The 72089-nt window shown below is 34.4% G+C and overlaps 3 protein-coding genes and 1 non-coding gene across 5 annotated transcripts; 2 read left to right on the top strand and 2 right to left on the bottom strand.

Annotated features, from left to right (window-relative positions):
* Positions 1-2972: 2972 nt before the first annotated feature.
* On the bottom strand, positions 2973-3079 carry LOC145080769 (small nucleolar RNA R71). The gene has a single exon (XR_013695355.1). It is a non-coding gene; the product is annotated as a small nucleolar RNA R71 (small nucleolar RNA).
* Positions 3080-4015: 936 nt separating this feature from the next.
* Positions 4016-4705, top strand: LOC145101860 (uncharacterized). The gene is made up of 2 exons (XM_079039150.1): positions 4016-4261; positions 4415-4705. Exons 1-2 carry the CDS (start codon positions 4016-4018, stop codon positions 4703-4705), a joined length of 537 nt encoding a protein of 178 aa, XP_078895276.1.
* A 21079-nt stretch (positions 4706-25784) lies between these two features.
* On the top strand, positions 25785-29361 carry LOC145096803 (inositol-tetrakisphosphate 1-kinase 3-like). Of its 2 annotated transcripts, none has more exons than XM_079035193.1 (10): positions 25785-26260; positions 26884-26965; positions 27168-27200; positions 27800-27923; positions 28019-28111; positions 28194-28301; positions 28373-28561; positions 28640-28695; positions 28810-28894; positions 28970-29361. In XM_079035193.1, the coding sequence occupies exons 1-10, from the start codon at positions 26067-26069 to the stop codon at positions 29071-29073; spliced, it is 1068 nt and encodes a 355-aa protein (XP_078891319.1). In that variant the 5' UTR covers positions 25785-26066; the 3' UTR covers positions 29074-29361. The 2 variants fall into 2 exon arrangements, with proteins under 2 accessions (XP_078891319.1, XP_078890640.1); XM_079034514.1 differs by having other exon boundaries at positions 28004-28111.
* Positions 29362-30773: 1412 nt separating this feature from the next.
* On the bottom strand, positions 30774-33931 carry LOC145095921 (alpha/beta-Hydrolases superfamily protein). The gene is made up of 9 exons (XM_079033887.1): positions 33557-33931; positions 32889-32956; positions 32614-32684; positions 32161-32510; positions 32024-32079; positions 31771-31823; positions 31538-31679; positions 31355-31452; positions 30774-31260 (listed from the first exon to the last, which is right to left on the bottom strand). Exons 1-9 carry the CDS (start codon positions 33805-33807, stop codon positions 31189-31191), a joined length of 1161 nt encoding a protein of 386 aa, XP_078890013.1. The 5' UTR covers positions 33808-33931; the 3' UTR covers positions 30774-31188.
* Positions 33932-72089: the final 38158 nt, after the last annotated feature.

Below are 72089 nucleotides of genomic sequence, written 5' to 3'. Positions count from 1 at the left end.
CGTTCTTTCTTAGATCTGAACAGATCTGATGTGTTTCCACCTAAGGTTTGTTCAGATTTGTTCATTTCTACATTCCTTAGTTCAAATCTATTTGGCTTTTGCCAAGACCTGTTCAGACCCATTTTGGTTCTTACTAAGATATTTTCAGATCTGTTTTTCCATATTTTAGATCCCAAGATCTACTTTGTTTTCAGATCAGATCTTTAGATATATTTTCGTTTTTCAGCACAGATCTCCAAATTTGTTTTCGTTTTTAAGATTTGATCTCAAGATTTGTTTAAGTTTTTAGCTCATCTGAGCATACATGAAGCTTCAAAAGATATCTTGGATCTACTTTAGTTTACACTTTGGTCATTTTTCAGCAATTTGAGGAGAAAAAGAATTTTTACAAGTTTTTATCCTTTTATCAAGTTCATATTAACAGAAAATCGTTTTTCTTTTTAGTTAAGATGTTCTATGTATAATCTCACTTCCTGAGACATTTGTTTGTAAACAAAGTTGTAACACTTGTACATTTTCAAAAAAAAATCGAGTTCTTAACTCACCTTTATTCACATTTTTAGTGCTCTTTTTAGAAGTTTAAAGAAGAAAAACGAAGATTTTCCAGATCTATTTCTTGTTCATATTTGATGGTTTGTGGAACAAGCTGAAAAGAAATAAAAGTATTATGAAAAAAAGGAGACAATTTGGGCTTGCAGCTCCATAAACCCTAACGGGCTGCTGATATTGCCAAATTTATACACATTTCTAGACAATATTTAAGTACATTTTACATATATTTTGGTTATTTGAATAGAATAATGGTACTTATAAGAATAAATTGTTATTTGCCGCCAAAATAGAAGCATTCTCGAAGATAGGGACTGAAACTGACAATACTTAGAACTTTGGAGGCTTGAAGGGAAGAAGGATGAAAAACTTAGCAAAAAAAACGTACTCACGACGTGAATAGTTCATGATTCACGACGTGAGCAGAAGATATGCATCCGGGTGAAAGAGTCATTGTCGAATACAGAAAACTCGCATTCACGACGTGAATCCTTATAGTTCACGACGTGAACTTGGTAAAATAAGAGATTATAAATTCTCTTGCTCATTACGACTTAGGAGACTTTTAGCTGGAGAAAAGTGTTTCGGAAGACAAATTTCAGCAGAAGAAAAGTCTTGGAAGAAGGTTTTCAACACCAAAAGAGTAGAGGTTCATAATTAGTTTAATTGTTGATACTTGAACATGTTTTATACTTTGATGTGTGCTTGCTTATTTGCTAGTATGTCTAGCTAAATCTAGTTGCTTCTGTTAGCTAGATGAAGCTGGAACTCATGGTTTTGATGCATTAGATTTGACTTTACTTGTTGGTAATATGCTTGTGTTGATTGATTTTACCTAGCATGTTTAATTTAATATTTGATTGCTTTAAATTCTTGTTCTGTGTAGTTAGTGAATACAAATCTGCATGAATTTGAATACCTAATAATTCAGTGAACACTAGTTTATTAGAGATAAGATCAAACCAATCTTAGATAAGCAATTGAATCATTGAATTAAGTTGTGCTAGAGAACTCATACTATGACTGTAATTGTGTTTTGATTAATCAATCTTACATGGCTCCAATCTTATTTAATAAATTGATTATGTGTTAACTATTGTGTGACCATACATAGACTTACATGAATTAATTAAAGTTAGTAGATTTAGAACTAAATTGCTAATACTATCTTAATTGGTACCAACAGTAATTGTCATAGCTAAATTATAAACCATTGAGGGAAAGTGGATTCGAACTAACAGAAGTATTTTTAGTAATTGATTGAATTTGAGTTAAGTTCATCTGGTCTTGCAAAATCAGATAAAACCCTTTTGAGCTGTTAATAATTAGGTTAATTTAGTAGTAAGTAGATTAATTAGTTAACACTGTTCCCTATGATCGACACCCGACTTACCCAACTATTCTATAATTCGACTAGGTACACTGCCTAGGTGCATTTTAGTTAGTCAAGTTAGTTAAGTTATAAATCATAAAATTAGTGGGTACTTTTGTGCACATCAAGTTTTTTGGCGCCGTTACCAGGGAACGGCTTAGTTAATTACTAATTTAATTGCTTTAAATTAATCGATCCTTTTTGTGGGGTAAAACCTGCAAAGAGTTATTTTTTCAGTTTCATCTTTTTTTGGCATTATAGAACTCACGACGTGAGCATTACAGGCTCACGACGTGAATCCTGTGAGTTCTTGTTTTCTTAGTTTAGTTTTACGTTTTTATTTTTTTTTATTTTGCAGGAGTTCATGACCAGGGGCTCTAACACACCTTTGGTGCCACCTCTTGAAGATCCAGAGTCTGCCCTTCACAAAAAGAAAGATAAGAACGTGAAAGAAGATCAAACACCAAAGAAGACACCCTTACAAGAACTCAAGTCGGTGTTCTCAAAGAAGTTGGGAAAGAAAGCGGAAGGATCGAGTTCATCTTCAAAGGAAAAGAACAAGGTTGAAGATTTAGATCAAATACCTATCCCGAACGAATCTGAATACGAATCCGAAGCCGAGTTTGGACTTTATACAAGTAAACCCGAGAACGAGACAAGAAACGAGATGGCGAATATTGAAGAAATGTCCATGGGAGCATACAGAAAGAGAATTAGAGATGATGTTGGTCCGGGTTTAGTACAACCTGCCATTCCTGCCACTGCCACATTTGAGCTGAAAGGACATATCCTTTCTGCACTGAAGGATATCCTATTCTATGGAAAAGATCATGAGGATGCGTTTAAGCACTTAGATGAAATCAACGACATTGCTGATTATTTTAATCTCCCGAATGTGAATAGATATACCGTCTTGCTAAGGATGTTACTGGTCACTTTCAAGGGAGCAGCAAAAGATTGGTTAAAAGCACTACCACCCGGTACAATCACTACTTGGGCTCAAATGCATGAGCATTTTCTAGACCAATTATGTCCACCATCCAAGATAGCTAAACTCAAGAAGGCAATAGCAAATTTTGAGCAAAACCCAGGGGAGCCACTTTACAAGGCCTGAGAGCGCTACAAGGGGTTGTTAAGGAATTGTTCTCAACATGACCTTAACATTCAACAAGAAGTGTCCATATTCTATGACGGGGTCAATGTAATGACTAGGCAACTCCTTGATTCTCAAGGATCACTTACAAAGAAAAATTTGGGTGAAGTCAAGGAATTAGTTGAAGAATTTGCAAAGCATTCTCGTGAATACCACAATCCAAGGAATGAAGGAGTAAAGGGAGTTGGGAGTGCACATTTTGAAGAGATGGTTGCTATGATGGCAATGCTAAATAATATGGACCGAAGGATGACCCAAATGGACCAATCAATTCATGCAATTAGATTTGGTTGTGAAAGATGCAGTGGTCCACACTTGACTAAAGATTGCAACTTGGATGAATATGGGAACAAGAAGGCTCAAGTTTGCTACTCAAGTGGGGACAAGTATGATGAAGACTGGAGGAAACCAAAGAAAGAGTGACTGCCATATGATGAGTACAAGAGGCAAAAAGAAGAAAATTTTAAGCAGACAGGCCGAGGCTTCTACCAAAAAGAGCAACCACCGGCCGAGAAGAAAGTAGACTTGGAAAACATGTTGACCCGATTTATGGAAGCATCCGAGAGAAGACATGATGATACCGATGCAGTGTTAAAGGAACACATGAATATGATGAAAGAACATCACAAAATGATGATTGACCAGCAAGCTTCATTAAGAAATCATCAAGAATCGATTCATAGTTTAGAAGTCCAAGTTGGTCAACTCACTACTTTGGTGAATAACAAATTATCTTCACGACTTCCTGAAAAGAAAGCTCAACCTCATGTTATGGCTATTGGTACTGAAGAAGAGGCAATCTATGAGTTTTTGGAGGCACTAGAAGTGGACCCAAAGTAGCCCAATCCAAAGCCAAAGAAGCCGAAGCTAGAAAATGAAGACATTGCTGAAACATCAGACTCACGTCGTGAGCCCTCTAAGCTCACGTCGTTGAACAGAAAATGTCAGAATCCATTCCAGCTTATAAACCGCCTTTGCCATTCTCGTCTCGAGCACATCTTAGTCCACTAGAAAGGGAACATCTAGAGTTTATTCAACAAATAAAGGGTATTCCTATTAATACTCCTTTTATTGATTCACTTTCAAAACTTCCAGAATATGCGAAGTTCCTACAAGATCTAATAGACACTCGACCTGAATTGAAGAAGAATTCTAAAGTGATTCTTAGTGAGCAGAACTCAAAAGCTGTATCAGGGGAGTTACCTAAGAAGATGGGAGATCCTAGACGCCTCACTCTTCCATGTGAGTTTGGAAATAATTTAAAGACTTATGCTTTAGCCGATTCTGGGGCTAGCATAAATTTGATGCATTTTTCATTCTACCAAAAGTTAAATATCCAGAAGATGAAGGCAACAAAAATGACCATCCACATGGCTAATCGTTCGGTGACTCACCCGAGGGGAATAGTTAAAGACATCCTTGTTAAAATTGGGAAATTTGTTTTCCCAGTTGACTTTGTCATTATGGATATGAAGGATGATGCAAATATTCCAATCATTCTTGGTCGCCCTTTGCTAAATAGTGTTGGCGTTTTAGTTGATGTTCGTGAATCTAAGCTTACATTGAGGGTTGGTGATGATAAGGAAGATTTTGGAATACAAGATGCACTCTTCTCACTTAGGGTTAGCTAGAGGGATGTTTTCTCAGGTGGAGGCTAATGAGGGAATGAGAAATGAGGAGTTAATGATGATTATATATGGGCCAAACCCTAAAAATTAGGGTTTGGAGATCCTTCACATACACCCGACGTACTTTGTGTATGCTTAGCATATTAATGCTCGCGCATGTACGCCCAACGTACTAAGCCTTGCCCTGGATTTACGAAATTGCCACTAAGGGACCAATTTGCAAACAAAACTCAATCCAAGGGATAAAGTCATAGACCTTCATACTTAAGAGTTAATTTTGGAAATATCTCATTGTCGGGATGTTACATTTCTGATCCCTCCTTAATTGTCGATTGATCCAAAGCTTTGTAACCCACCACACGAAACAGGAAACATGATGGTTCACTGTTATGGTTTAGTTTTTCTGCTCATATTCTCCACATGAACTCTTTTTCATATTTCAAATAGGAGAACTTCCTCTTCTCCCAATGTTACTTTCTAACACAAGCTTTTGTTTGTTCACCACACGATTCGAGTTACTTTGACAGAAAAAACACATGGAAGGTCTTTGAGAAAAGAAAGAATAGGTTCCCACATGTTTTTCTGAGAAAAAGAAAAAAGGTTTTCTATTCTTTCTTTTTTTTGCACACGATCTGTTGCAGGTTTTGATAATTGAAACACAAAAAAAAAAAAAAAAAGTTGCAAGTCTTTTGTCTCCACACAGCAGAATGACATAGTGAAGGTCTTCACAGAGTTAGGAAACAGAGAAAGATGTTGCGGTGAAAAACCAAAAAAGAATATGGGAGTTGCTGTCACCCAACTCCTTCTGTTTTTTCTCTAATTTTGCTTGTTGCAGACTATGATAACAACACCTATTCCACCTATGTCCACGACGGGACTTGAACCCTCGACCTCAAAGAGAGAAGGCACCACCTGATACCGCTGGGCTACAAGCCCTTTGTAATTTTTTTTTGTAAATTCCGGTACATTTTACCTTAATAATTGTTATAGATAGAAAAAAAAAGATCGTACTTTGAGGTATATCTAAGATAACTTTCACACGAATTATTATAAATAAAATAGTAGGGCATATTTTGCAAATAAAATAATATAATAATTTTGGGTGCAATTTTTATGTCCTTCTCACGATACGTGTACCCCATCCATTTCACAAATAAATTAAGCTTTCAATTATTATAAACGATTTTACTTTATTTACAAAGTGACATTTAGTGATTTACATGTCATAAATATATTAAATTTTCTTTTAAAAATAAATTATGCAAAAAAAAAAAAAAATACAACAAGTAACTGGTTTCGTAGTCATTGAATTGGACGAATTAGAAACTGAGGTTACATTGGATTATAAAACAAATATGGTTGGACTATCAATTATCATATTACATTGTTAAATCTATTGTTTAATGTTCTGTTAGATTTAAAATCTTGGTCAATCATACATATTAATTATTAAAATTGTTGGATAAGCATTCGCTGAGGTAGTCCACAAGAATATCATTTCCAACAATCATGCTTACATCAAAGTAAGTTTTGTTTTGAGCCTTAATGCATTTTCATCAAGTAGTCGAATAAAGTCAATGATGTTTGTCTTAAAGCATATGAGCCATGATTCGGTTAGTTATGTTAGTTATATGCAGATAAATAAAACATGATAATTGAAAATGAATTATCATGTATGTAATCTATCTTAATATAACTTTTAAACCAAAAATTGATTTTGTTCAACTATCTTAAAATATATACATGACATAATTGTATTGGTAACACATGGCAAAAAAGTGAATACTAGCCTTTCATGGCCGCAAGAGAAGTGAATATGGATTCAAAATCAATTAACGATGATTATTGCACATCAAGTATTATCGTCAAGAGTTTTAATTTTGACTGTTTTTCCTTTTTTATAGAAATGAGGAAAATCAATTTTATTATTCATTTATAATGTCAGTGATTTGTTTGATATTCTGGCGTAGACTATCAAACAAATCACTGACATTATAAATGAATAATAAAATTGATTTTCCTCATTTCTATAAAAAAGGAAAAACAGTCAAAATTAAAACTCCTGACGATAATACTGAAAAGAAAGAATACGTTTTCTCTACTTCTGGGAAAGCTGGTGTTCAAACAATCGTAAATCATTGCAATAATCTCAACCAAATCATTGCAAGTTGTCTCTTAAAAACTTCAAAAATAAGCCATTTTGCCTTTCATCTTAATAATGATATGGTAATTATAAAAAAGGTTACAGAGGCCTATAGCAAAGGAAAACCAGGTTTTCTTGAAACTCAAGAAAAAGGTTCTAAAGAAAAACAAATTCCAGGTACTAATATAACTCATGAAGAGATTAATAAAGAAATGATTATTTCTATTCAAACCACCAGGTTCAAACAGATCGAGGATCTTCTTGAAAAAGTTTGTTCTGAAAATCCTATTGATCCAAATAAAACCAAAGGATGGATGAAAGCTTCAATCAAGCTTATTAATCCCAAAACGGTTATTAGAGAAAAACCTATGGTTTACTCTCTACAAGATAGAGAAGAATTTTCCAAACAAATCAAGGAATTACTTGATATGAGACTAATTATAGAATCAAAATCCCCTCATATGTCTCCTGCCTTTCTTGTCAATAAAGAAGCAGAGAAAAGAAGAGGAAAGAAGCGCATGGTTGTCAACTACAAAGCAATCAATGATGCAACTAATCCATTTTGTTGGTAAATAGTGGGAACATTGAAATGTTCTCCTGAAAGTTCGAGATTAATATTTCTACAAACTGTATTAATTTTTATGGTTTCACCATTTGCAATCATGGCACTAATTTCTTTGGGAGCGTTTTCCCAGAGTTCATCCGGAATGATGAATTTGCTTGCAAGACATAAAGATGCACCTGTGTCTACAAAACAATGTACTCTAAATTTTTTATATCCTTTAAAGTTAAGGAAGGCAGAAACATAAATAGAGTTTGGATTAGTAAGATTCATGATAAGGGAATCATCAATCTTCTGGAGGTTTACACAAAAATGGTTAATCTCCTCCTCCCTGAAAAGCGAGGTATGTATGGGACTAGTCTGAGTCATCCGTTGTTGATTCGTATTCTTCAGTGTCTGATGAAGATTCTGTCTCAACATGATATATAAAAACATGCTGCGTACCATCATATTCTTCTTCAAGAGCTTCATAGCCTCCATTGTTAGCGGTTTGTAAAACCTTGACTTTGTCAGGGTATTTTTTTCTATTTGGACATTCGTTGGCGTAGTGTCCTTCTTCATTACAGATCCAACACCTACATTTTTTCTTTCCTTGCGGACAGGAAGTAGTTTTCTTAGGTGTTTCTTTTGATGGTTTCTTGAAGTATTTTCCTGGTGAAAATTTTCTTCTTTTCTTTTTCCAAAAAGATTTGTATTTCTTTTTGTTTTTATACTTTTTCTAAGTCAGGGTTAAATTGATTAAAAATATTGTAAGAGTACTGAAAATATGTCATGAAACCTTTTTTATAATTACCATATCATTATTAAGATGAAAGGCAATTCTATCTATCCATTGTATGAATGGTCCATAGACTTGACAGAAGTTGTTACCAATTATGATATCAATTCCTGAATTTTGTTGGTAAATAGTGGGAACATTGAAATGTTGGTACTCATTGTCCTCAAAAGCATATTCTTGAACATTTACATGACTTTCCAAATGTTTTAGAAGACAAAAAGCAACTACAAAGATTTCTTGGTGTTTTAACTTATGCTGAAACATATATTGAAAAACTTGTATGAACAAGTAACAACGGTCACCAATGTACCGGAAAGCGAAAGCTCAAAAACTTACAAGTTTTTGTCTTCTAAAACATTTGGAAAGTCATGTAAATGTTCAAGAATATGCTTTTGAGGACAATGAGTACCCTCATTTATTTCTAAAAAGGGAAATAAACTGGGTAATGGTTTCTGATGTCTTTACAGCTCCGATATGGACCATTCTAATTTTTGATCTAATCTCAACTCCAGAAGATTGATGATTCCCTTATCATGAATCTTACTAATGTAATCCAAACTCTAATGAGTCCAGGTGATAAACCTTTCACCATAACATATCTCATAGGATATGCCCTGAGAAATTTCAATCTTGATGAAGATTCTGTCTCAACATGATATATAAAAACATGTTGCGTACCATCATATTTTTCATCAAGTAGAACTTGCCAGATTATTAACAGTACCATAGGCACCATGCCAACAGTGTTTTTATATATCATGTTGAGACAGAATCTTCATCAAGATTGAAATCACTCCACCCAAAATGGATTCACTCGCTCCCATACAAGTGTTTTATTATAATGTAATGCCATATTTATCAAGGCTCTGATACCAGTTTGGGTGTGTGGATGTGTACGGAATTTGTGTTTTAACAAAGAAGGGAATAAATATAAAAATTGTGAAAAGAAGACTCTTGTATCAATAAATGAGTAATTGTGATGTAGTGAGTGTTATACTTACATAGATAGAAACTATTCAAGCCAGCCTGTGTCGTTCTTTGGTCTGTGTGGTTGCTTTCCCTGTTGGCATGGTGCCTGTGGTACTGTTAATCATCGTCGACCTGACACTCTGTCACTTACAGGTTTCATCACTCTAAATTGTATGAACACTCAAAAAATAACAAAACAAAGATTTATTGATAACAGAGTTCCCAAAAAGGGAAAACTCTTACAATATTTTACATTTTTCCCCTTCTAAGGGAGGAATTACTCACTAGACATTGAACTGAAAATTTACTAGATAGAGAGTGTTTTTTCTTGCACTCGTTATTGCGATGTCCCTAAAACAAAACATAACTCTCAATTTATAGATACATTGAGAGGGTCTGATCCTTGCCTATTATGTCAGGCATGACGTTTTTATCCACTAAAGATTACATTATTGTGGACAGCTAGAAAGCTTCTAATAATGAAGAAGGGCATTATTATTTTGAGTGGCTGGGGCCATTTGACACGTGAAGCATCTTTCTTTAAGATGATGATGATTTGTCATCTTCAGAGGAGGGTCCCTCCTTTGTCTCCGAATCTTTGCTTTCGCAAAAGTGACAAAGATGTTCTTCGAAAAGTTGTTCTGCATGTCGGCAGAAGTGTTGGCGTGTAGCATTGGATACTTCCATGCTATTGTTCATGAATTTTTCGCCAAACTTGGAGGCTTGACGAAGATCTTCTTGGCTGGTGTTGTTGTAACTCCAGCTTGTAATTATACAATGCGAGTCGGTATAATTAATCTTCTTTTTTGAACCAGAGATAATCTCGATGATTTTTTCTGATATTCTTCTTAAACCATTGATGCGATTGGGATGAAGAATCTCTGTAAAAGGTAGATCTTTATCTTCCATTGGTTGAGATTGTTCAATTTCTCTATTGGCTTTAGAAAGACCAATTTCCAGAAAGTGGTATGGAGAAAGAGTTGATTCTTGAATCCATTCTGGGAGTGAAGAGATGCATCTGATGTAGATCGGATTATCTTTTGCTTTAAGTACTTTCTTTCGAAAGTTTTTAATGGATTCTACCATGCTGCTTGGGAAGAATTTGAGTTCTTGAAGGTTGCAACTTGGGTAGATATTGTCGATTAGTCCAACTTGAAAGGCTTGGTAGACTAATTTTGCATCTGCTCCTTCGAGGAAGTTGAACAGACTTTTTGTTTTCTTGTCCGTAGTGAAAAACTTTTCATGAACAAGGTCTTCTGGGCATGCGGCTCTTGCTTTCTTCCAGATTGTTCTGAAATCTTCGAAAGAGATTTCAGGATAGTTAACCATTTGTTGAATGTCATTTGGAACGTCAAACCTTTGGTCTCTGTGAGCTTCTTTGAGTTTTTGAATTTTTGGTCGAAGAAGTGGTTGGTTAGTCTTGCTTGTATCGTCTTGATAAGTGGCAAGGCTTAATCTTGCAGATGCTTCATTTCTGAATTTTTTGCAAGTAACTTTATCAACTTTACAGAAGGTTTCTGTAATTCCCCAGTCAGTATGAACACCGGCATGAGGTCCTTTGTAGATTACATAAAATCTTTCAGCTTCTTTGTTAAGAGCTTTTTTGTAATCTGGTGTAAACTCCTGCACAGATTTGTTAATGGGTGACAAGGTTGTCATTTTACTGATTCCTTCAGTACAAGGATTGGTATCAACCAATAAGCTAGTTTTTCCATTAGGAAGAGGAGTAGCTGTCTCCTTTATTATGCTTTTTAGCAAAGCATCAGCTTTCAACGGATTTGTTGATTCTTTACCAGGTGCCGTTTGCACTGGAATAGCCTTTGTTTTTGAGCTTTCGCTTTCCGGTACATTGGTGACCGTTGTTACTTGTTCATACAAGTTGATTTTCTGCTCAATTGCAGATAGCTCTATGAGGAGCATTTGTTTCTTCATCCTCAAAGTGTTGAGGTCTTCCATTTTTGTAAACTTAAATTTTGTTTACTTTTTTCTCTAATCTCCCCCTCTCTTTTTTGTAGGTGAAGTTTTTGTGAGGAAATATGTCATGAGGATCATATCCTTTTATAGGGCTCGAGAGGAGCGAGTGAGATCATGGATGATGTAAGGCATACCTGAAGTCACGGGTGAGGCAGTCTGCCAGTACGTTTTTGTTTCCTGCGAGATGTTCAACAGTGAAAGTATATCGTGAAAACCACTCTTGCCAACGTATTAGCCGGCCTAATTTGTTATCTCCTGCAATCTTAGTTCGGAGGAAATAAGTAAAATTTTTATTATCTGTACGAACCAGGAAATTTACTGGTGTTAAATATACAGAGAATTTTGTAATAACTCTTTTTACAGCGAGTAATTCTTTTTCATTGCTATGGTAGTTTTTCTCAGCTGCTTTGAAACTGCCAGAGGTGTACCTGCAAATTTGTTCTTCGTTTTTGGGGTTTTTAGCTTTTAAAACACCTCCCCAAAACTCATCAGAAGCATCAGTTTCAATAATTAAACTGTCTTCAATGTTTGGAAGATAAAGTTTTGGAAAATTGATTAAAAGTTTCTTTATCTTTTTGATGTAGTCTGTATCAGCATTTGACCAATTCCAAATGACATCTTTTTTTAATTTTGCCTGTAAAGGTTTTCTCATGGCTGCAAGTTTTTCAATATATGTTTCAGCATAAGTTAAAACACCAAGAAATCTTTGTAGTTGCTTTTTGTCTTCTAAAACATTTGGGAAGTCATGTAAATGTTCAAGAATATGCTTTTGAGGACAATGATTACCCTCATTTATTTCTAAACCTAAAAAATTGATTTTTGTTTTGAAAAGATGAGCTTTCTTTTTTGAAAGTATTATACCATATTTTAAAATAGTTCTGAGAACCTGTGTGACATGAACATAGTGTTCTTGTTCATTTTTGCTGAAGATCATGATGTCATCAACGTATACAGTGCAGAAACCTTCAAGGCCTCGAAGAGCATTCTGCATGTGTCTTTGAAAAATACTAGGAGCTTGTTTAAGCCCAAAGGGTAGTACCTTCCATTGAAAGAGTCCATCAGGACATGTGAAGGCAGTGAGAAGCTGCGATTCTTCATCAAGTAGAACTTGCCAGAAACCTGACTTGCAGTCGAAACTTGAATAAATGTTTTTTTTCCTCGTAGAAGAGTCAAGAGTTCGTGCATATTGGGGAGATTATGTGAGTCTCCAATAGTTGCATCATTGATTGCTTTGTAGTTGACAACCATGCGCTTCTTTCCTCTTCTTTTCTCTGCTTCTTTATTGACAAGAAAGGCAGGAGACATATGAGGGGATTTTGATTCTATAATTAGTCTCATATCAAGTAATTCCTTGATTTGTTTGGAAAATTCTTCTCTATCTTGTAGAGAGTAAACCATAGGTTTTTCTCTAATAACCGTTTTGGGATTAATAAGCTTGATTGAAGCTTTCATCCATCCTTTGGTTTTATTTGGATCAATAGGATTTTCAGAACAAACTTTTTCAAGAAGATCCTCGATCTGTTTGAACCTGGTGGTTTGAATAGAAATAATCCTTTCTTTATTAATCTCTTCATGAGTTATATTAGTACCTGGAATTTGTTTTTCTTTAGAACCTTTTTCTTGAGTTTCAAGAAAACCTAGTTTTCCTTTGCTATAGGCCTCTGTAACCTTTTTTATAATTACCATATCATTATTAAGATGAAAGGCAATTCTATCTATCCATTGTATGAATGGTCCATAGACTTGACAGAAGTTGTTACCAATTATGATATCAATTCCCGAATTTTGTTGGTAAATAGTGGGAACATTGAAATGTTCTCCTGAAAGTTCAAGATTAATATTTCTACAAACTTTATTAATTTTTATGGTTTCACCATTTGCAATCGTGACACTAATTTCTTTGGGAGCGTTTTCCCAGAGTTCATCCGGAATAATGAATTTGCTTGCAAGACATAAAGATGCACCTATGTCTACAAAACAATGTACTCTAAATTTTTTATATCCTTTAAAGTTAAGGAAGGCAGAAACATAAATAGAGTTTGGATTAGTAAGATTCATGATAAGGGAATCATCAATCTTCAGTAATTTGTGTTTTAACAAAGAAGGGAATAAAAAATTTCAGAAGACTCTTGTATCAATAAATGAGTAATTGTGATGTAGTGAGTGTTATACTTATCATAAAAAATTTCAGAAGACTCTTGTATCAATAAAGAGATTAGTAAGATTCATGATAAGGGAATCATCAATCTTCAGTAATTCGCCAAGTCATTCTAAAATCAGAGCCTTGATAAATATGGCATTACATTATAATAAAACACTTTACAGAGAAAAATTTGAAAGAATTCATAATAAAGAGATTGAAATTTCTCAACATAAAGAAATACTTTTCAGTAATAAAAAAGACTTGGTGCATATAGATTTTAGAATTCTACAAGCACAAAATAAACATACTCACGAATATATACCAAACTTGGTTAGTATACGTATGTATCTCTTGCATAAGCAAAAAGTACATCAAGAACATCTTGATAGAAATAAAAAATTAGTTTCATTACTCAGAAAGTTTATTTTAACTTGTTAGCATTTCTTAAAATGAATAAAGAAATTTTTAACAACACTGAAGAAAATAATTCAGAAGAAAAACAAATCTTAACTTATGTTGAAGATGAAGACGGCTTTCATGCAAATCTTTTAATAAAACAAGACCTTCTCTCTTGAGTTAAGAAAATAGATTTAAAAATAAAGAAAGAAAACATTTTCAAAAATGTTCCTTCTAAACATAGTATTCTAAATCCTCTTAAAAGGAAAAATGAAATCTTCTACTTTGTTAGTACTAAAGAAATGTCCGTAGACATAAAAGACACAATAGGAGTTGTCTTTCTACCCTTTTTAACTAAGGAACAAATACATAATAACTTAAAAAGTATTCCAGTTGAGATTAGATCAAAAATTAAAATGGTCCATATCGGAGCTGTAAAAATTTTGTTAAAATCCCAATTCCAAGCAGGAATAAATTCTCCCATAAAAATGGCCTTAATTGACAACAGAATTACTGACAGACAGGACTGCATCTTAGGTGCTGCAAAGGGAAACCTTGCTTACCAAAAGTTTATGTTTTCAGTCTATCCAAAGTTTGCTTTGGATTTAAAATCTGCAAATATAGATAAAACCTTATCTTTTATACATCACTTTGAAAGAAGTGACCTAATGAGTCCAGGTGATAAACCTTTCACCATAACATATCTCATAGGATATGCCCTGACCAACAGTCACCATAGCATAGACTATAAGAAAGACGAGTACATCGAACTTGATGATGTCTTTTCAGAAATAGGCCATGTCAAAGATAAACAATTCTGCGACATAAATCCTCAAGAAAACTCTTGGGTTTTAAATATAGCTAGAAATAAAAAAGCTCTAGGAGAAACTCTTAGACCAAGAATTTCTATGGATTCACTCCACATAGGAGAAAGCTCGGAGAGAAAAGATAATAACTTAATAAGAAACATGTCTTTAAAAATTGATAGTCTACGCCAGAATATCAAACAAATCACTGACATTATAAATGAATAATAAAATTGATTTTCCTCATTTCTATAAAAAAGGAAAAACAGTCAAAATTAAAACTCTTGACGATAATACTGAAAAGAAAGAATACGTTTTCTCTACTTCTGGGAAAGCTGATGTTCAAACAATCGTAAATCATTGCAATAATCTCAACCAAATCATTGCAAGATGTCTCTTAAAAACTTCAAAAATAAGCCATTATCTTGGTATTTCAAAAGATATTTCTACAGATATTTCAAAAAATAAAATACCTTTTAATCAATTTAAAAACGATTTAGCCTTCATGGTTAAAAACAATCTTGATAAAAAAGATTTTGAAAAATTCTTCGAAGTTATTGAAAGACAAAATAAATTAACTATCAAGTTAACCCAGTCTATTGACAAACATTCTATTCTTTTAGAAAACTCTTTAAAAAACAACCAATTTGTTGAAGAAGTCGCCAAAAAGGCAAATATTGAGGGCACTCTTAAGGAAACCAACCTTAAGATCACTAATATACATGATCAGTTAAAACAACTAATAGGATGACCTCGATACCCGAGCTCAATAGATCAACCACCTCGATACCCGAGCTCAATAGATCAATCAACCTCCTTAATGAAAAAATAGATGGGCTAATTATAAACTTGGACTTAACATTCAATAAATACGTAACCATTACCCAGTTGGAAGTAGCATCTGCAAAAATTATTGCAGACATTACTAAAGAGTTATCTGAAAAGATTGACTCTTGCCCATGTAATAAAGACATACTTGAGCACATCAAGAATATCTCCATCATAGAACAAAAAACCAAGCCTGGAAAATATTCAGGTCTTAAGAAATACTCACCTCCCAATCCTAGTGTTGGAAACCCTGACTTAGGAAGCTCAAAAGATTCCCAGAAAATTAACATTTTCAAGAAAGAATAAAAATGAAAGAAACAATCTCTGAACGACTCGAGAAATATTTCTTTAACCTTCAATATGAAGATTATGATAAAACTGACCAAAAGCTTATTCAGCTTTTATCTTTAGAAACTGAAGAATGTGAAGAATTGTATCAAAAAGAACCCAAACTTTTTGATCAATATTTTAGAATGACTAAAATAAATGAACCCGACACTGAATCAGAACAAGAAGATAATTTTAGAACAAATACAAAGACTGTTAAGTTCGAATATTCAGATATGGAAGATGATGAAGCAGAATCTTCTTATACAGCCACAAGAAGAGGCAATAAAAAGAAATATGAGTTCAAAATGCCTGTCCACAATGGTATTCCAAATAGTGGTCAAGGACCCAATACGATCAATGTACTCAATATTGATTGTATCCAAGATTTAAAACTCAGAGAAAGAGTTGTAGAAAAATGGGTTACTGAGATTTCACTAATCTTACAAACAAATCCAGATGAATTTGAAAAAGCAAAAAATGTTCTACTACTTTTAGAACACAAAACTGATGGAATCGTGCAGAAATTCCTAAGAAACAATAGTTGGAATGAAGAACTGCATGGCTCAGATCTTTTTGATAATCTCATAAATGTCATATACACTACTTTCTTAGGTCTTGATTATATTTCTAATAAAGACTTCACCATTAATAAGAAGGTTGACATAGCAAGAGTTTCAATGACTAAACTCCAATTACATGATATTAGTTTTCTCGACAAATACACATGTATGTATGAATCATATTTGTATGATATTCCACAGAGAAGTGAATATGCGCAATGGATATCTGCTTATCTAATGAAAATTCCAATTATTGGAGAAACCTGTACAGACAGATGGAAAAAAGAAGCTACTGGAGAAATCCAGCAAACCAGTCTTTCTTACGCAACAAAAATTGCAAAAGAAGAAATTGATAGAATCTGTCAAGACAGATATAAACAACAAAAGCTTAAAACAATAAGCAAAGATTGTTGTAGCATTCTCTCTGATTTCAAAAACTTTGATATTGGAAAGAAAAATTATACTAAGAAAAAGTATAAAAACAAAAAGAAATACAAATCTTTTTGGAAAAAGAAAAGAAGAAAATTTTCACCAGGAAAATACTTCAAGAAACCATCAAAAGAAACACTTAAGAAAACTACTTCCTGTCCGCAAGGAAAGAAAAAATGTAGGTGTTGGATCTGTAATGAAGAAGGACACTACGCCAACGAATGTCCAAATAGAAAAAAATACCCTGACAAAGTCAAGGTTTTACAAACCGCTAACAATGGAGGCTATGAAGCTCTTGAAGAAGAATATGATGGTACGCAACATGTTTTTATATATCATGTTGAGACAGAATCTTCATCAGACACTGAAGAATACGAATCAACAACGGATGACTCAGACTAGTCCCATACATACCTCGCTTTTCAGGGAGGAGGAGATTAACCATTTTTGTGTAAACCTCCAGAAGATTGATGATTCCCTTATCATGAATCTTACTAATCCAAACTCTATTTATGTTTCTGCCTTCCTTAACTTTAAAGGATATAAAAAATTTAGAGTACATTGTTTTGTAGACACAGGTGCATCTTTATGTCTTGCAAGCAAATTCATCATTCCGGATGAACTCTGGGAAAACGCTCCCAAAGAAATTAGTGCCACGATTGCAAATGGTGAAACCATAAAAATTAATAAAGTTTGTAGAAATATTAATCTCGAACTTTCAGGAGAACATTTCAATGTTCCCACTATTTACCAACAAAATTCAGGAATTGATATCATAATTGGTAACAACTTCTGTCAAGTCTATGGACCATTCATACAATGGATAGATAGAATTGCCTTTCATCTTAATAATGATATGGTAATTATAAAAAAGGTTACAGAGGCCTATAGCAAAGGAAAACCAGGTTTTCTTGAAACTCAAGAAAAAGGTTCTAAAGAAAAACAAATTCCAGGTACTAATATAACTCATGAAGAGATTAATAAAGAAAGGATTATTTCTATTCAAACCACCAGGTTCAAACAGATCGAGGATCTTCTTGAAAAAGTTTGTTCTGAAAATCCTATTGATCCAAATAAAACCAAAGGATGGATGAAAGCTTCAATCAAGCTTATTAATCCCAAAACGGTTATTAGAGAAAAACCTATGGTTTACTCTCTACAAGATAGAGAAGAATTTTCCAAACAAATCAAGGAATTACTTGATATGAGACTAATTATAGAATCAAAATCCCCTCATATGTCTCCTGCCTTTCTTGTCAATAAAGAAGCAGAGAAAAGAAGAGGAAAGAAGCGCATGGTTGTCAACTACAAAGCAATCAATGATGCAACTATTGGAGACTCACATAATCTCCCCAATATGCACGAACTCTTGACTCTTCTACGAGGAAAAAAAACATTTATTCAAGTTTCGACTGCAAGTCAGGTTTCTGGCAAGTTCTACTTGATGAAGAATCGCAGCTTCTCACTGCCTTCACATGTCCTGATGGACTCTTTCAATGGAAGGTACTACCCTTTGGGCTTAAACAAGCTCCTAGTATTTTTCAAAGACACATGCAGAATGCTCTTCGAGGCCTTGAAGGTTTCTGCACTGTATACGTTGATGACATCATGATCTTCAGCAAAAATGAACAAGAACACTATGTTCATGTCACACAGGTTCTCAGAACTATTTTAAAATATGGTATAATACTTTCAAAAAAGAAAGCTCATCTTTTCAAAACAAAAATCAATTTTTTAGGTTTAGAAATAAATGAGGGTAATCATTGTCCTCAAAAGCATATTCTTGAACATTTACATGACTTTCCAAATGTTTTAGAAGACAAAAAGCAACTACAAAGATTTCTTGGTGTTTTAACTTATGCTGAAACATATATTGAAAAACTTGCAGCCATGAGAAAACCTTTACAGGCAAAATTAAAAAAAGATGTCATTTGGAATTGGTCAAATGCTGATACAGACTACATCAAAAAGATAAAGAAACTTTTAATCAATTTTCCAAAACTTTATCTTCCAAACATTGAAGACAGTTTAATTATTGAAACTGATGCTTCTGATGAATTTTTGGGAGGTGTTTTAAAAGCTAAAAACCCCAAAAACGAAGAACAAATTTGCAGGTACACCTCTGGCAGTTTCAAAGCAGCTGAGAAAAACTACCATAGCAATGAAAAAGAATTACTCGCTGTAAAAAGAGTTATTACAAAATTCTCTGTATATTTAACACCAGTAAATTTCCTGGTTCGTACAGATAATAAAAATTTTACTTATTTCCTCCGAACTAAGATTGCAGGAGATAACAAATTAGGCCGGCTAATACGTTGGCAAGAGTGGTTTTCACGATATACTTTCACTGTTGAACATCTCGCAGGAAACAAAAACGTACTGGCAGACTGCCTCACCCGTGACTTCAGGTATGCCTTACATCATCCATGATCTCACTCGCTCCTCTCGAGCCCTATAAAAGGATATGATCCTCATGACATATTTCCTCACAAAAACTTCACCTACAAAAAAGAGAGGGGGAGATTAAAGAAAAAAGTAAACAAAATTTAAGTTTACAAAAATGGAAGACCTCAACACTTTGAGGATGAAGAAACAAATGCTCCTCATAGAGCTATCTGCAATTGAGCAGAAAATCAACTTGTATGAACAAGTAACAACGGTCACCAATGTACCGGAAAGCGAAAGCTCAAAAACAAAGGCTATTCTAGTGCAAACGGCACCTGGTAAAGAATCAACAAATCCGTTGAAAGCTGATGCTTTGCTAAAAAGCATAATAAAGGAGACAGCTACTCCTCTTCCTAATGGAAAAACTAGCTTATTGGTTGATACCAATCCTTGTACTGAAGGAATCAGTAAAATGACAACCTTGTCACCCATTAACAAATCTGTGCAGGAGTTTACACCAGATTACAAAAAAGCTCTTAACAAAGAAGCTGAAAGATTTTATGTAATCTACAAAGGACCTCATGCCGGTGTTCATACTGACTGGGGAATTACAGAAACCTTCTGTAAAGTTGATAAAGTTACTTGCAAAAAATTCAGAAATGAAGCATCTGCAAGATTAAGCCTTGCCACTTATCAAGACGATACAAGCAAGACTAACCAACCACTTCTTCGACCAAAAATTCAAAAACTCAAAGAAGCTCACAGAGACCAAAGGTTTGACGTTCCAAATGACGTTCAACAAATGGTTAACTATCCTGAAATCTCTTTCGAAGATTTCAGAACAATCTGGAAGAAAGCAAGAGCCGCATGCCCAGAAGACCTTGTTCATGAAAAGTTTTTCACTACGGACAAGAAAACAAAAAGTCTGTTCAACTTCCTCGAAGGAGCAGATGCAAAATTAGTCTACCAAGCCTTTCAAGCTGGACTAATCGACAATATCTACCCAAGTTGCAACCTTCAAGAACTCAAATTCTTCCCAAGCAGCATGGTAGAATCCATTAAAAACTTTCGAAAGAAAGTACTTAAAGCAAAAGATAATCCGATCTACATCAGATGCATCTCTTCACTCCCAGAATGGATTCAAGAATCAACTCTTTCTCCATACCACTTTCTGGAAATTGGTCTTTCTAAAGCCAATAGAGAAATTGAACAATCTCAACCAATGGAAGATAAAGATCTACCTTTTACAGAGATTCTTCATCCCAATCGCATCAATGGTTTAAGAAGAATATCAGAAAAAATCATCGAGATTATCTCTGGTTCAAAAAAGAAGATTAATTATACCGACTCGCATTGTATAATTACAAGCTGGAGTTACAACAACACCAGCCAAGAAGATCTTCGTCAAGCCTCCAAGTTTGGCGAAAAATTCATGAACAATAGCATGGAAGTATCCAATGCTACACGCCAACACTTCTGCCGACATGCAGAACAACTTTTCGAAGAATATCTTTGTCACTTTTGCGAAAGCAAAGATTCGGAGACAAAGGAGGGACCCTCCTCTGAAGATGACAAATCATCATCATCTTAAAGAAAGATGCTTCACGTGTCAAATGGCCCCAGCCACTCAAAATAATAATGCCCTTCTTCATTATTAGAAGCTTTCTAGCTGTCCACAATAATGTAATCTTTAGTGGATAAAAACGTCATGCCTGACATAATAGGCAAGGATCAGACCCTCTCAATGTATCTATAAATTGAGAGTTATGTTTTGTTTTAGGGACATCGCAATAACGAGTGCAAGAAAAAACACTCTCTATCTAGTAAATTTTCAGTTCAATGTCTAGTGAGTAATTCCTCCCTTAGAAGGGGAAAAATGTAAAATATTGTAAGAGTTTTCCCTTTTTGGGAACTCTGTTATCAATAAATCTTTGTTTTGTTATTTTTTGAGTGTTCATACAATTTAGAGTGATGAAACCTGTAAGTGACAGAGTGTCAGGTCGACGATGATTAACAGTACCACAGGCACCATGCCAACAGGGAAAGCAACCACACAGACCAAAGAACGACACAGGCTGGCTTGAATAGTTTCTATCTATGTAAGTATAACACTCACTACATCACAATTACTCATTTATTGATACAAGAGTCTTCTTTTCACAATTTTTATATTTATTCCCTTCTTTGTTAAAACACAAATTCCGTACACATCCACACACCCAAACTGGTATCAGAGCCTTGATAAATATGGCATTACATTATAATAAAATGATTGTATAGGTAACCGATGACAAAAAAAATAGATACTTGGCATAATTTACATGTCATTGACAAGTTTCCAAACTTACTATATAAAAAAACATGGGGGACCATTTAAAATCAAACTCAATAGATAGTTGGCTAACATCATCCCTTTTAATTTAATAAATATTAGACAAAACTGCAAAAATAATCACCATGGTATGCATTTTTTCTGAGGTTTAGTCTAAACCTCAATTTTTTTGGCTTCATAGTCCTATTGGCCTAGTTTGTATATGATTTTGGTCCTTTTGAAAATTAAAATGACTATTATACCTGTTTATTTTTATTTTTACATTTTTAATATTTGTTTTAATAATTTAATAACTAAAAATATAAAAGAGGATCCACATTCTCTCTCTCTCTCTCTCTTAAAACACACACACACACACACACTTTCTGGAAATTAAAAACAAACATACACCATCCTCATCTCATCGTCTTCTCCCACCCTTCATATCCAGTTGAAACTCTTACCATCCTTACCTTGATCACAATCCTCCTACTCCGCCACTGCCTTTCCCGATCAAACCTACATCCGAAAATATGGGATTCCATTTTCTTTATGATGAATATTATGATGGGGAAATCAAGTTTGCAGGTGGCATATAGATGTGGTGTTTGTTGGGTGATGAAGATCAATCAATATATGGGTTGAATCATACACGAACCAACACCTTGCTTCTTTCCTTTTGATTTTTTTTATGAACCAACACCTTGCTTCTTTCCTTTTGATTTTTTTTTTAATTTCGAGTTGAGATGGTTGTTTGACAGATGAAGACCCTAGATAAGTGAGGGACGAGTTCTAGCAAGGGACGAGTTAGTGGCAAACTCAACTCCGATGGTGGGGGATTGTGGTGTGTTGGGGTTTATCGAAACGAAAGAGAAATGTTTTGGGGATCGATCCAGTGTTTTGATTGTTAGAGCTAAAGAGGTAGTTCACAAAGAAGACGATGAACAATGGATCCCCCATCTTCTTCCTCTAATTCATCATGTATTAATAAGGAGAGGATATGAATTAACTTGCAAGACATATGATTCCTTAGTAGTGATGTCTCAATCGATTCCTTGATAATAATATTTGATTGCTCCATCTAAGCATCATTAGATCACATAATTTGTTTTATCATTTACGATTTGCTTTAGATCGAGTTTGTAAATTGATTCTACCTCCTCTAATGTTGATTCATTATTGTTTCCTTTTAGACTAATCTAATACATTAGAATCGTATTTTTCTTCATTTTTATCTGTACTTGGATTGATCAATCTATGTTCTTGTGACTGAATTCAAATTCATATTCTTATATGCCTATGTAATAAAAAGATATATAATTAGAAATTAATACAATAATCTAGTGTAATCATATATGATTACAATATTCAAATAATCACCTCAATCGAATCATCTTCATCTTTATCAGAATCATTATCATCCTAACCAATATCTCCTTCAACTTTTTCATCAACAATATCTTCATTTAATTCCCCAAGACCGAATTTACCTATTTCTTGTTCAAATGTCTCACGATATCTTATCTTTTTCTGAACTCCAATAACAAATTGTTAGCCGTTTACATGGTACCAATAGAGCTTTAGAGTGGATTTTATCAACATAGATCAACCACAGATAAATGATAATTAATTATATTCATAAATGAATTTTTACAAAATATAGTATTACTTATTCATAAATTAATATAATATATTCACTTATGAATAAGTAATGCAAAGCATTACATATGAACAAGTAATAATCTTTTACATATTCATATATGAATATTGTGTTATTTAGTTTTGAATAAGTAATCTTATTAAAAAGTGAATATAAACATTATAATATATTTATTTATGGATAAGTACTACAAAGCATTACTTATGAAGAAGTAATAATATCATTTACACATTCATACATGAATAGTATACTATAAACTTATGTATAGTTAACCTTATTAAACCATATGACATTCAAATTAAACTTGAGTAAATATTCACATCTAAATGTGCATTTTAAGATCAATAAGTGGCTACATATATAAGTTTTGAGATTTTGTAGTATTAAACTTCAAAATCAATTTATGAGATCATGTTTTCTTTTCCTGTTTTCTTTTTTTTCTTTGTTTTATGGGAGATGGTGTTGGTAATTGGTATCACTGATATTATTTAAGTATAATAAGATTAATTTGTTGAACAAATATAATCTTAATAAACGTTGAACAATTAAGGGTGGTGCGGAGTGCACACTTGTTTGAGTTTGATCAAGATTCAAAATACATTGTCATTTAGGCGTGAAACCCTTGAACCTACGAGCGTCAAAGGGCAGTATCCCTGGTAGGGAGGTACATGGGGTGGCAACCCCTGGTGGGGTCCAATGGACAGAGCCCATGTCAGCTTGGAATCTTTTTTATCTGTGTTAATATTTTTTTGTTAAAAATGCATGAAAATTGACCCAATTTTTTTACCCTAATCTTGAACCCGATTTTAGTGACAGTTTATAGCAGTTTTTGTGACAATTTGGAAACTGTCTTGTGACAGTTTACGCAGTTTTTCAGACATAGAGGTTACTAATTCATATTTGGTTAGAATTCTGGTACATAACAAGAATATACATTCTTCGTTCTCTTTGTTTAGAACCACTGAATTTTATCTAACGGACTTTTGGCTTGTACCATCGAAATACTTTAATTTGATAGTGACTTTCAGTGGATTCCAATCAATCTTTTTACCCCAATTTCTAACAGATGGATGGTGCAATGGTCCTCTCTTTTCACCAGGCAGCCGAGTTCTTGTGATGATGTGTTGAAGATGCTCGAGGTGGATGTTGGAAGTAAAAAAATGAAAAAGCTTCGGTTGGTTTTGGCATATACGACTCTCTAGTTTATTTGGAAGGCGCACAATACCATTGTTTTCAAGAATGAAAGGAGGGCGACAATATTAGTATTAATACATTAAACTGGATTTTGGATAGATCCAATTGCAAGTTTATTGAGTGGGCAGCTTGGTGTTCTTCTCCGATTATAAATTGTTTTATGTAATCGGCTACAAGGGTGGGTTGGGTTTTGACTTTTGAGTCATTTCTTTGGTGTTCTTGGTGTCATATCTATTTTGCAACAAGTGTATGTTTGGTGTGTGTTTCAGCTGACATGGTAGATATCTGGTAGGATTGAGGCTACGTCTAGATATTTTTTCGTGTGGTCTTTAGGGGGCTTTGGTCTTTTTTTCTCATTTCTTGCAGGTAAATTTCCTATGTGTGGTTGATGTGTTTTCCGGCTTCTTTGTTTTTGCTGATTAGCCTCTATACGAGTTCTCAAGGTGTATTTTTTCCCCCTGATTAGACTCTATGATGGTCCTTTACGGTTATGCTATTTTCAGTTGGTCTTATTAATATTCAAGGTTGTAGTACTAGTATGGGGAGTTCTCAAAGTTTGGACCTTTTTACCCCTGCTTGGATTCTTCTGGTGTAGAGATGTTTTGCTGCCACTTCTTTTGATGTTTCCTCTCTGTTTGGATGCTGCTTTCTGTGGATGTTTGCTAGTTGGCTGTTGTCATCAATTTCTCAAGGTGATCCACCCCTCAACTATTGACTATTGAGAGAAGTGGGGCTATTTGGATGTCATGATTGGTGCATATTCTTTTTTCCCTTGATGCTACTATTTTTCCTTGGGTTGCCATTTTGCTCCGGGTTGACTTGCCTTTTCTCATTTATGGTGGCTTGGTGGAGCTGCTCCTGTGTTATTTTCAGGGGCGTGGGAGTGCTTTTTATTTTTCTTTTGTGTCACTTTTTGTTGCATTTTTTTTTTCTTTCGATTTTGTTATGTTTTGACAAGCTCCCCGTTCGTTGCCTTTTGTTTTTAATATAGTAATATATTGTTTTGCCGTTCAAAAAAAATAATAATAAATAATCTTAGTAAATATTTATTATTAAGCCTATTCGAATATGAATATTCAAAACATAATTTTTTTTAATCATATTTACGTATGAAGTCACATAATTTTTTAAGAATTTACAAAAAAAAAAAAAAAAAAAAAAAAATTAATCTACATTTAGATATAGTAGGATTTTTTTTCCGGATGTGCTCATTAGAAAATAAAAGTACAATTAGAAAAGGTAAAAATGTTTTTAAGATTTGTTATAAATTATGTCGTTGTATATTATTGATTATTGATTTGTTTAATTCAGAGATCAAGTTTGATTCCCTAGTCCCCTTGAAATCAAATCGAATCAATCTTAATGAAAATTTTTAATATCAAATTTACTTTATTGAATATATCATTTTGATAAAATATTGATTTTGTAAATATGAAATTCTGTGTGTAATGAGGAAATGCCAAAATGGGTGGTGACACGTCAGAGATCTAGAAAAGATCATGAGGGGTATTTATGTCCATTTACCTTCCATAGAAGTGAGCAAGTGGACAGCGGAACCTTCTCCGAGGTGTGGGTTGTTTGTCTATATATACACTGCAACCACACACACGTATTTCACGTATCATCTGCCTGCCTGCCTGCGTGTTTTCTTCAAATTCGATCTCACCCTTTCCATTCGCAATTTTTATCGCTTAATTTTTTCATCTGGCCTGAAAATTCCCGAACTTTCTTCCTACATTTCTCGTTAATTCGTTTATAAATAATAAAAAAAACGATTGGGATCCGATTTTGATTGAATTTTAGAGAAAAATTGGCTTCTTTTTCATCAATTTGTTCAAAAATAGCTAGAAGAAATTGAAATTTGACGAGGAAGTTCTGGAACCAGGGTTTCGAATAATGAGGTTGATGCAGGAGGAGATGATTGGGTACGAGAGCGAAGAGGAAAGGGAAATGGAATCGAGTAGTAGCTGTGGTTCAATCGTTGATTTGGGGTTTCAAGAAAAATCGATGAAGGTTGTCGTTGTAGGTTATGCTCTTACATCTAAGAAGATCAAGAGCTTTTTGCAGCCAAAGTTTGAAGGTTTGGCCAGGTAAATTTTTAATTCAGTTTTCCCATATCACCCGCTATTCACCAAATTAAAAAAAAAAATCCTTAATTTCATATACGTGTTTGTACAAGTATCCGATCACGTTCGTTTCGTAAATACGATCGTTCCTTATTGAGAATTGCTTCTGTAAATGCAAAATAAAAAAAATCAAGACATCGAATTTATAGTTTTCGTTTGTGTTTTTGTTGTTCTCGCAAACTTTTGGGTTTGGAATACTTTGAAAAATATAAAAAACATTCTCTTTTTTTGTTCTTTTGATGTGGTACGTAGTGGTATGTAAATTTTTTTTTTGCTTTGATTCGATCCGTCCTCCAAAAGAGTTGTTGGGCTGTTGGGTAGTGGGATTCTTTTGTTTTTCAAGAAAGATTCTTGTTTTTGAATTTCATATATTCTTTTGACAGACATGTGGGGAATCAGTATTTGAGTATCTTATGCAACAGTTGACTTTTGTAACAAATGATCCTATTGGCTATTGGATTGAATATTTTGGTTTGATTTTTTCATGGTTTTGTTGATTCATAATTCATATTTATGGTAGTGTAGGTTTAGTTTTGTGGTGTGGGTGGACTGATCAGTGAGTGTAAATGATATGTATATATATGCAGGAATAAGGGGATATTTTTTGTTGCTATTGATCAAACGAGGCCTCTTTCAGATCAAGGTCCTTTTGACATTGTGCTGCATAAGGTCAGTGCGGCCTATTCTTCCATATTCGTCTGAAATCTGAATACATATGTCAACCACCACATCACATGCATTGCATGGTGAACAACTTTTCATTCTTTTATTATTACATTTTCACATCTCGCATTTACATACCAGAGATATATACATATATAGTTTGATATTTGATGATGATACTTGATTGATTCAACTCTTTATTTTCCAGTTGTCTGGGAAGGAATGGCAGCAAATTCTTGAGGTTGGTTCTTATTCACAATCTTCTTTAGTGCACTTTCTTAAATCCTACTTGTCATAGATTGTTCACATTATATATATCTATAGGTTATTTATGTAAGATGTGTGTTTAAGTTTAAAATTGTATGTATTGTATCTGTAATCTGTATGGTGGAACTTATTATGTCCAAAATTGCATGGTTGACAGTTAAAAATGCAGACAAGATGGTATTGCTATGGGGTAACTGTTTTAGACATCTGGCCAAGCTCATAGTTACTCAAAAATAGGTAACCATAAAAATACATACACATGAACTAATGATGAATGAAGTTGAGAAATTGAAAAACCTGGGGCTAGCTAGGACTTTACTTGCTTGCTTAATTAGTCCTTAGTTAAGTTTCGTGGTATTGGTATTATTAGATACGTTGATATATGGGATTACCATTTATAATAACATACATGGGTGCCTGGGTGGGTGGCTTTTTTTGACCAGCTTATGTGAAATTTGTGTTGGATGGTAAAGTTGTTATATTTTAGATATATGAGTTATTAAAAGAAAAAGGATATCCATGCATTATGTAATGTAATTAACCCTTTCTTTCATTGTGTGTGTGTTTTTGAAGGATTATCGGCTGACACATCCAGAAGTTACAGTGTTGGATCCTCCAAGTGCTATACAACATGTTTACAATAGACAGTCGATGCTTGAGGACGTTGCTGATCTTGATTTATCTGATGCTGCATATGGTAAAACTTTCATCCAAATCCAATCCATCTCTAAAGAATCAAAGTCTCTGTTGTTGTGACATATTATGTAATAAGATAAGACATGCAAAATGCAGGTAGTGTAGGTGTCCCAAAACAACTGGTGATAGAGAAGGATCCATCATCTATCCCTGATGCTGTTAAGCAGGCAGGATTAGCCCTACCTCTTGGTATGTTTTGTAGATATTATTATAGGAATAATGTTGATATGATGATTTTGATATAATTAATGAGTACTGGTATCTGTTTCAGTTGCAAAGCCTTTGGTTGCCAAGTCGCATGAGCTGTCGCTTGCTTATGATGAGTACTCCCTTGAGAAGCTAGAGCCTCCCCTTGTTCTCCAAGAGTTTATTAACCATGGTAAGTAATTGAAATCTAACATGATTTGTTTGATTGTACAATTGTATGATGGGGTATGGATATGGTGGTAGGTGGTGTTGTGTTCAAAGTGTACATAGTTGGGGATGCGGTTAAGGTTGTGAGGAGATTCTCTTTACCTGATGTCAGCAAGCGTGACCTGTCAAGGAGAAGCGTTGGCGGCGTGTTCCGCTTTCCAAGGGTCTCATGTGCTGCCCAGTCAGCAGACGATTCAGTTGCTGATTTGGACCCTTGTATTGCTGGTATGCTTTTCGTCTTCCTTCCTTAATCAATGTTTTTTGGGTAGAGAAACAGAAACCTAATTTCTTTTCTTGTTGCAGAGCTTCCTCCACGAGCCTTGCTTGAACGCCTGGCCAGAGAACTTCGTCGTCGACTGGTATAAATTAAATTATCTCTTTTCAATGTTTATTTTTTAAATAATACTCCTCAAAAATATCATAATTCAATTCAAAAAGTCACCAATCTACATGATCTCATGATGCCTCTGCAGGGTCTTCATCTGTTCAACCTCGATATGATTCGTGAACATGGGACTAGAGACCGCTTTTATGTGATTGACATAAACTATTTTCCTGGTAACTCTCTCTCTCTTTTTAAGTTGTCGTTTAAACTTCAAATTAAAAATATGATGATATATGTGTTATTTGCAGGGTATGGTAAAATGCCAGAATACGAGCATATATTTACAGACTTCTTACTCAACCTGGCTAAAAGCAAGTACAAGAAACGGTCTTCTACTACTAGTTTACCTTAGAAGAATTTAATCACCCCTCCCATCACTCCAATAAAACCACCACCTGTTCAAAAACAACAACAACAACAACAACATGAACAAGAAAAAGATGCTGGAAAATGTTATGTCATTGCCAGTCACCCATCCCATCCGCCTGTGGTGGCCAAGCCAAGCTCAAGGAAGATGGCCCCACCATCAGTCAACAGCTTCTTTTATTCTTCCCGTTTATTATGTAATGTACCAAATCCAAATGCATCATTGCTTTGCTTGTATATATTTGATATCAAATTTCAAATTTCAAATTTCAAATTTCAAATTAATAGGTGTGTGTGTGTAGCTTAACACCACATATTGATATTACTACGTTCTTTGCTTGTTGGTTGTTTATCTAACCCTTACTACAGGTTTTACTTTTTTTTTTTTTAAAAAAAAAAAAAAATCTGTTTTGCTGATGATATATTGATATGTATACGTGACTTGGTTGAGATCTAAAATAATGTTAAAAGAAGATGCATTAGTTGTTGTTGTTGTGTTGATGATTTGTGGTATCAACTGAGACATGGGCTGCTTAACATTTACTGCCAAAGTTACATATCTGAATTGGGGTCTTGATCCCAAGGACAATAACGTTTCTCCTTGCCATCTTTTGAGATCAGATCACCTGCTACCGCATATCTAATGCATTCCTTGCATCAAGACTTCAAGAATCACGAATAGTCCCTTATGAGATAGATTTTTTGTTGTTTCAAAATTTTGCATGATGGTCCTTTTGCTTTTAGCTTACACCATTAAGTTTTTCTATCAAAGCCAATGTAAAAGTAACCTTTTTGCTCTTCTTTTATCTCATATCTATAGATTAATCAATCATAAAAAAGTCAAGACCATCTTTATTTTTACGCCACTTAATTTTCAAAAGTGTTCGAAGATTATATTCAGCCCCCTCCTATAGTCTTTCTTTCTTATCCAAACATACCTAACACACTTGTCTGAATAAAGAGACTTCTTTTTGTATGTAGAAATCAGAAATATTTTGTGTTTACTCTTGAAATAAAGAAATAAAATCAGTTTTTTTTTTCTTTTACTTATTATTATTACTATTATTGTTGTTGTTATTATTATTATTATTATTATTATTATTATTATTATTATTATTATTTTGTTTTTCTTATCTTCTTAATTGTGATATGTGAGAATCCTTTACCTCGCTAAAATTGACCTTCCATACCATTATAATGTATCAGCAACCTTCTTCAATGTATAGTGAACATTACGTCATACAAAGGAGATAACAAGGATGAAGAAGATCCGTGATGGCGAAAACAAGTCCATAAAGCCATGTGCAACCAACTTTTATTATTTAGAAAGTCTTCAAGGTTTTTATTTTTTTATATATATAATGTTTTTCTAGATATATAAAAAGCCATAATTTAGTCGCATTTTTAGTATATCCCTAGGATTCATCTTCTTCTTCTTTCCTTACACCATGTGATGATTTTTTTTGAAGAGGGGAAAGGGAAGGAATGAGGATGAAAGTTGGGTTTTGGTGTTTTTTTTTCAAGGAGAGGAAAGAAATGAAAGGACAATGAAATGCGAGTTTATTTTTTTTAGATTTAATGTGTGTATATATATATATATATATATATATATATATATATATATATATATATATATATATATATATATATATATATATATATATATATATATAAAATCAAACCCAATGGCAAAAAGTTTCCTGTATCTTGAATTCCATAATTAGAAGAAAGAAACTCATGAAAGAATCACAAGAATGGCCAAAACAGTGCTTGTAGTATTTAGGCCATGAGACTGCCTAACAAGAAGTGAGTAGAAGAAAACTAAGCTGGAACCAAAGTTGCAAAAGAAACACCTGTGCGACTGTTGCGTGGGCTAGAGTCAAAATTACTTTTGACTTTTGACTTAACTTATTTTTCACAACTGAATGATCCCTCATCCCTAGACTTTAAGCATGATAATCACATTTGAGCCACATATTACAAAATTGGCAGCTATAAATATATACAAGAGCAAGAGCCCCAAAATTGGATGAAAGAATCTGTTGTTGAAGTGTAGTCACCTCTTGAAAAGTTGCATTAATTTAATTCTCTAGAGTACAGACTAGATCTGAAAATTGTCAACCAGATGTTGTATGATGTCGGCCCCATCAGAATTTATCCAGGGACTGTTTACCTATAATACAAAAATATAATATAATATATATAAGAATTCAGTTAATTGGTAACCAACATAGATGATGTGTTTATTTAAATTATAAAAAACTTGCCTGGATTGTGTTGTGGGCAAAATATCTTTGCTTACTTCCTTTAAAACTAACATCAACTCTTTCCCAGCTTATTTTAGTCAAGCCTCTCATCATTGCTTCTGCAGCAGTTGCACCAAATCCAAATGATGAATAAAATGTGACCATTAAATCTAAAAAAAATATTGTGGAGTGTGGAGTGAGTACCTTCCATGGAGGCTGTGGCTGTCTTGAAATTATTGGGTTGCAATAATAGCAAAGGGCTTTCTTGTTTTACGCTTTTTGTAGTAGTGTCCCTGTCCCCCTTTAATATATGGGGATATTTACTGCTTCTTACAAGATTTTTACGCTGGAACCAAATAATTCGTTATTCATTACAAGTTTTTTCAAAATAATCAATCAATGAATTAATATTATAATTTATAAATAGTAATACATACCTTTGGCAGCTCGTTTCGACGCCGAATCGATGACGTACTCCATCCCACAATATCTGTATAACTAAGCTGAGGAAAACAAATCTACATACATGTGAAGTAGTCTTTGATTAGTTTTAGTCTGAGTCTTTTTCAAAGATGAGTGTATTTATTATTAATCATGTGATTGTAATAATTTGTGATATAGTGGATTTCTTTCCCTGGAAGTGGTTTTGGATTAACACATGAGTTGCCAGAGGAAATAGGAATAGGATACGGTCAAAATGAGCATTTGCATACACAACATGTCGCGTGAAGGACTGCAACGCGGAACTGCATGCATAATTAAGATTAGATTTAGTGAAAGCAAACAAGCAATTCATATAATATCTCCCATGTATGAAGAAGGCTCACAGGAACTTCAGGTCTTGAGAATCGTCGACCATCTGAAGCAATAGAGGAGGGTGTGGGTTATCAGTCAAGAATAAGTGCCTCCCTGTTCTTCCGAGAACCCATGATATTTGGTGAGCTACTTTCTCAACAGTGTTGGACCCACCAAACAATGGGACCTGTCGATGTCCACCTGTACCAAGATGTGGTGTTGCAACAGTAATGAAGTTCATAGGCACTAATCCCCCAATTCTTGAATCTTCTGTATCTCCGTAAAGCTTAGCAATAGCATATCTTGCTACCAGTCCACCCAGTGAGTGACCGATAAAAGATATCTTCTCAACATTCCGATAGCGTTTTATAACAGATACCACCTGCAAAAACACATGCAACTTCAGATTCTTTTTAATTTTATTTTATGCAAACCAAAACCCCAAAACAAAAAAAAAAAAAAAGGATTAAATTAACTTAACCAACCTCATTGGCTAATCTGTTTCCCATCACATCAACACCATTGAATGTCAACAATGAAGAGTTGCGTTCACTGCCTGTATGTGTTATGTTAGTATATCACAGTCATCCAAACTATATATATATATATATATATATATATATATATATATATATATATATATATATATATATATATATATATCTATTATCTATACATGCTGTTACAATACATACATAGCATAATCCATCAACCATATATGTATGACTGTAAGGAGTAGTAACACTAGAAAAATGCTTACAGTGAACTATAACATCATCAGGATACTTTTTCAAAAACTGTTTTGCAGCATATCTCCAGTTATGAGCACTGCAACAAAGTTATACTTATAATTAAGACTAGGCATTCCAATTATCACATTGTAATAATGAACAGAGGTTGAGCTACGCCAAATCATGGTAGAAACTACTTCATCACAAATGTTTGGTTTTCTTCTACTTACGTCAATTAATTATCATCAATATCTAATTTACCACCTATCTTTGCTAAAACAGCATCCCTTAATTATGATTTTCAACTCTCATAATTAATCATCTATACCTAATTAACATAAAGTTAATTGTATGCCTAATCATTGAAATATCAACTAATCATATAAACCTACTCCTCCTCCATCAACAGTAAAATCGTTCGCACAAAAAAACAAAGTCAAAATTAATCCATTGCTATGCCAAATTCAGAGACCAACCAGATGATCAACTAATACATGTATTGGTAACACACGTGTAATCTTGTATTTCCTAATTGTCCTATTGAAATCCAGATTCATGTCATATAGTTGATTTGGCATTTGTGGTGGTCAATGGTCCTCGAAAATTTTTAAAATCTGCGATTATGTTACATATATAACAAGATACGCAGGCTTTGGATTTGGAGTTTGGTGTATCTAAAAATAACGCATACCATTACCTGCCGATCAGACCATTAACCATAACGACGAGGTGAGTCGGCGAGTGTTTCTTGTCGGTGGAAGCCGACTGCATATCGATGTTACCATCTCCGTCAACTTCATCCACAGTCGGGTACCCATAATCCGTTGATCCGAAACACCTCAATTTATTCAGGATCAATGATCTTCTGTTTTTCTTCTTCAGCTTCTTCGCAACTTCATCTGATGTTTTCGGTTCAACACTTTCTTGTAAATTTTTCTCCGACTCCATTGAATTTGAATCCAACGCAAGTAGTGCAATGTACTTAAAGGTATCTCATCTGATTTGAAGCGTGTTCTTGCAGCTCTAATACGCCGACTGCTTTTTGACCGGAATATTTAGGTGAAAATTACTATTTAAGGAGTTGATTTAGTGGGGTTGTGGGTACTAGGTGATGGGTGTTTCTGGAATTTCACGCAACGACATCGTCTATTATCGAGGAGCCATATGGAATTTGTGCTGACTAGTCAAAGTCAAAAAAATCTAATTAAGATTAGGTTCTAGAACACAATCAAGACAAAATTTTCAAAAACACTATCGTTTATGAAAAATAATATTTTTAAGATATTCGATAAAACTAGCTGTTAGCGGATAGCTTGTAGCATGTAGCAGGTAGCGGATAGTTTATAACATTTTGTTAAATGTTACATGAAGTAGCATTTGGATTTGAAACATTTTGTTTGAACCAAACGTTAGAAGCTTGTAGTATCAAACGAGACTTTCTGTTCAAAACGAAGTGTTTTGTCAAACGTTAAAAGTAAAAAGCTTTCAAACGCTCCATGTTGAATACACTCTATATGTTATGCCATTGGTCTTTCTGATTTTAAATTTAACTTTTAACCTTATGATATTTTTTATAGACATAACTTCATAAATAGTCTCTATGGTTTCATAAAATCTGAAGTTTCATCCCTAACTTTAAAAAACTTCACGGATGGTCCATGTGGTTTCAAAACTTTTAACAAAAGGTCCTTGTTGCTGACTCCGTCAAATTTTATTCGTTAAGTGAAGGACATTTCTGTCATTTAACTATTAAAGGGACCATTTATTAGTTTTTTGTTATTTAAAAAAAATAAAAAATAAAAAATAATTATTTTAATATATGATGGGTCCCATCTCTCTCTTTCTCTCTCTCTCTCTCTCACTCTCTCTCTCTCTCTCTCTCTCTTTATATATATATATATATATATATATATATATATATATATATATATATATATATATATATATCCCTCCCTCATGTACGTCTTCTTCGTAAAAAGAACACACCCTTTTAAATAATACATGGTTCAAATGAACAAATTTCCATTTAGATTTAATGTCACCATTGAATTTTCTTACAAAAGAGCAAAATTGTTAGATAGACTGTCTTTGTTGCTTTGTGGACTCGACAGTCGCTTGCCACCCAATTTTCTATTCTTCATGAAGGCAATCATTTAATTATTATGAAACGTTTATTTATAAATTATAGAAAACCAAACAAGCAAATCCACCAACAACATTACTTTAATCTCATCCCCCCTTCTTCACTTCATCATAAACTCCAAAACCCCACAGGGGCCATCCGTGATGTTTTTTAAAGTTAGGGACGAAACTTTAGATTTTGTGAAACTACAGGAACCATTTATGAAGTTTTGTCTTTTTTAAATGACAATTTTGCACTTTCATCAAATATGAAAATGTAATATATCCTAAAGACCATTTATGTTATTTTCCATTTTCCCTTCTAATACATATAATACAATCTTACAAAAATATTTATCATTTTTATAAAATTAATCTTTTATAAAAAGTTATTATTATTATTATTATTATTATTATTATTATTATTATTATTAAAACATTGATATAACACCCGGTTTCAGATTTACTTCTTTATTCGGGGCTGCGGCCCAATCTTCAGTAGTCATGAGGCTTAGGGATTTGGGAAAGGAAGAATTTGGCCCTTCTCGGGTGTGGTTGTTATGGTTTAAGTGATCCAAGTGTTCGATTGTGTCATCGGCAGTCAAGGGTAAAATCGTAATTTGATAATTCAGTCTTTTATGGGTTTTAGGTTTGTTCGGAAGGTTTTAAGGTGAAGTTAAGCTGTTAGAAGTGTAAGGCTTCTCGCCACCTTTTCGTGGATATAAAGAACGTCAAAATCGGAGTTATAACGAGGAAGTTATGACCATTTGAAGTTAGAAGGGTTTAGGTCGAACCGGGTACGTGGGACGTACCAGATATGTACGCATGGCGTACATGGTAAATGCGGACGTGGGAGGATTTGGAAATGCAGGACGTTCCCCACAGGAACGTAGGGCGTTCGTATGATCAAATGGAAACCCTAATTTAGGGTTTTAGACCCTATTTAAACACCTTAACTCACCTCCACCCCTCATTTCCTTCAGCCTCTATTCTCTATAACCCTAAGAACGAAACCCTAGCCTCCATTTGAGTGATTCTTGAGCTTCATAGTGGTTTAAGTGTGTTTTAGTGCTTAAGGAGGAAGAATGAGCTTCTTGAAGAGTCATTGGTTGGCTTGGAGCTTTTGGATCTAAGCTTTATTCATGTAGATCTAGCATCTAAAGGTATAAAGTTCTCATCTTGATGCTTCTACATCATAAGATCTAAGTTAGGGCTTGAAGTATGCATGTTATGGTCCTTGGAGAGCTCTTTGTTAGTTTGAGTCACTCCAAGAGCCTAAGATTTGTAGATCTTGCCTTTTCTGAGTTGGTTTTGATACAAAGTTGGAGTCCTGATACATTAAGTTCCCCCATGTTTGAGTTATTGTTATTTTGTGAAGTTTGAGTGCTTGATATCAAGATTAGACCTTTTGAGCCATGAAAAGGCTTAAAGTCTTCGACTTTATGGGTTAATTCACTGTTATGAGACTATTCTAGGGTTCTGGACATTGGACTTAATGGATTAAGCCCTTAGAATGAGAACTTGGATCTTAGCCGCGAGCGTCGTGTGTAGCTCCTTGGAACGCAACGTGTTTCGTCTTAAGTCCCTGTCAACTTGTCCGGCGACGAACGTTGTGCGTTTAGCCCTTGAACACCGTATGTTCGTCTGATCTGTGGAGTTTTTGGTTATTGGACTTGGACTTAACTTTAGATGTGGATCTTACTGATTTGGGCCTTATTGGGCCTTATGGTGTCATTTCGGTTTTGAGCTTGGTTGCTTGGGGCATTATTGGGTCGTATAAGAACAAGTGATTTGGTTTAAGGGAAAAGTTATTGGGCTTCAGAGTAAGGTCCATGTTAGGTTTTGGGCCCAATTTAGAAAATTGAGCTATAAGTGGGCTTTGAATGATTATTGGTTTGTGGGCCTTTATGATTGGGGGTTTGGGCCTTAGTCTTTAACCAAACTAGGTGAGGGTAAAATGGACTTTTTGAAAGGTCTAGTATGCTCAAGAGTCATATTAAAGTGATATTGCTAAATAACATATGATACTAATGGGTCACACTAACAACAACTTGATACAATTGATTATTTATTAGAAATTGATTTTAATAAATATTCAATAAAACTCTTATAATTAAATTGGAAATTATTTATTTCATGGAAATAATAATTTTCATTAGCAAGTAATATTACATAATTCATATGCTATGAATTAATAAGTTGTGTACAACTTTTTGGACTAGTTGAAACCCTTTTGTCTTTTACTCAAAAGACAAAGTTTATATTTTATAAAACTTGGTTTTATAAAATTTAAACTTATTACTTCCTTTCTTTAAACATTTTTGGAAATTGATAAAAAGAAGAAAAGTATGGGCTTTCCATTAGTTTATTCAAAAGTAATGAAGCATGGGAGACATCTTTATGACATGGGGACATAAGTGCTTAAAGTGTTAAGACCTAATGGATAATACTTTCACTTTATGCATATAAATAAGAGGCTTGCATTCTTGAAATGTTGCTCAATCCTTCTTCCCTTCTTATGTCTGAGAGCTCTCTAGGAGACTCTCCATCTCTTCTTTGCTTTGAGTTATTGAAGATTACTTGCATATCCTTTTCTCTCTTGAAGTTCATATTGGTTATGAACTTCAAGTTTAAGAGTTTAAGAGTTTTGGACTAGCATCTACATCAAGTTGAGTCATTGTTGGTGTCTCAAAGGTTCCACATTCTTCATCAACTTCCAAGCCTCCCAAGAGGACCCAAAGAACTGCAAATGTTGTTATTTCTTCACCATTCATTTGGTTGGTGTTTAATCTTTCTATAACTTGTAAGAAGATCCTTGGTGGGTATAAAATGTTTATGTTATTTCAAAATTAAAGTCTTCCGTTTCCGTATTTTTCTAGTTTTATAAAACTATTTTTGAACTAAAACCCATAAATTGGTATCAAAGTCACGTTGCAAGTTTGGTTAGATTTTTTGATTTCTGGAAATCTTAGTTTTTGGAGAATACAGATAACTTGTTTTTGTATAAAAATAAGTTCATGCATATTTTCTTCGACAATTTTTTTTTTTATTTTATGTGACAAAAGTTTCATGTATCTTTTGTCATTTAAAGTTGTCTTAGAAAAAAAAAGGTTGTTTGATGTGTATATCATTATCATTATATACTTATAAAGCTTGCATTTTTTTCTTGAACCACATTCATTTGAAACTCCCATGCATTTTTTCCTTTCACCATATTCATTTGAAACTCCCATGACTTTTCAATTTCTTTCTAATAATTATTATAAGTTGGTTAATAAGGTTAAATAAATATCAAACCTAAAGTGTAATCATATATAAACTAAATTTCGATATGAAAAAAAAAATATTTTTTTCTACTTATAAAGTTTGTTTTTAACTTTTAACATATTATACTTAATTTATTAGGTTTAATATGTTGTATGTAAACTGTTATCATTTTAAAACTACAAATTTTGATCAATTTGTATAAAATACTTAAATTGTTAATTTAAATATAACCTTACATGATCAACTTAAATATAAAATTTAGTACAACTTAAACAACCCAAAGAATATTTTGTAAATAGTTAAAAGTGATAAATTGTAGTGTCTTTCTAATAATGATTATAAATTGGTTAATAAGGTTAAATAAGTATCAAACCTAAAGTGTAATAAAAAATAAACTAAATTTCAATATTAAAATAATATTTTTACTTCTACTTATAAAGTTATGTCTTTAACTTTTAACATATTATACTTAATTTATTAGATTTAATATGTTGTTGTATGTAAACCATTATAAATTTAAAGCTACAACTTTTGAACTGTATGGACAAAATACTTAAATTGTTAATTTAAATATAACATTATATGATCAACTTCAATATAAATTTCAGTTCCACTTAAAAAACCCAAAGAATATTTTGTGAATAGTGAAAAGTGATAAATTGTAGTACTAAATACAAAAACCAAATTGTAATTTCAATTCACTAAAATATTTCCTAAAGATATTTTTATAATCGTTATAAGTTTTGAAATAAATAGCTTAAAATAACTTACAATAACAATAGTTAAAAATAACTCTATATAAATAATTATATTGTTACCTTTAAAAAAATGTTTGATGTTTTAAATAATTACACTGATAGAAATTAAAACGTTAAGCAAATAAATTTTAAAAAGTAATTAACAATAAGCCAACTATAAATAATACTAAATCATATATTATATTTAATTTTATTCATGAGTAACCCGCAGGTAGAGGTCATTCAAAAGATTGAGATTATGCAGTTTTAATAGATGTATATATTATCATATAATTCAAAATAATCAATATACTATATATCAACTTAGTATACGAATTATTATATCAAATTTAACAACTACATTATTGTAATATTTTTAAAAAAAAAAAACATATATTTGTAAATATTTCAACTATCTAGATGCTTCTGCGCAACACGCGGGCATTCGCCTAGTTGATGTATATGATGTGCATAAACTAGCCAAAGACCAATGTGTTGTTATGTTGTAGTGTTGGTTATTTTTGTTATAAAATGGTTGTAATAATTTATTTATTCATATGGTATGTAATAATTAAATACATTAACTTTTCTTGATTATTTTGTAAAGTAATATATTAGTTTTTAGAATTAATTTATTTGTACAAAAATGTAACAAGAATCAAGTTGGAACCATTTTTTGAAGACAAAAGTGTAATTTTCAAATCTAAAAGGTGTGCAGAATTTTTAGTGACATTTTCTGAAAAGTGTTGCTAATGCTGTTTACAAAGGGTTGTTGGACTTTTAGCGATAGTTGATGAATTTTAGCCTTCAAGAAGTTTTTCCTATCTTTTGCAAGCAATGAGTGTTTACTCAAGTGGGAGCTTCTACAACAACATTACAAGAAGTTTTTGATATCTTTAAATGTCCCTTTAGGAATGGCCTTGGCATTTTTGTGTTAGCTCACAAAATGTCATTAGTTAACCATGTGTATGCACATATCTTTTTATGTATGTTTGTGTTGTTTATTTTATGCACTATTTTGTGTTGTTGATAAAATTAGTTTTTCACATGCTAAAATGATTTTAGACAAAATAAACATCAAATGGAGTTTGGGTTTTCAAAATTGGACATAAGATGTAACAAGTTATTATTTTAAAAATAAAACTTAGTTTTATAAAATCATAAATAACATCAAATTTTGAAATACACTAATATAAGTTTTAAAATGGTGATTTTTTTTAACTTATACAAATTCCATATATATAAGTAATAGAATTAAGTTTTATTAAAGATATATAAGGTTCAAATGCACTCAAAATTAACACCGGTTATTAAAATTGAATTGCGTCAAATTATATAAAAAAAAAAAAACTAGCTTTTTATATAGAACCTTTAAAAGTGATTTTCTTTAGAAATTTGATACCATGGTTTATTATATGCATGTAATAACCATGATACCATATGTTTTTAAACTATAATTATAAAACATATATAAGGACCCTTATTTTACAAACCTCAAATCTATACAATCATTTTGAAAAACACTTGCACGTCTCTTGTATGCACTAGTGGGATAAAGGATATTTAACCTCTTAGTGTTGTCTTTTGATGGTCGGGGTGTCTTTGCGATTTCTATAACCAAGTTATAGGCTGATTACACATATTTTTCAAATTGAACGGTTTGATCAAAAATCTTTTGTGATAAAGGATAGCTAAGCAAGAGAGTTATGAGGCATAGATGAGATCAAACATTTCTAATTAAATTTGTTATTAGCGATCTCATAAATCTAGCAATTATATAGTAATATATAATTGATAATCGATATCTACCGAGTAGAATCCAAATGGATGAGATAAGGGATACCTAACCATTTGTTTGTCTTGCAACTTGGGTCTTAAACTTTGATACTTAATGTTTTAGGAAATTATAAGGGTATTACTTATTAAAGATTAAATATTGAAAATACTAAATGAATTTTGTTAAAATTTTGTAGTTAAATAATCCATACTTATTATCATGAATTGTCATTTTCTTTAATGACTTAGTGAAACAATAACATTCAATAGATACAACATCAATGAATGAGTTCATGTCTTAAGAGACAATCTCGTGAGAGATATGAAATTGTATACACTTAAAGATCGTAGACCTAAACTATTTGCTTTGAGCAATTAAACCTGAACATGATACCTAGTAAAGGCATCACTATGCTGCTTAAGACGCTTCTAACATCAAGCTAGGCATAGTTATTCATGACTTCTAGGAAGTCTTGGATAATTTAAACATATATCTGATGATATAACAGGTCAAGCAATATTCCAATAAATACAGTGATATTTTATTTAAAGCTAGTTTAAACATTGGAATAATGCAAGGCTAAAAGAGTTAGCTAGTGTGATCTAAGAGGTCCGTGTTTTATAGACTGAACACCTTTAAGCCCAAGAAATCTACTAAAGCCCACATGGATGGATCTTGTTTCTTTTAAGAAGAAACTAGACACTGGAAAAGGATTTACTCCTCTTATGAGGAAAGGAAGTTTGGAAGAGACTAGTACTTCTTGTATCTACTAGATAGAACTCATACTTTTCATAGAACACTTAGGTACTTGGTACTTAAATCTTAACCAAATATTTGTAAATGGCTTGCAGATATTTATTGAAGAGTACCAGCTGAGCACAATCAAGTTGGAACTACACTCTTGGAGTTTAGTTTATTATTTATGCTTAGAACATAAATTACTTGTAATGTAAAACAATATTTGTTTTGGAACAAACTATGTTTTAATTTAGCATGTTTAAATTTATGTCTCAGTTATTTTATTCAAATGTTTGATCATTTACTTAATCATTTGTCATAATGATAATATTTATATTCTGAAATGATTAACTTCTAACATCAAGCTAGGCGTACATGGTAAATGCGGACGTGGGAGGATTTGGAAATGCAGGACGTTCCCCAAAGGAACGTAGGGCGTTCGTATGATCAAATGGAAACCCTAATTTAGGGTCTTAGACTCTATTTAAACACCTTAACTCACCTCCACCCCTCATTTCCTTCAGCCTCTATTCTCTATAACCCTAAGAACGAAACCCTAGCCTCCATTTGAGTGATTCTTGAGCTTCATAGTGGTTTAAGTGTGTTTTAGTGCTTAAGGAGGAATAATGAGCTTCTTGAAGAGTCATTGGTTGGCTTGGAGCTTTTGGATCTAAGCTTTATTCATGTAGATCTAGCATCTAAAGGTATAAAGTTCTCATCTTGATGCTTCTACATCATAAGATCTAAGTTAGGGCTTGAAGTATGCATGTTATGGTCCTTGGAGAGCTCTTTGTTAGTTTGAGTCACTCCAAGAGCCTAAGATTTGTAGATCTTGCCTTTTCTGAGTTGGTTTTGATACAAAGTTGGAGTCCTGATACATTAAGTTCCCCAATGTTTGAGTTATTGTTATTTTGTGAAGTTTGAGTGCTTGATATCAAGATTAGACCTTTTGAGCCATGAAAAGGCTTAAAGTCTTCGACTTTATGGGTTAATTCACTGTTATGAGACTATTTTGGGGTTCTGGACGTTGGGCTTAATGGATTAAGCCCTTAGAATGAGAACTTGGATCTTAGCCGCGAGCGTCGTGTGTAGCTCCTTGGAACGCAACGTGTTTCGTCTTAAGTCCCTGTCAACTTGTCCGGCGACGAACGTTGTGCGTTTAGCCCTTGAACACCGTGTGTTCGTCTGATCTGTGGAGTTTTTGGTTATTGGACTTGGACTTAACTTTAGATGTGGATCTTACTGATTTGGGCCTTATTGGGCCTTATGGTGTCATTTCGGTTTTGAGCTTGGTTGCTTGGGGCATTATTGGGTCGTATAAGAACAAGTGATTTGGTTTAAGGGAAAAGTTATTGGGCTTCAGAGTAAGGTCCATGTTAGGTTTTGGGCCCAATTTAGAAAATTGAGCTATAAGTGGGCTTTGAATGATTATTGGTTTGTGGGCCTTTATGATTGGGGGTTTGGGCCTTAGTCTTTGACCAAACTAGGTGAGGGGTAAAATGGACTTTTTGAAAGGTCTAGTATGCTCAAGAGTCATATTAAAGCGATATTGCTAAATAACATATGATACTAATGGGTCACACTAACAACAACTTGATACAATTGATTATTTATTAGAAATTGATTTTAATAAATATTCAATAAAACTCTTATAATTAAATTGGAAATTATTTATTTCATGGAAATAATAATTTTCATTAGCAAGTAATATTACATAATTCATATGCTATGAATTAATAAGTTGTGTACAACTTTTTGGACTAGTTGAAACCCTTTTGTCTTTTACTCAAAAGACAAAGTTTATATTTTATAAAACTTGGTTTTATAAAATTTAAACTTATTACTTCCTTTCTTTAAACATTTTTGGAAATTGATAAAAAGAAGAAAAGTATGGTTTTTCCATTAGTTTATTCAAAAGTAATGAAGCATGGGAGACATCTTTATGACATGGGGACATAAGTGCTTAAAGTGTTAAGACCTAATGGATAATACTTTCACTTTATGCATATAAATAAGAGGCTTGCATTCTTGAAATGTTGCTCAATCCTTCTTCCCTTCTTATGGCCGAGAGCTCTCTAGGAGACTCTCCATCTCTTCTTTGCTTTGAGTTATTGAATATTACTTACATATCTTTTTCTATCTTGAAGTTCATATTGGTTATGAACTTCAAGCTTATGAGTTTAAGAGTTTTTAACTAGCATCTACATCAAGTTGAGTCATTGTTGGTGTCTCAAAGGATCCACATTCTTCATCAACTTCCAAGCCTCCCAAGAGGACCCAAAGAACTACAAAGGTTGTTATTTCTTCATCCTTCCTTTGGTTGGTGTTTAATATTTCTATAACTTGCAATAAGATCCTTAGTAGGTATAAAATGTTTATGTAATTTCAAAATTAAAGTCTTCCGTTGCCATATTTTTCTAGTTTATGAAACTATTTTTAAACTAAAACCCCACACTTTTAACCCCATATATGGACTGTCAGATTTGGATTAGAACCCAGTTGTTAATTAGGTATTGTTTGTTTGATAGCGTGGGGATTATAGTGGATCTGTAGTAAGAGATTTATTTGTGGGTTCAGTTCTCGAGGTGAGTCTCGTTACTATTATATGGGTCAAAGGCACCAATATCGGCCCATTTCGTTTATGTATTAGACTTATCCAAGTCGGAGACTATTGGATTAGGTGTCTAAGCCCATAACTATATTTGGTATGTACTTGACGTGATAGTAGCATGGTCCTTTTGAGTTGCCTTCACCATAGCAACTTGACTGGATGAATTATGGAGAAAGAGGTTAATCATGATTTATTAATATATTATATGAATAATATATTAAAAGATAAATTATATTTATTTAATTTATATTGGTCAAGAATTAATTTGTAATTAATTTTGTGATCAAAAGAGATTAATTAAATTAAGGGGACTGATATTGTAATTATAACATAGTTACAAATTTGGGCTTAGGATCCCTAAGGAAAGGGATGGACGAAATCATATGGATAGCCCATATAGATTTCGTCCATAAGGGCTCTCTAGAAAGATCCTATGGGCTGCTTAAGGACTAAGCAATTGGATTTGGGTTTTGACTAAAACCGTAGTTGCTCAACTATATAAGGGACCCTTAGGCATGCAGAAATCGGCTACTAGAAACCCTAGAAGGATCTTGAGCCGATTTCGTGCCTCTTCCCGTCTCTCTAATATTCTTCCATTGCTTGTGGTGTTTGTGATCTATTAGAGGCATCACATTTGAGGTGCTAAGTTCTTAAAGGTTGAAGATCAAGCTAGCTACAATTGAAAGGTAAGATTCTAACTTTGTTTTAGATACAAATTTCGATTTATGCATGCTAGATTAGGGTTATAGCTTTGGATGATTATTATTGCATGTACAATTAGATAAAACCTAGATCCAAAGCTTTAGGGTTGCATGTGCACCATAGGATTGATGTAATGCTCAAATCCCATAAGTGGTATCAGAGCCTAGGTCATTTTTCTATTGTATTTGATGCTATGCTTAATTGTTCAAGGCTGAAAAAGTCAAAAATCCGAATCTGCTGCATGGACTCGATGAGTCCATATATGAAATCGACGAGTTCACTGTGAACTCGACGAGTCCAAGTCTGACTCGACGAATTCACGGGTCTGTTGGCAGATTTTTCGGAATTTTGACTAAAATTGGGTTAGAATAATTAACATAAACTATTTTTACTAATAGAATTCATTTTTTATAATATGGTAATGATTATCCTCATCCAATTAGAAGATAATTGTCAAATTCTAAGATAATTACTAGTTTATATGATAAAATTAATTATTTGTATTATTTGATTTGAATTATCTTGTCTTGAAAGTGGATTAGGTTAAATTATGTGATAAGTATTAATTATATTATTATTTATATATTTCTCAAATTTGATCTAAAAGATATTTTGAAAAGTTTTAAAAATTGCCCTCAAGTTTTGGAATTTAAATTTTAATTAAAAAGTTTTAATTTTGAAATATTTAAGTTCTAAACCCTTGTGTAATGACGTAAATTTCAAAACAATTTTTCACATTTTAAAAACACATTTTCATTCATAATTGTTATAAAAATGTCATTGTATCACATAACAACTCATAACATCACATCCCAAGATCATAATATGTCAAATTCCTCATGTGTGTGTACTGATCAAGCCGACGCCTTCCCACGATCCTCACTGGTACCTGAAACACATAACACAACACTGTAAGCATAAATGCTTAGTGAGCTCCCCAAAATACCACATACAACACATACGCCTTTCCAGGCCATAACTCTGTGGAACCTTCCGGTCCAAGTGTCTCAGGGGACTTCCGTCCCGAATCCCGGTAGACCTTCCGGTCCCACCCGTATCGACCTTCCGGTCCGTAACCTCCTGACCTTCCGGTCCATGTCCTCTTGATCTTCCGGTCCATATCATCTTGACCTTTCGGTCCTTATCATACATAGCATACATAACACATACATACCATATATCAACATATAGCACATATATCTCATCGCATATAAGACCTTCCGGTCACACATAGGTACCCTTCCAGATACAGTATAGTGAGAAGACTCACCTCGGTATCTCGGTTAGTCTCGTACTCGAACGTACTGGTCTAGCCCCCACCTAAACACATAACAATACTCTCAAATAAATAGCGGCTCTCAAAGGCTAGATTAAATCCACTCTACAATTTCCACAGAAGGGTAAAAGACCATTTTACCCCTCCCTGACCCAAAAGTCCAAAGGTTGACCAAAACCCTAAAAGTCAACGAAAGTCAACAGAAGGTAGTACGCGGTGCATACCTTCTCTGTACGCGGGGCGTACGCCGGCAAACCACAATCGGGGTCTCAACCCCTTACGCTGCGCGTACTGAGAGTTACGCCCAGGGTATGTCTCAGTTTCAGCCATTCCATGGATTTTGGTCTTAAACGGTTAAGACACTCCTTCAACTTCCAGATCTGACTCTCCTTAAGACTCTTATCTCATAAAGTCGGAACCTTTAAGCCTTGGCATGGCTGTAAAGGTCCCTACACCCTCTAACACCTTTCCTTTTTCCTCCAAAGATCTAGATATCATGCATGTCTCAATATTTACGTCCAAGATTGCATTTTTATGAACATACAAGTCTTATAGTCCTGAAATATGATAGATCTAGGCCAATGGAGACCATTTGCTCATAAAGTCTCCATCTTGGGACCAAAAACCCTAGAAATTGGTCCAAGAAGCACACAACACAAATGACAAGGCAAGTTTTGAGCTTTTTACCTCAGGAAGAAGCTCCAACCTCTGAAAAGCTCGGATCTACTCTTTCCCAAAAACTTCTAGCTTCCAAAATGGCCTCTTCTTCTCTTCCACCACCTTGAAATGACACTTAGAAGCTTAGAACACCAACACACTAGCTAGAAACGAAGGATAACTCTCTATTAGGGTTTCACTATCTGGAATGGAGGCTGAGGTCAAGGCCATAGCAATCCTTTTATAGTGCACAAGCCCCAAATTAGGGTTTACACTTGGGCTTTCTACGCCCAGCGTAACCCTGGGTACGCCCAGCGTACTCAGGCGAGTCCGCGTCCAAATTAAGCACGCGAGTATGCGCAGCGTACTCCTCTGTACGCCCAGCGGACTCACTAGCCTAACTTTTTACTTAAGGGACTTAACTTGACAACTTGGGAGAAGGAGAAGGGTTAAATAGCTTTACCTGAATTTCGGGATGTTACAATTCTCCCCCACTAGAACCAGACTTCACCCTCGAAGTCTCATGTCGAAAACAACTCCGGATGTTGCTCCCGCATTTCCGACTCCGGCTCCCAAGTCAGCTCGGACCCCCTCCGATGCTGCCACTGAACCGAAACCAGGGGCACCTCCTTGTTCCTCAGAACCTTGATCTTCCGATCCAAGATTGCGATCGGCCTCTCAATATAATTCAGACTCGCGTCCACCTGGATATCCTCCAACGGTACCACTGCCGACTCGTGGCTATACACTTCCTCAGCTGAGACACGTGGAAGGTATCATGAATCTGGCCCAACTCTGTAGGTAGCTCCAAATGATATGCTACTCTGCCCACCCTCGCGATCACCCTAAACGGCCCAATATACCGGGGCCCCAGCTTGCCCCTCTTCCTGAATCGAATCACTCCTTTCCAAGGAGACACATTTTTAGGAGTACAAAATCCCCGACCTGAAACTCGAGCTCGGATCGTCGCCTGTCCGCGTAACTTTTCTTGCGACTCTGAGATGTCAACAACCCCTTCCTGACCTGTTGTATCTGCTCTGTTGTCTGAAGCACTATGTCAGTGCTGCCCATCACTCGCTGCCCTACCTCTTCCCAACAGATGGGAGTCCGGCACCTCCCCCCATACAACAACTCAAAGGGAGGCATACCAATGCTCGAATGGTGGCTGTTGTTATAAGAAAACTCATCCAATGGCAGATACGTGTCCTAACTCCCTCCGAAGTCCAGCACACATGCCCAAAGCATGTATTCGAGTGTCTGAATCGTCCGCTCACTCTGTCCGTCCGTCTGTGGGTGGTAAGCGGTACTGAAAAGCAGCCTCGTGCCCAACTCCTCGTGGAACTTCTTCCAGAACCTGGAAGTAAAACGTACATCCCCGTCTGATACAATCGAGATCGGCACCCCATGTCGCGATACCACCTCCCTCACATACAACTTTGCCAGCCTCTCAGCAGAATAGCTCTCACTGATAGCAAGAAAGTGAACGCTCTTCGTCAGCCGGTCGACGATCACCCAAATTGCGTCGACACCCCTCACGGCAACTTGGTGATGAAATCCATAGAAATATGTTCCCACTTCCATTGGGGAACCTCAAATGGCTGCAACATGTCATGCGGTCGCTGGTGCTCGGCCTTAACCCTGCGACAGGTTAAGCACCTCTCAATAAACCATGCTACATCCCTCTTCATACATGGCCACCAATAATCCTTCTTCAAATCCAAATACATCTTAGTGGCCCCGAGATGGATCGAAAATCTCGATTTATGCGCCTCCACCATCAAGGTGGTGCGCGCTCCACCTACATACGACACCCAAATCCGACCCTGAAGGGTCATCAGCCCGCGACTATCGGTAATGAACTCCGACACCTGCCTAATCACCCGCTCCCTCTAACGGTTCTCTGGTCTCATGGCCTCTGCCTGGGCCTCCTGAATGGTGTCCAACACCGGAGTCATCACTGTCAACCGAATATAAATATCTTGAATCGGGGCGCTCTCCACCCTACGGCTCAGGGCATCAGCTACGACATTAGCCTTGCCCGGGTGGTACAGGATCTCACAATTGTAATCCTTTACCGCATCTAGCCATCTCCTCTGGCGGATATATTCAGATTGGACTGGTCCATCAAATACTTCAAACTCTTGTGGTCCGTGTAGGTGGTACACCGAACCCCATACAAATAGTGACACCAGGTCTTGAGGGCGAACACCACTGCCCCCAACTCCAAATCGTGGGTGGGATACCTCGTCTCATGAGGCTTCAGCTGTCTCAACACATACGCTATCACATGCCCCCTCTACATAAGTACTGCACCCAACCCCGATATCGATGCGTCACAATACACCACAAAATCCTCCATCCCTTCCAGGAGGGCTAGCACCGGGGCTTCGCACAATCTCTGGCGCAGTGTCTCAAACGAGGTCTGCTGGTCTGGACCCCATGAAAAAACAACACCCTTCTGATTCAACCTGGTGAGAGGCACGACGATCTTGGAGAAATCCCTGATAAATCTCCGATAATAGCCGGCCAACCCTAGAAAACTTCTAATCTCGGTGGGTGATCTCGGCACCTCCCATCTCATAACTGCCTCAATCTTGGCCGGATCGACCAATATCTCATCCTGGTTAACGAGGTGTTCCAAGAACTGGACCTCTCGTAACCAAAAATCACACTTGGTGAATTTGGCGAAAAGCCTCTCCGATCTTAATACCCCGAGAATCTCTCTCAGATGCTCCTCATGCTGCTCTCTAGATCTCGAGTACACCAAAATATCATCAATGAACACGATCACCGACCGATCCAACATCAGTCTGCACACCCTGTTCATGAGATCCATGAACGCTGCCCATGCATTGGTGAGCCCAAAAGGCATCACCACGAACTCGTAATGTCCATAACAAGTTCTGAAAACCGTCTTCTAGACATTTTCATCCCGAACCCTCATCTGATGATATCCCGACCTCAAGTCTATCTTGGAGAACCAAGACGCCCCCTGCAACTGATCGAACAGATCGTCGATCATCGGTAACAGATAACGGTTCTTGACCGTCAACTTGTTCAACTCCTGGTAATCAATGTGTAACGACCCAAATTTTCTACGTTAGTGAAGTTAGTTTTCGTTACATAGAATTAAGTCGTACATACGTCTAGGGTGTGAGATTAGATCGGTTAATATAAAAATAATAATAAATAAACAAAAACATATTAACTAACATTTTAAGAATTCAATAGAGATAAAAATAATTTATAAGATTTAATTAAAAGATTAAAATGAATTAGGTATATTTAAGTGATATTACGATGTAATTAATACTCAAAACTATTAAAAAAAAGAGTTTGTTTTTAAATTAATCAAATTAAACGACTATAAAGAAAAAAAAAATAAAGTATATTTAAAATGGCTAGGGTTAGTAATGGATTGAGTATAAAAGATCAAGGACTACAACTGTAAATTGGAATTCAATCGATGAATTGAATTCTATAAGCTCGTTACCACCGATAATAAATTTATTTTAATTAATTCCATTCGATTGCAGCAGCCTATCTTCTTCTTTTTCGTTTCCGTTACCAGGCAACTTATTCGCCTTGATACCTTACACCTTAAAAACCGATCACACCCTCTCTTTAGGGTTGCCACATTTGTATTGACAAGAAAAAAAAAGAGAGAATTAAGTGAGAGAGAGTGCGTGCATGAGAAGGAAGGAACGAGGCTCACGTCCTACTGCTATTAGATCAAAAAACAAGGTAAGCTCTTGATCCCGAAAACCTGTCATCTTTTTTTGTTCGTCAACGGCTTGTTGTGAATATCTTGTTGCCAAAATACTTGTTTTGAGAAGTCACCTAAACCCGTGAACTGCTTCAATTCGTCTCTGTCAAGACTTAGAGATGAAGCACCCATGTATGAGTCGTGTGGGGCTTAGTCGAGGCAACCCCATGAACCATCAGAACACCAGAATCACATTTTGGAATGGTGTCTGCTCTAAGGCGTAGCCTCAAGTCCCTTAGACGCTTTGTTAAGGCTTTGAAACAGAAGCATGGGAATCTTTATGTGTTCTTTCACAATTTTCATGCATGCTTTTGAATTGCTACTAGACAATCAAAATAGATTAATGCTTATGGAATATGAGAGTTACAGACATAGTGGTTATACGGTTTCACTAAATCATATATAGACTTAGCTATTTAAATTAATAGCAAGAGTTTGGATAATATATTTTATATAATAAACACTTAAAGATTAATCCATCGTCTTTTGTTAATGTAAGTAGTTCCATAAAAGTCAAGATGTTAAAAAATGAATTACCTACGTAATATTGCCCAATTAGAAGTCTACTTCACATTAGAGTGTTTTATAAATATATGAGTGTAATTTATAAAAGAGTTTTAGTATTATAAAAATTGATTTAATCACCAATTAGATGTTCATGAAAAGCGATTGTATAAATCAGTATCATCGGCTTTGTATTAAGGTCTCCTTATGGTCAGTTAATTAACATTACATTATTCAACATACGACTTCATAAAATATTAAACCAAGTATGAGGTGCTCTGTAATTTATAAACTACGATAGACTTCTGTAATTTATAAACTACGATAGACGTATATAATCAATTAATATGAGATAAACTAAGTATAGTTTAATATTAATCATGTTTATCTTAGCCTAAACTAAATAGATATACACTTTTTGTTTAGGTATTTGTTGAGTCAAAGAGCTACGAATTCACATTTTGAAGAGATTTCACTACCGAACAAAAGATGAGTCAATAGACTTTTCATAAACATTGTACATAGTCGAAAACTACTTTCCGGAAACGGCTCGATTAGTCAAATTAGAATATTAATAATTGTTGATTATGTCTATATGTGCAGTATGAGATATGTCATTGTTTTGCCTTCTGTGACATTTGCATGCTTAGCAAATTTGGTTGTTATACCTATCTTGGCACTTGATACGATTAACTGCAACTATGATATGCTATATGAAATGCTTGATATTTGACTATGATCTTGTTGAGTATCTTCTGCGTATAAATGTTATGAATCTTGATTATGATAATACGAATATTGCATGCTTGTACTTGATTTACGATCGATTATGCGGGGTTATGCATAGAGGGAAAGGGTAGAACCTAGCACTTAGCATGAAACCCTATACGGATACATTCGAGCCTGGTTGGTTGAAAAATACCATCTAGGAAAGGAGCTTAAGCCATTTACGAGTTGCTCGGTCTTTCTAGATGCCCGTGCGACACATGGTACGTGTACACTTAGGTGTTTGCGGACTGGAGTGATGTTGGCCATTCGAACGAGGCTTGTACAAACATCACGTAGGTGTTGGGAGGTGGCGGACGAATGCCACCGCTTGTACCAACACTAGAACGACACCGCGATGTACTTGTACATTGCATAGTCGGAGTAGTGAAAGTGGAGTCTTGGGGTCGGTGTGACGGGTGGGAGTCACGAACCACCTAAAGCATTTGGCTGGCCAAGCACACAAGTAGCGAACGGGTTTTTCCCTTGGGGTTAGGTATCACTCTGAGACTACCTACGCCTATACGATTATGATAGATTCCTTTAACATGATGATGTACGATTACGATGTGATTATGCATGAAATACGATTGATGTTGCACTAATGAATGATATGTAAATGGATGATACAAAAATTGCATGATTGAATTTTATGCGAAAGATGATTAATTATTGATTGATATGTTAATTTGTTTACATGATCATAATTTGAATGATTGACTCGTTGAGGGATGGTATGTTTTCCCTTTGGTTGTGTACAAACTCCTATTGGCTCACGAAGCATTTGCTGACACTTGTTTCTTTGCTTTGTGCCTTTACGATTGGTACAGGTAGCTTAGGAGCTTGGCTTGGTGAGATGGGGTCACTTTTGGGTAGTTTATCCTTAGAATAAAGATGCCACTTGGAAACGTTATTTAATTTTCAAACTTATGCTTCCGCTATAATTAAATACTTTTGATATTTTGGTTTTGAATTGAACGTAACGTTGTGGTTTGAAATGTTTTTGAAATAAACAATGTTTACAATCTTCCGTTGTATTTTCCGTTAAAAGGATTTTAAAAATAAATGAAACAAATTTGGGCGAAAAAATCATGACGTTACACAATGCACATCCAATGTGAACCATCCTTTTTCTTGACAAAAAGGATCGGCGCTCCCCAAGGTGAGCTACTTGGTCTAATAAACCCTTTCCCCAGAAGCTCCTGAAGCTACGAGGATAACTCTTGCATCTCTGGTGGCGCAAGGCGATAAGGCGCCTTGGCGATAGGTGCTGCCCCCGGAACTAAATCGATATGGAACTCTACTTGCCTCTCGGGAGGCACACCTGACAATTCCTCGGGAAAAACATTCGGGAACTCACACACTATCGGAAGCTCATCAATCGAACTTGGCCTCCCAGCGGCCACTCGTGTGTCCATCACATAGGCTACAAACCCGCTACAGCCCTGCTGCAAACTCTGTCTCGCTCTGGCAGCCGAACAAAACGCTGACCCGCATCGGGTACCCTCGCCGTACAATGTAAGTACTCCCCCACTAGCGTCTCATATCATCACCAACTGACGCTCGCAGTCTATAACAGCTCCAAATCGTCTCAACCAATCCATGCCCACTATGACACATACGTCCCCCATCGCAATCGGGACCAGATCTATCGGGAACTCCACACCGAAGATCTCAGGTATACATCCTCGAATCACATCCGTAGCATACACTGCTCGCTCATCAGCTATAGAAACTCACAAAGGTCAACTCAACGCCTCTCGTCGGATACTGATGTGCTGACTAAATGCCAAGGAAACAAATGACCGACTCACACCCGAATGAAATAACACCAAAGCGGGTACAGAATTCACAAGAAAAGTACCTACGCATATCATAATATAAGCACAACACCTCAAACTCAACATAAATAAATGAAAGAATACATACCATCCACGACATCGGGCGCTGCACGGACCTCCTCCGCTGTCAACTGGAAGGCTCTCCCGCGAGCCTTCGGTGCCTCGGCCTTCACCGGCCGAACCTCAGTAGTGCGCACGGCGGCAGGGGCAGATCTTTCCTGAGCTCCCTATGCTGTCCCTCGCAGTTGCGGACACTCGGCCTTCCGATGGCCCGTCTGGTTGCAATGAAAGCAAACCATGAATCCCTTGGGGTAATCCTTGGCTATATGCCCCTCCTTGCCACATTTTTAGCAAGCACCAGATCGACAAACCCCATCGTGTCCCTTGCCGAACTTTCCGCAAGTGCGGCCCTTCTGGCCTCCAGATCTCGAATCGGCGGGCTTTGCCCACTTGGCTTCCGGCTCAGACTATGCTGGCTGCCTATCCATCCCCTGAGACTCAACATCCTCCCTGGCCTGAGTCTCCAACTCAATCTCCCTCTTCCGGGCATTTGCCTGAAGCTCAGCAAATGTCCGGTAAGTCGAGTTCGAAACGAACTCCCGAATATCCCTCCTCAGAATGCTCAAATATCGGCTCATGTGTGCCTGATCGATAGACACCTGCTCAGGGCAGAACATCGCCCTCTCATGAAACTTCCGGGTAATCACAATAACCGAATCAGTGCCCTGCTTAAGGTTCAAGAACTCCTGAGCCAACTGCTCCCTCTCCACAGGGGGAACATACTCGTCTCTGAACATGGTGGTGAACCTCTCCCTGGTCACCTCAGAAATCTCCGTAAGAGTGAAGCTCGTCGTCACGAACTTCCACCAATCCTTCGCTCTCAAGCGAAGCTGGTTCAGCGCGAACCGTACCCTCAGATGCCCCGGACAAGAAGATGTGTAGAAGCATCCCTCGATATCAGAAATCCATCTCATCGCAACAATCGTATCCTGCATCCCATCAAACTCTGGTGGCTTCGTGTTGTTGAACTCCCGAAACAATAACGAGTCACCTCCCTGAGGCCTTGCAGCAGCAACGGCGGCAGTAGCTGCAGCAGCCGCAACCTCAGTCACTGCTGCGTACCGCTCATTGAAGGTCTCAATAAATGTGGTCTTAATAGACCCAAACATCTCTGGAATCTCGGCTCGGATGGCAGCATCCACCTCCTCATGAATCAGCCTGCGAATCTCCTCCTCGCTAACACCACTGCTCTCAGGTGTGTGGCGTGTCCCAACCATGATGTCTCTCTGAAATACAACATAAAATATCAGAGACCCGCTCGAGTATACTCGTACTCAATAACACATCCTTACTTGCTCCCTAGTACCCTAAGGATTGTTACTTGGACTGCGCAATGATACGGTGTCTTCGGTAGTACGGGCCCTTATACTACCGCACACACCGCATCAGTATTCACCCCAAGTCCTCCTCCTTGGATCCCAGACACAAGTACTCTATACCTCGCTAGCATAGGCTACCCTTCGGTAGATCTCTCATGAGCTCCTCACTGCTATCTACTCACTCTCAAGCAGTAGAAATCTTCCTAGGCTAAGGCATCACAAATCAGGCCACTCTAGTCCTAACATGAATACCTAGCCTACTCTAGCATGCATATCATATCATAACATATCTCATAACACATAATGTAAGGGTATTTTGGGAAATCATCGTTCGGGCGCTGGCTGATCGTACACACTGCTCCGTTCTGCTTTTTTTTCCAAAATCTTTTACTCTCTTAGAAAAATTGTTTATTTATGAAAAACTTTTTCAAATCCTCAGTTTGAGTTCAGATACATTCGAAGTTGCACCCGAATCCCTCAAACCAAGGCTCTGATACCAACTTGTACTCCTCTGTACACCCAGCATACTCACTAGCCTAACTTTTTACTTAAGGGACTTAACTTGACAACTTGGGAGAAGGAGAAGGGTTAAATAGCTTTACCTAAATTTCGGGATGTTACACCTTGAGTGTTAAAAATTTAAAATTCAACCCTTATACTATTATAATATTAAAAGATTAATGATTATATATATATATATATATATATATATATATATATGTATGTATAAGACAAGTCAGTCTTACCGTTAGTAGGCCTCATTCACGAAGCTTGTCTATAAGGGTGTTTAAGGAAGCGGCCTGTAAAATGACCGCCAATGAGTATCTATGCTTACCCACCGCACTCTTGACTGGTGGATGGTCGTTAGCCGAACGGGTAGGACAAACTAATTCCTCATTAATAAGTACAATGATTTATAAAGTAACTAAATGTTTTCATAAATTCTCAAATCTTAGTTACTTTAGGAAAAATGTGAAAATGATGCTATTCAATGAAATTGCACTTTGCACCTTGCCAAGTCGTTAGTGGAGCGTGTGTGGTTAACCGACACACTGATTTGGGACTAACAAGGGTGGAGAATGGTAGCTCGATGTTTATCATAGATCAATGGAACATGTGTGGTTAATCGACACATTGATTAGATAAATGACATCGAGAGTACCAAACATATTTGCATGGTTATTCACACCTTGTTTGCGATCTTTGGTATCCCAGTCACAAAATTTATATATATATATATATATATATATATATATATATATATATATATATAGGGTTAGGATTAAATGTGAATCATAAGTATTGTGTGAATGTGTGACCAAATCTAGACCACTAGATTAAAAGAATAAATGGTTGTGATTTTAAGGTACATATTGTTAACATAGACTAGCATGTATTGGATAATTATACCTAATTAATTGTAACGGCAAAAATGAAATATTGTAAAGAGAGAGAATTTAAGATTTGTTTACATTTTAGGAAACTATATAGAATTAATTAATAAAAGTTAAACCAAATATAACATCTTATTCGATAAATTTAAAATAAATCTGACTTTTTGAGAATACGGCTTCATTCAACAAATATGAACTTGTATTTTGATTCTTTCATTCTTAAAGAATTTTCATTCTTTTATTTGTAAAGAAGACAATTGCATTTAGTAGTTTTTTTATTCATTCATTCTTAAAGAATACTATTTGTTGAGAAGTAATATTCTTAAAGAATATACCCCATACATCCATCAATAACATATCATTCTTTCAGAAAAATATATTGCAATATAATGAAGCATATTTACTATAAAAATAAGAACTATTTTTATAACAAAAACTTTCTTGGAGTATATGTCTTTGTTTTTTGATATACAACATTTTTAAAAAACACACACAACATTCTATGCTATATTTTTGAAGATTTTTCCATCGTTCTTGAAGAATATGTCTTTATTTTTTGATGGCTTTCATATGTCTTTTATCTTTATCTCTTCACGTCTGAACCTGAACACATAAATATTCAGTTAAAACACACAAAAAATACATGAAAGATTATATGATGCAAAATAGCTCAAGAACATTCATTACCTATCAGCAGAACAAAAGTAGTCCCGTCCAAGCCGATTTGATCCATGTGGCAAACTAAAAAATGAGGCATTTTTACAATACAAAATTAAAATATATTGCTATTATATGAAAAAATAATGTATGTTGATATTATCAATATTTGTCTGTGAGTACAGTTCTATTACATGTAAACATTTACAGTAATATAGATTAAAAAATATTGGAGGCAAAATTAAAGTATGTTGCTATTCTTAAAATGGCAAGGAAAAAAACATTTTCAGGACCTCCAAAAATATAATCATATGTGACACGTTCAAAAGTTAGTTCTCACTCCACACTCCATTCTTTCGGCATTAAAAACAAATTATAAATCAATATTATAGATGTGCAAAAGAAAAAGAAACTAAACATATTCTACAAGAATGTGATTAGATTCTTAAATAATATACAAAAAAATACCACACTGAGAAACAAAATCTCTAAAATTATTATTTTAATTCTGGAATTCCTTTTGTTTTTTTCTTACTTATGTAAAGGCAAAATGGTTTAGACTCATGTAACTTTTATCAATTGACGTTAGTGAAATATAAAAATCTTTTTTATATAAAAAATTAATAAAGGAAAAGAATATATATGAGACATACTTGATAATTATCATATGAGTTTTAACCATGAGTATTCTTTTTCCGATTGAATATTGATTTTCATATAAATAATGAAGGAGGACTTTATTTCGCTTGTTAATATGTAACCGATATCCCTCATTTAAGGGAAAATTAAATGTTTTAATTATTTTCTATAGTTAACTATATCCATATTAATTAATATTTTATTTTTTTCTTAAATTGTGATTGGTCCTTACATTCACACAATATTTGTTGGATGTATATGAACCTAACTCTTTATATATATATATATATATATATATATATATATATATATATATATATATATATATATATATATATATATATATATATATATATATATATACATGTTGCATCTTCCGCAAACGTTTCATCAATAGTTTCAGGAACACAACAATTTGGTATCCTACCGTTAACAAAAGTGGGTCACATGCCAATATGTTTCATCACAATCTACTTTTTTTTTTTTTAATTCTTTTTTTCGTTTTTTTTCTTTAGAATAAGTAAATTTCATTATGGGTCCCTAAATATATCGACTAAACTTGTTTTCAATTTTCGTTCCTATTATATGGTAATGTAATTGGAATGTGCACCGAAAACTTTATAAAAACCTTAAATAATGACCAAATATGAAAAAGAAAGCTTTTGATGGTTGTGTTTATCTCTATACTAGGTTATAACCTGTGGAATACAAAGTAAATAATATATACATTATAAAAATAGTAAAATCTTGTATATGTAAACTTTTATTTTAGTACAAATTTTGATGTGTTAACCATAACTGTATTATCATTATTTTAAATTAATATATGATCATATTGTATAATAAAATAGAGAATTAATAATTAGCTGGAAAAATAACAAAGACAAACAATCATGAAAATAAATATTAGTATTAAAATAATATATATTAATTTCTTCGTAGGTTCAATACAAGAAATAATAATATATTTTTATATATAGTGAATTATAGCATCACACTTACATTGTGTTTAATAGTTATTGGTTTACCCATTGTAAGAATCTTTCTTGACAATAATCTTTATTTACCCACTTCCTCCAAATGACCATTTTACCATTTTACCTTTCTCACTTTGTTGTAGCAAAGTTATAAAAAAAAATAAAAATAATAAAAATACATAAATAAATAACAAACAAACAAATTTGGGTGAATGACAGCTTTGTCGTGGATTTTAACTTTATCATATTACATCCAATCAACCTTCGTTAATTACCAAATTTCTTGTGTAGCAATTATAAAAATTAAATTAATCCAAACTAAAATTCCATTGACCAATTTTGTTTGAACTATTATAAAAAATACCAACATTAAACATAGCTAAAATATAATTTTCCTTCATGTAATAAAAGGTTAGGTAATCGTCAACTATAAGGAAATCATTATAATTTCACATTCAAGTTTCTGACTTTCCTTTTATTTCTGGTGTACATCTACGTAGGGTGTGTTTGGCAAGGAGCTTTTGGAAGCATTTGGGAGCTTCTAGCTTTTATCTTTTGAAAAAACGTTCTAGTTTAAACAAAAAGTTTTGTTTGACAGTACGAACGTTTAACTTTTAGTTTTAACAAAACGCTCCGATTCCAAAAGCTACTTCATGTAGCGTTTAACAAAACGCTACTAAGCTTTTAAATTTTTTTTTCCATAATTACCCTTAAAAATATATTTATATATTTATTTATTTTTAATCAATTGTCATTTTATGTAATTTTATATATTTTAAAAGCTTCCAGCTACTTTTGCAAATATTCATATAACAAATAAAAGTTACAACTTTCTGCTACCAGCTACCCGCTACACACTACCAGCTAACCGCTACACGCTACCCGCTTCCAGCTAACAGCTATTTCTGTCAAACACGCCCGTAATCATCTTTGCTCACTTGCTCTACATGATATTTGTTACATGAAACCTTATAACCATACAAAAACACAATAGGATAAAAGCATAATATAATGTAATTTATCTTTTTTATAGTGGTACAAAAAAATCATTTACATCTTAAATTTCTTGGACAATATATCGATCTTGACAATATTAACGCCTAAAAATATCGATATTAAACCCTAATAATTTTCAAAACAATCTTGAAATGTGACACTAACCCCCAGAAATTTTCATTGTTTGTAACCTCAATTCTATCCAACAACCTTCAAAAAACCTGAAAACAAAGAAATTAAAATGAGAATCAAAAGATGTTAGAGGTTGACTTGAGATCTACAGATATGTAGCTATAAAAATGTTGAAAAAAAACTATAAATTTTTTTTGATGATTAATATTCTAAATCATTTAAAAATGAATTCGATGAAAAAGAATATTATAAATTAAAAAGATCGGTATTTGGTCTTGATCCATAAATTGTACTTGAAAAAAACTTGATGATTAAATTTCAACGTCTAATATTTCTTAACTCAAGCAGTCAACCAAACTAAACAAACACAAACACTTATAAACAAATATTGTAGTCTTTTGGAACAAAATTATCAACACAACCTCAAGTGCTTCAATTACTACAAAGCATAGTTACCCATAAATGAAGTTGTATTTACTGTAATATATGTTTCCAACAAAACAACATAACATGCAATCAACAACAGTTCTGTGATTACATATAATTGATCATATTCATCAACAAACAATAAATATGTGTTTAATGAAAAAATATTAAAACACGACATGACATTTTTTGTATATTGACTTTCGACAGACCTTGAATGAAAGAAAGAAAAATCTTATTTAATTGATACCAAAGTTTAGAAAAGATGAAGGAAGTTTAGTCATTTTTTGTTAGAAAAACTTTTATGTGTTTTCATAATTATGGGATCTCACATATGCCAACAATTATAGGAACTAAGATAAGACATATAGGAGATGCATACACACAACAACACAACACAACACATACAGGCATCAACATATACACATATAGGTTTGATAAATATTTAAAAAAATGGAAGCAAAGAATAAAACTTTAAAAAAATGTGTATATGACTGTTTGTGAGTGTAAAACAGTGTTTGATAACAATTAAATTCTCATTGACATTTTATAAAACACCTAGAGATCAATATGAAGGAAGAAAAAAGAAACATCATAAATGGCACATCTAAAATCGACAATATAAAGTAAACATAACCATCATGAAGAATTATTGTATTACTATAAAAAACTATTTAATTCAGAGTATATTTATTCTTAAAACATGACAACTCGAAAGCTTAAAATAAAGAAGAGTACACATCGCTTGTAGATACACTTTATGGTTTAAAATTTCCAATTGCACAATGTGGAATCGCATAGTATAAATAGAGACTGAAAACAAACCTGGAAACGATCAGCTCCATGATTTCGTGAGATTATGCTAATCACCTCCTAATTTCTAGGCTTTGTAGTTGGAAATATTACCTTGTTCCAAGCTGTATGATTGTGGTCTAATATGTTTCAAGTGAAAGGTATAATAGGAAAATTGGTAGAAAATATGTGCAGGAAAAAACGAAAGTAGAAGGTCTACAGAAGGTACACGTCCTTTCCTTTTTTATAGGGATTCGAATGGATCGAGTGCAGGTAAATTAGGATAGTCAATTAATATAACCTGGAAACGATCAGCTCCATGATTTCGTGAGATTATGCTAATCACCTTCTAATTTCTAGGCTTTGTAGTTAGAAATAATATGTTTCAAGTGAAAGGTATAATAGGAAAATTGGTAGAAAATATGAGCGGGAAAAAACGAAAGCAGAAGGTCTACAGAAGGTACACGTCCTTTCCTTTTTTGTAAGGATTCGAATGGATCGAGTGCAGGTAAATTAGGATAGTCAATTAATACAACGGAAAGCTGATATTTAGGAATTGAATGTGATTGAACGATGAAAATCATTGGGCGGGAAAATGAGAGAGCAGAACGATGGTGGAAGGACATGTGGCATAAGACAGTGCTAAAAAGATGACACGTGGTTGGTTTAGGAGTGTTTTATTAAGCATGGAGATATCATATGGTAACTCTCAGTTAAAGAAAGTATACTTTGAACAAGTCATTACCAACATTTTTGTTATTGGCTTTCTGTATTGGAGTCTGAATTTCTTGACAAATTTCAGCGTTGGTCTAATTCTTTCTCACATGAGTCGGCGTGTGTTGGCTAGCGGGAGTAGGAATGATAAGAAATTGTTGACAAATTCATTTACGAGTTTAAGAATTTGTTAAAAAAACACTATATAAATAAAGAATTAATATATTTCATTTTTTAAAAAGTTTAATATACACCTACTTCATATTAAGATAACAAGGAGAAATACAAGTGTACAAAGTAGGTGACTAGGTAGCCAAGTCAAGAATTAAATTAAATATATTTTGGTTACAAACACAGAAATCCATACCAATCAGCCTAATTAGTAATTACAAACTTTTTTTTCTAGCCCTATATTTGAATCATGTAAACCCCTATTTTTGAATCTTGGAAACACCAAATAAATTATTTATCCGCAACCATGAGTTCAGGGGTAAAAATATTTTTGAAAATCTTAATATCGTTCTCGCCTTCTAAATACTCCAAATCATATCGTATCAAATTGCCAAAAATGATTCCCTTTCTTTAAAAAAACAACCCAGTTGAACAGATCTTCCACTCCCTTGAATAGTTGTGTGAGAATATTACACCATTTAAACATCAATTTGATTATTATATTGGCATATATGCAGCTAACATGGATATTATATACAGTCTTGGTTCTACCATTGCACGACGGACATGTACTAGATAATATAATCATGCATCTTCCCTATAATGCAACTATCGTTGGAATTCTTAAAAGCAAAGCTCTCCAAGAACAACTTGATATTTCGAATGCTATGAATTTGATCTCTCTCTCTCTCTCTCTCTCTCTCTCTCTCTCTATATATATATATATATATATATATATATATATATATATATATATATATACACACACACACACTAGGTGCTAACCCCTGTGCTACATGGTTCACAAAGTAAATTAATATAAATACTATAATAAATCGTAATCATTAATCATAAATTTACAAACAATTATTTTTATGGATGTTTTGTCCACAAGTCGATCATTGTTATTTTTAATTGATCTTAAATAATAATCATTAATCATAAATTTACGAACAATTATTTTTATGGATGTTTTGTCCACAGTCGATCATCGTTATTTTTAATTGATCTTAAAATGTCATGTTAATAAAAGTACGTTGCTATAAATTGTCTTTGCAAATGCTATTTTTGCATTATTTTGACATGCCAAAACATCCATACGATTTTTACCTTACTAAAACAATTTCATTTTGACAAAAATATGCACATTTTAAATCATTTTTACGTTATGTCAAAATGCACCTTAAATCAAGTACATTGTTGAAAAATGCCCTAAAATGTACATTTTGCACAATTTTGACTGGATCCCAAAACAACCATATTTTTACCATTTTACCTAGCCAAAACTATCATATTTTGATGATAATGTGCTAATTTTAGTCCTATTTTGAATTTAATATAGAAATTCTCCTTTAATGATAGTAAGTTGTTATAAATTGCTTTAAAAATGACCTTTTTTGTACCACTTGAGCCAAAACATCCCCCGTCCACTTTTTTTACCATGTTTATGTTGCCAAATATTCTTATTTTGACCAATATATGCTCACTTTGAAGCATTTTTATCTGATATCAAAAGGACCCATAACTGGAAATATATTGATATAAATTACTCTAAGAATGCTTAATTTGCTCAATTTTGACTATAATTTTATCTTTTTGACATTCCAAAACAATACCATTTTAAAGTAAAATTGTTCATTTTAAACCATTTTTTCTTTCTGAAAAAAATACCATTTTGAAGAAAATGTGTTCATTTTAAATCATTTTTACTTGATGTGAGAATGTCCTCTAATGGAAGTACATTACTATAGATTTACTTAAAGTTACATATTTTGCACAGTAATGCCAAAACATCCCCATTTTAACCTTTCCAAAACAGACTCTTGTTCAGAATTGATAGTCATATGGAAATATGGAAATGTTTCCATTATGGGAGTTGGATATTGAGATATATGTACGAGTTAAAAACTTTAATGTAAGAAGGATGTTCAAGAAATGCTCTTTGAATGTGAGACCTCGTTTCCATGGAATTGTATTGGAATGCTTTGTAATATCATTGGCAAAGTCTATGTGATTTTGGTGCCTTGACATTACAAAAGGATCATTGCATGTAAGTTTAGACTCTAACAGATTCTAGTAGTGGCAAGAATTTTTGTATTCTTACACTTATGATAAGGATTTGGAATTGTGAAAGGAGCATCATTGGAAATGTGTTCAATTGATATGTTTCACAAAGGAAGGACCATAGATAGACATGATGTACGTGCTTGGAGCATGGTGTAACGCCCGCGTTTCCAGGCTAGGCATTTTCGTTGATGTAATAGTCTAGGTTAACCTTTGTAACCCGTTTTGAAGTAATAGAAGTATATTATTTGAGTATTATGTGTTTTGTGCTTAACTGCTTAATTATGTGATTTGATAATGTTGTAGTAGTTGAAACGAGGTTTCTGAATATATAAAGAACGCCCAAATCTGACTCCGTATGAGGAAGTTATGATTTTCTGAAGTTTCGACTTAGCAGTATACAGCCCGAAATACTCGCTTTGAGATTGAGCGGTTTTTAGTCGAATCAATCTAAACGAGAATAGAAGATCTCGTTGTTGGTATCGAAGCGATGAAAAGTTAGGCGAGAACGTACGTCAAACGAAGAAGTTATGAATTTATAACGAAGTTTTTCTGCCCCGGCCTACTAAAAATAATTAATAAAAAAATAAAGTCAAAATTAGCCGACGCAGTCTAAACGAAAGTTGTAGAGCGTAGTCTCACCTACGCGTGGATATAAATAACTTCGAAAACGGAGTTCGTATGAAGAAGATATGAATTTCCGAAGTTTATTAAATAATTTGTATTTAAATTTAATCTTTAATTCGGATGTATATCCGAAGGAGTCACCGATCTGATCCGAAGTACGCCCAGCGTACCGCGAAGCATGACGCACCTCGCACTCGAGTTCTTAGGATGACGCATGCCATGACGATTCGGACGCGTACGCCCCGCGTACTGCTGTACGCCCAGCGTACTCCGAGGCTCCAGCCTCCTATAAATAGGATGCGAGGGCAGCCGGCTCATTTACTCTTTTTCTCTCTTCTCTCTCCCGTTTTGCATCGTTTTGCGTGCTAGAAGTACCCCGAAGCCCCGGTATCATTCCCGAGCCTCGAAGCAAGTCCCGAGGTCCTGAAGATCCCGAGAAATAAGATTCCCGAGCCGAAGCTCTGCCCGCGAGAAGTTCGATTTTTGTGGAGATCTTCCAGATCTACCGAAGAATACTACTTCTATAAGCCGTAGTGCTGTCCGATAATCTTCTGATCAAGTGAGTGTATACTACCTTTCATAAACACGATAATAATACAAGTATGGTTTGAGTATATTAAGTATATTGTTGTTTATATGCGTGAGTGTGTGGTTACTTTCTTCTAACGCATAATTATGAAGTATTTTATACGAAATACGTGTTATGTGTATAATTTTGTGATTATGTGTGTGAATGTGTATTCACTTTCTTCTATCTCATAGATATGATTTATTCTCTATGAAATACGTGTTATGTGTGTGTGCCTCATCTGTTACGTGGAATATGTATTGATTAAAGCATGCTATACAGGTTTTTAAACTATGTATAAAAATGTATATTTTTATCTACTAATATGTTGGGTAGAACATGGGTAGATAGTTGGCGTGTAATAAACAGATGAGAGGCCTCGTTGTTGTTTTGATTCAGTCATCTAGCGGAGTTTAGATGACGACCACAGACCTTTCTAGACAGTCCTGTGGAACGCTAGCAGGTTCGCCACCTGTAGGTGTTAATGAACTTGGGTGTTCATTCGCTGTACTCCATCCCCCTCATGGTTGCCTTATTTGACTTATATTGCTGAGGAACCCCCGAAGCATGTGTTGTCGCCCCGATGAAATATTCTTAGACTAGGTCCCTTGTGTTAGTTATTTTAGGGACATAAAGTGAGAATAACGGGAATGGGTAATTGGGTTATTGTTGGTTGATGAAAATTAATTTAATTATTTATTGTGGGTTGAAAACCCTATATGCTCACCAGGCTCCCAAGCCTGACCCACTCAGTTTTATTTGTATTACACGAAGTGACGCAAGGGCATAAGATGGATGAACCATCAAGTTGTTTTGTTTACAAGTCTGTATATGTATATATTTGTTGAATGACTTGTAATGGTATCGTTTATGCTTTATGGTCTGTATCGGAACATGACATCCCGAGTTTTGATTATATAATGAAAATACATTTCTTTTATGAAATGCTTTGGTAAACATTGTTTTATCACGTTTTGAGTTTGGGAACAAATTCCGCAACTCTTTCAAATCAAAAGGATTTACTTTGAAATTATTAAAAGCATAAATGAAAATCGGTCTTTTCTGGCCGAGATTTTGGGGATGTCACACATGGCATGATTGTTGTTAATTCAAGCATTAAGTTGATTACTTGAAACAATACACAATGAATAAAGTCCGATTAATATGGTGATTAAATAATAAATGTTTTATTTATATTCAAAAGTTTTGAAACCATAGTTAATTGGGTTTTGCTTCGCATGTTTTACTTCCAAATAATAAGATTATTCAAGCATCCACAGTCAATCATACTTTTGGAAGTAAGTAATGAATTAAGACTGTCATGAATCTGACTATAGATTATAAAAGAGCTTATACATGAAACAAGTTTGTTGCAGTGTTCATGAGTATTCATGAAATAGGAATTTGAGTATTGGATAAACCCACACTCGGAGAATTACTTCATGGACTTTATCACGAGTAATTTCTAAGACGATAATATCTTATATTCTTGAAACAGAGACATATGAGTTGTTGTTTACAAGTCGGTTGTGCATTGATAATACGTAAACGTATCAGTAACTTGATGTTATAAAACGTATTATTGTGTATAATTTGATGAATGAATAGTACAAGCATATGAGTCGAAGTTTATCCGTTCCTTTTACCCTAAATGGGATAAAAGCGATATATATGGGCCCCTCGATGATTTAGTGATGACATCTGAAGCACTTAGCCAAGCATGAACTGATTTGATTTGTTCAATTAGTCAGTTGTCATAAATCGGAAAACGGGAAACAAACCTTGGACAGAGAGAATGATTATAATCCATGTATCATGTTCATACGATATCGTGTAGGACGGTAGGATATTTGATCACTTATCTAAATGACGCATCATTGATTAGATCAGAGTTCGACAACGGCTTTTGAAAGCTACAATTGCTAATCAAATTTTGAATTCATACTTGCAATAATAGTTATTAGACTTATCCAACTGGGAGACTGTTGGATTAGGTGTCTAAGCCCATAACTATAATTGGTATGTACTTGATTTGATTGTAGCATGATCATTTTGGGTTACCTTCACTCATGTAACTTGACATGCTAACTAATGGAGAGATAGTAGAATTTATTATTTGAAATAATAAATTGGTACTAAAAATGATTTTATTAATATATTATAAGATTAATATATTATTTGGAAATCATATTATTAATTAGTATTTAATTAGAAATTAATTTTATATTAATTTTGGGATTAAAGGAACTGATTAATAATGGAGGGGCTGTTTTGCAAATCATTAATAGTTGTGAAACTGGGATATTGGACTCCTTAATTAGGAGTGGACGAAATCCTATAGGGAGGACCTATAGATTTCGTCCAAGGCTTGCTAAATAAGAGTCCATTGGCTGCTTAAGCCTTAAGTAGGAATTAGGGTTTCCTCTACAAACCCTAGCAGCCCACATCTATATAAAGAACCACATCTCATGGAATTTTTGGCCTATGCATAAGATACAGAACCCTAGCCGAAAGTTCTTGTCTCTCCTCTCATCTTGTTGCATTGGGTGTTTGTGACTCCATTAGAGGTGCAACACTTGGAGCACTAAGCTTTCAAGAGTCAAGGATCTTCAAGGATTGTCTTGTTATTACTATATAACAAGTGAGGTAATCTTCTAACCCTAATTTCATATGAATTTCGGAAATTGTATGCTAGTTTTAGGGTTATTGCTTTGGTATTCGGTTTGCATGTTCAATTAGTGAAAAACTTAGATCCAAAGAAATTAGGGTTACATGATCACATAGGAATGTAGATATGCTCAAAACCCATCATAAACTTGATATGAATATAGATTGAGCAATTACTAGTTTCTAACCCTATGAGATGTAAGTTTTCCCCTATGTATTGTTATGATCTTATTTTTTATTTATTTGATCTCTTCATCTGCAGCTGATTCATCAAGTATACCGAAACAAATCTTATAGATAGCTTTGATCATTGAAGGGTCAACATCATCTTTGAATCAGTTTTTTTCGAAATTAAGAGTTAAAAGAATAGATGTGAATATACTTTATATTTCAAAATTAATATTTAAAAAAGTTTTTTTCTGGGAAAATGCATTTTTAATGTATATTCATATTTTTTATGTATATATATATTTTCAAAAAAATATACATATGTATATTCATATAACTTTTTTTTCAATTTTTTTTATAATTCTCTTAGAAATATGTATGTACATGCCGAAGTGAAATTTGGAATCTAAATTCATTATACATAAAAAGTTTGTTGGTTCTATCGCTCAATTTAGTTTTCTATTATATATTTATATATATATATATATATATATATATATATATATATATATATATACACACACACACACTAGCCGTCACCCGCGCGTTGCGGCGAACGGTGAATAGTTTCTTTTAACGAATATTTCTCTTTTGGTGATTAGATTCCTTTTTGCAGTGGCAACCGGTTTCTTTTCCACAGTATCAATTGCTTTCCTTTTGTTGAGTAATTTTATTTTTATGAACAAATTTCTTTTGGAAACTTGTAATTTTCAAAATAATATGCAGTGCATTCAGAGTAGACCGGAAGAAAGATTGAATTATGTTTAAAGAAGAAAGATTGAATTATGTTTAAACCGAGTTTCAAAGTAAATTATACTATGTCCGTTACGTATTATAAGCATAAACATAATATATATACCGAAATAATCAATAATTAATAGAAAATAACATAAATGGTTTAGCGAAATTTATAATCAATTAAATATTTAATAATAAAATAGTAAACCTTCATTTCCCATTTTTTAATAAACTACCGGTAATATACAACTTTTCATCAATTCTTAGTTTCTAATATTAATTTCAATTGCAAAATATTTTTATTGTCTACATTATATCATCAACAAAAATTATATTTTCACCCTCACCATTATAGGTGATAATTAGAGAATGAATGGTATATGTGTATTCAATGAACAAAAGAAACTATCAGGGTGCAAAACATATTTATTTTATAGATTAATAGGATGTGAGTAATAACAATCATAAAAAATGATTTTAAAATAGAATGCTACTTAAATTCTAGATTTTTTTTAAACTCTAAAAATATGAGTTACGATTATTCATATATCATTTACTTAAGACTAACAATCATGCATATAATGCATTACCCATAATATGAACGTCAAAGGTTTAATTACGTATTATGAAAAAAAAATCATATAATATCAAACTAATTTATTGGAAACAATTCTTTTTTGCATCCAAAGCAATTAGAAAATTATAATCATATTCACTTCATCTAAATATTAAGAATCATCATGACATAGATTATTACATACAAAAACAACTATCCTCACATCCTGCAACTAATATTCCACATGTTTTTGCTTCTAATATTCTTGTTGTAGCATGAAGCTCATCAAATAATATCTTTGCATGTTTTCTGTATTTCCAGTGAAGATGCATGTTTTCAACAGTTTCCATCAAAAACCCCAAGTCAACAGATAGATTGCATTATCATTAGCGACGGGTGGAAATGGAACGGAATTGTTCATTCCATTCAAATGAAAAAATGATGGAATGCTTCCCAGACATCAAGTTATAGTTTAAATGATTTAGGATAAAGAGGTCTAACTTTACCTCTAAAGTGCATGCGTCTCCACCAAAAGAAAACGATACATTTTATTCATCCATCAAGCTCTAGGCGACCAACCACACCCCAATCTTCACCTTGATAGACAAGAAAAGCAACAACCAAGAATTTTTTGAAACATATTTACAATTTGATAAGTAAAACATAACACACATAGGAAAAGATTAGAGAGCCCTGGTGCAGACATAATAAAACCCAAAATTCACAAGAATTAAAAAGGTTAAAATGGTATTCAAGTTCATAAACATACACTGAAAATATATACAAAACCAAGTTTCCATCATATTAGCAAGCTATTTTTATGACAAACTGAAAAGAAAAAAAAAGGGTCCACGCACCTGAACTGATCCATGGTTGGTTTTTCTGAAGTCTAGAATTTTGAAGAGCAACCATCACAATTACTCCTAGAGGCTAAAGCCCAATAGAATCATTCTGGTAATTTTGATGTCTTTTTCCATCGGTTACAACACACATAATATGTTGCATAAAAATGTTAACATTGAGTAAATATATGTGCAATATCAAATGACCAAAACTACAAATAAAAACAATTTTCTTACCTCTCAAGGATAAGGTGGTTCAAGACAGATCTGACCAGAAATCATACTCTATACCATGACCATCTTGAATAACACTGAAGAATTTAAAATATTAATACTGTAACGACCCGTCTCCGGTATGATAATTCCTTGGTATTTATTTTGAAGTTTTGCAAGAGGGACTCGGCGAGTTCATAGCCTGACTCGCCGAGTAGGGTCGGGATTTCGAGCACGTGTTAGCTGGCGACTCGGCGAGTCCATATTCTGGACTCGGCGAGTCTGTCCGTCTGGGAGAAACCCTAAATCCCCGGGTTGCCCACTATTTAAGCCACCTTATAGCCCCCAATCTCGCCTCCTTCACCCTCAAAAGCTGTGAGAAAACCCTAATTCGTTCTTGAGTGATTCTAAGTGATTTTTTTGTGTGCTATTGTGAAGGCTTGAAGAAGGAGAAGAAGAAAGGAGCAAGGAGAAGGATTGTAGAGCAGAGATTCAGGGGAAAACAAGAGCTCTTCGAGGTATTCTTCAGTTTTCCTTCTCTTTTATGCCTTAAAACCCTTTCTAGATCTTGTTAATGCCTTTCTCAAAGCCTTATGTTAATATGGAAGCTCTCTTATGTCGAGATAACCTTAGATCTGTTCATTTATGAGTTGTAGAGCCCAGATCTATTGCCTTTATGGAGCTATTTTGCATATTAACCCTAGATCTACCCCTTTTAAGCATCTTTTAGCCTTTATTCCCTTGTTCATGTGTTTGTACACGTAAAGTTGGAAACTTTACGTGGTAAATCAGCTTATTGGCCTCAGATCTATCATTTGTTTGTATTGGATTCGAGCAGAATCGAGTGTAGAATAATTGCATGGCGGTGACTCGGCGAGTCGAGCCACGAGTCCCCGATTTCTTCCTTTTGAGCGGTGTCGAGTGGATCCAGTGAGTAGTGGAGTGGACTCAGCGAGTTTGAGGGTAGACTCAGTAATGGAGGGACTCGGCGAGTTGTTCATACAACTCGACGAGTCCAAGGCAATCTTCTTAAGCTCAAGAGCAGCTCGTCGAGTTGTTCATATGACTCGGCGAGTCAGATGAAGATTGTCTGAGCTCTTGGATCGAATGAGTACGCGTCGAGTCGATGCCATACTCGACGAGTAGCAGCGAGTAGGGTCGAGGAGTGAGAATGGGGACTCGGCGAGTTGGCGGCCCAACTCGGCGAGTCAGGTCAACCGAGAGTTGACTTTGACCGAAAGTTGACTTTGACCGAGGGTAAAAGAGTCATTTTACCCAGTGCAGTGTTTAGTATTTGATTGAGTGTGTTTATGGACTTGTAGCCAGGGAGACACCGGAGCAGCAGCAGTTAGCCCTCAGAGCTATTCACTCAGCAGCCAGTTCACGAGGTGAGTTCCCTTTCAGTAGGAACGAGTCTAAGGCCAAAATGCCGGCCCGTTTAGCTAGCAGTAGTATCCGGATTTTTATCCGATGCAGTAGTTAGCATGTTTGATGCCTCCGTGGCTCAGACAGGATTATGTGTGTTCATGTTAAGTGATACGTTCATGCTATGATCAGTCAGCTTCGGACTTCGGTCCGATGTCAGCTTCGGACTTCGGTTCGATGTAGGGGACAAGGCCCCAGTCAGCTTCAGACGTCGGTCCGATGTCAGCTTCGGACTTTGGTTCGATGTAGGGGACAAGGTCCCAGTCAGCTTCGGACTTCGGTCCGATGTCAGCTTCGGACTCCGGTTCGATGTAGGGGACAAG

Source organism: Lactuca serriola, chromosome 1 (assembly GCF_051521515.1).
Source record: "Lactuca serriola cultivar US96UC23 chromosome 1, Lser_US96UC23_V15, whole genome shotgun sequence".
Lineage (NCBI taxonomy): Eukaryota > Viridiplantae > Streptophyta > Magnoliopsida > Asterales > Asteraceae > Lactuca > Lactuca serriola.
Note: the sequence above shows the minus strand (reverse complement) of the source record. Positions and strands in the feature narration are given on the sequence as shown.

Excerpts from the sequence above, each read along its gene's own strand:
- LOC145101860 (XM_079039150.1), top strand. The coding sequence starts at position 4,016 with ATGTCAGAATCCATTCCAGCTTATAAACCGCCTTTGCCATTCTCGTCT. Across the intron at positions 4,262-4,414 it reads GTGAGCAGAACTCAAAAGCT|AAGATGAAGGCAACAAAAAT; the intron begins GTATCAGGGGAG and ends TTAAATATCCAG.
- LOC145096803 (XM_079034514.1), top strand. The coding sequence starts at position 26,067 with ATGAGGTTGATGCAGGAGGAGATGATTGGGTACGAGAGCGAAGAGGAA. Across the intron at positions 26,261-26,883 it reads AAGTTTGAAGGTTTGGCCAG|GAATAAGGGGATATTTTTTG; the intron begins GTAAATTTTTAA and ends ATATATATGCAG. Across the intron at positions 28,562-28,639 it reads TTTGGACCCTTGTATTGCTG|AGCTTCCTCCACGAGCCTTG; the intron begins GTATGCTTTTCG and ends TTCTTGTTGCAG.
- LOC145095921 (XM_079033887.1), bottom strand. The coding sequence starts at position 33,807 with ATGGAGTCGGAGAAAAATTTACAAGAAAGTGTTGAACCGAAAACATCA. Across the intron at positions 32,511-32,613 it reads GAAACAGATTAGCCAATGAG|GTGGTATCTGTTATAAAACG; the intron begins GTTGGTTAAGTT and ends GTGTTTTTGCAG. Across the intron at positions 31,453-31,537 it reads AGCCACAGCCTCCATGGAAG|AAGCAATGATGAGAGGCTTG; the intron begins GTACTCACTCCA and ends CAACTGCTGCAG.